The 72,089-nt window shown below is 40.3% G+C and overlaps 1 protein-coding gene across 2 annotated transcripts; it reads right to left on the minus strand.

The window, feature by feature from the left end:
• Positions 1 to 513: 513 nt before the first annotated feature.
• On the minus strand, positions 514 to 31,163 carry tekt3 (tektin 3). Of its 2 annotated transcripts, XM_072241978.1 has the most exons (9): positions 31,077 to 31,121; positions 26,425 to 26,467; positions 25,710 to 26,292; positions 21,860 to 21,943; positions 21,702 to 21,772; positions 19,171 to 19,314; positions 18,267 to 18,489; positions 12,131 to 12,285; positions 514 to 3,032 (listed from the first exon to the last, which is right to left on the minus strand). In XM_072241978.1, the coding sequence occupies exons 3-9, from the start codon at positions 26,265 to 26,267 to the stop codon at positions 2,816 to 2,818; spliced, it is 1,452 nt and encodes a 483-aa protein (XP_072098079.1). In that variant the 5' UTR covers positions 26,268 to 26,292; positions 26,425 to 26,467; positions 31,077 to 31,121; the 3' UTR covers positions 514 to 2,815. The 2 variants fall into 2 exon arrangements, with proteins under 2 accessions (XP_072098079.1, XP_072098078.1); XM_072241977.1 differs by lacking the exon at positions 26,425 to 26,467 and having other exon boundaries at positions 31,077 to 31,163.
• Between the last annotated feature and the right edge of the window lie 40,926 nt (positions 31,164 to 72,089).

The following is a 72,089-nucleotide window of genomic DNA, read 5'->3' on the forward strand; positions in this document are numbered from 1 at the left end:
TTGCTTCATTCTCTAAAACATTCTCTAATTTGGTGTACTTACCATCCCAAAGCACTTCACAGAATGTATTCAGACAACAAAGAATGTTAAGCTACAGAAGGGAATCATTAGAGAACATATGGAAAGGTGATTATGAGGAAGATAGTAAGGAAGAGAAGGAGATGGACCTTTGATGAAGGAACTCAAGAGTATAAACATAGACAGTTAAGAGATCTAATTGCCAATAATGACAGACTATACACACAATGGCCACTTTATTACGTATCTCTTTGACCTAATAAAAGTGCCACTGAGTATGCGTCCGTGGTGTTCTGCTGCTGTAGCCCTTCCAGTTCAAGGTATGAAGTGTCGTGTATTCAGAAATGCTCTTCTGCACACTATTGTTGTAAACCATGAGTTACTGTCACCTTCCTTTCTTTTTCAATCTTTTTATTAGTTTCATAAAATATAAACATAACATAGTAGTAATACAAAGTTATTGGGAATACATTGTTATAATTAACATGAGTAATTATAAAACCTTAAAATACTTAATTGACAAAACTCCCAATCATATAGGATACCAATGAATAATACAGAACAAAGAGAAATATCTAGACAAAAATCGTGAAAAAGGAAAAAAAAATAATAACCCTCCCCCCAAAAAACTAATCTAAACAGAATTAATCAACTAAACTGAAAAAAAAAAGACCTGGGCTGTTTTAACATCGTAAAAAATGGGAGAAATGAAAAATCGTAGTGTCGACGACTCCGTTCCTCTCAACCAACATTACAGAGAAGTAAAATAAGTTTGGAAATGGTCAAATTACGTCATATGAAAATCCTGTCACCTTTCTGTCAGCTTGAACTAGTCTGGCCATTCTTCTCTGACCTCTCTCACTAACAAGGCATTTTTCCCCACAGACCTGCTGCTAACTGGATGTTTTTTTTGTTTCTCAAACATTCTCTGCAAACTCTAGAGACTGGTGTGCATAAAAATCTCAGGAGATCAGCAGCTTCTGAGATATTCAAACTACCCGTCTAGCACCAACAATCATTCCACAGTCAAAGTCACTTAGATCACATTTCTTCCCCATTCTGATGCTTGGTCTGAACAACAACTGAACCTCAAGACCACACCCGCATGCTTTTATGCATTGAGTTGCTACCTCATGATTGGCTGATTACATATTTCTATTAATGAGCAGGTGTACAGGTGAACCTAATAAAGTGGCCTCTGAGAGTACACTAAAGGCCAGAAATGGAGAAAAGGAGGAGTGGAATAGATTTTAATACAACTTGATGTCACAAAGACTGCAGGGGTTAAAACCCATGAATGAATTTAAACTACAAGAGGAACAGGCTGACTGGAATAGTACAGTCCTGATGAAGGGACTAGGCCCAAAAAGTTTATTCCCCTCAATATTTACTGTCTTACTTACTGAGTTCCTCAGCATTTTTGTGTGTGTTGCTCAAGACTTCAAGCATCTGCAATGTTTCTTGTGTTTATTGTATTGAAATTATAGTCTGTAGCTGATCCAGCTAAGAATGGAAGTCAAGTAAATATGGAATTTAATCAGAGAAATGCCCATCAACAATTAACTTATACATAATTTTATAAGTGTCTGTGCCCTAACTGAATGAAAAAAAACACTCAGATCAGAGACTTGAACCAGTAAAGTTGGAAGTTAAGAATTTCCATTGTAATGAAACTAAATATGCTGGAAAAACTCAGCATTGGTGCAAAGAAAAATGGTCATCATTTCAGGCCTGGGATCCTTCATCAGACTTCGCCTGTGCTGCTGAGTTTTTCTAGCTTTTTCTGTCTTTGTTCAGCTATCTAGCACCTGTAGATTTTTTAAAAATTGATTAACATTGTAGATGCCTAATTACAATTTTACAGGATTTAATCAATTCTAACCCAACTCAGAAATGTCAAAATAAAATCTGGTGCAGTTTGTGATGTATAAATTTCATTTTTATATGAGGCGTCAACCACATAAATCATTGCCTGGTGCTATACAATAGAAGCTTTACTACTAGTGTTTATCTCAGCAACATCAGCTCAGTATAGTTAGCACCGAAAATTACAGGCAATAGTGACGAATTGCTTTCAGAAACCATCATGAATGTTTTATTTTGTATTTGATACAAGTTGCAAGATAAACACTGTAACAACCTTAACATTGTTAATGTTTTTCATTAAATCTATAATGAGAATGCAGTCACTTTAGGAAGCCAACTTGTTTTGAACACTAGCAAACAATTGACATCAGTCACAGTGTAAAACAGGGGAAGATGGTTTTCACAGCATAGTTTTTTGATTATTATAAGCTTCCGGAAGGACAGAGAATCAAAAGGAGGCCATTCAATTGTTAAAAAAGAGACCAATTTCAAAATTCTTCCTTTCAAGTATATATCCAACACTTTTGTGAAAACTACAATGGGTATCTATATTAAAGCAATGATTATTTGTTTAAGGGGTTGGTATGCTCTGTGTAAAAATCAAAGGTGATCAGCAACTTGTGTGAAATAATCCAGGTGAGCTGATTACATTGTACCAATATTCCTTTAAAAGATTTAATCCATGAGGTATGGAGCACCCATAAAGAAAAGAATTCAGTGTTGATGTTGAATTTTAGTTTCTACTTTGTCAAAAGATCATTACTCAGTGACATCTGCAATTGTGAGTTACACCGCTTCGAAACTCAGTAAGGACCTACTGCAAGTTCCCACACCAGGGCAGCAGTCTAAATATGATTATAAGCCATTGTACTCACGATGATGCCTAGTAAATTTCATTCAGTGTAAAATAAAGTAAGTACTGATTCAATCTTCATGTGTATCCAACCAGTCTTGGAGTACTTGGAAAATTCTTACGCATTCCCATGCATTTTTCCTGATCAATAAAAAGTGAGTTTGCTTTTACAGAAAGGTCATATTCTAAGGTCGATTTTGTTTGTACCAACATTTGTAGAGTATCTTCAGCATCTTTTAACCTCCGCTGCAAGGTCTGGATGGTCGTATCGAGCTCCCGAACTTCATTAACAAGACTATGATAAAAGATAAAGAAAATAATGATGACAAAATTGCCTCTAATATTAATTTGAAATTTCAAAAATTGGATATTGTAGTGAAAGTATTTCTTTCTTTCCAACATTTTCTATATTATTTGTCAGTTGCTTATCATTGCTATGACATCTGTTATTTACGTTTGTATTTCTTGTCCTGATTGAAGTGTACTGTGAATACTATTTCAGTTTTATTCACAGTTTTGTCATCCTTCCAATTATTGTGCATGAATAGTACTCCCATTTCAATCATGAACTTAAGTTGTGACCATAAAACGCTGGAAAAATCTTCATAATTTTTACAAGAAGAAATATTCCATAACCATATAGATGAAAATAAGTGAAGAAATCTTATACTAAATGAATCACATTTCAAGGTCAGCTCAGTTACTGCAAGCAAGAAGATCCATTCTATTTATCACCAACAATGTATTTCATTGAAACCTCTTTCAACTTTTACGGTCACTGAAATGTAAACTAATATGAACAGACAGAGCTAAAATCAATGCAGGCTTGTTGACCTGTAATATCAAAACCTGTTTTTCTCTCTCTAAAGATGCTGAATATTTATTACACTTTCTGTTATACTTCAGATTTCTTGAATTTGCAATTTCTTTAGTCCTTCAGCATTAACCCGGCTATAACTTTTATCACATACAGAGCACTTAAGATAAAACACAGGTTGTCCTGAACAGGCAAGCAAAGAACAAAAGAAAACAAGACTCTGGATAATAAACATTGAAATGGATTTTCAATGTTAGAAAAAGAAAAAGGTTAGAAAAAGAACTTTATCACAAGTGGTCAGTTTTCAGTTTATCATCACTGAAAGCTTTTCATAGAAAAAAAAGTTATTTTCTGTTGCACACTAAGTCAATGCTTTAACTTAATTCTATCAAAATTTATTTCAAGTAAAATAATAAAAGTTATGGGCTGTTCAGTATAATTAAGAGTTATCTTGTCGTAGTTCTGAGTGCATCGATATGTAAAATTTAGCATGTTTTTTGGATTCTGATAAACCTCATTTGCTCTCCATCCAGATGAAACCAAATACCATGCATGTTCATTGCACGGTTTAAAGTTACAGAATATACTAACAACAGTAGAGATTTCATGGTCTGAGGAACTCATAAGGTATGCTCTCATATTTACTATCCTTTGTGTCCTTCATTTATTACTTGTCTGTTGGCCAAAGTGGAAAATAAAAGCACAAAGTAATTCTCAAATAATAATATCAGAGAGTATTTTAATGTTTACAATATTTTATGTCATAAAAAATATTTTCAGATATTAAAGGTGAAGCTGAAGATGCCTTACCCCAATGAATTTAATGAACTATTTGAAGGTATTCTTTTCCTTTCCTTAATGTCCCATGCTGTATATTTCCACCTCCAGACAGTGTTTGGAAGATAGCTGTCTAAACAGGGAACTAGTTTCACTAAACAAGGGAGTCTCTCAGCGTTGTCATTAAGGATCATTTGCATGCCAAGTAGAAATATTTCTTTTAAAGTTCACTCAGGCTTCAGTCTTTTGTGGACATGCCATGTATGAGATATTTTGAAAAACTGCCAGGTTGCTGTGTTCATAGCAACAGTTTCTATGTTTGTTACAGCTACATTGCAGTTGCATCACCTTCACACCATTTCCACGTTTTTACAATAAACATTTCACAATGGACTCAGTAACAAACCGATGGCTCAAGATTACACAATGGGGCCAAAGCCAGGCTGCTTAAAACAATGGGAGGAAGCTGCCAGGTGGCGTGGAAGCTCAGGATTTATGTAGTTATTAGGGAGCAATTTACCAATGATTAGACACCTATAAATACATGTTGATAGATGAGTCAGAAAAGGAATTCTGATGTCACTAATGAAGGCTGAACAGCACTTTGACTCAAGGTAAATCCCTTTGTGGTGTACCACAAATGCCTTGTAAAAATGATTCTGATAGGTGTTTTGAACAGATCAACAAAGCAACCCCAGCATCTTGCTGGAAAATGTACTAATCAGTATGGCATGAAACAATGAGAGGGAGAAAGGTCTAATATTTGATTCTCTGTCCATGGTCTAAGATTAGTTTTGCCAAATAAGCATTGAAACATACAGTGAAATGTGTTGCTTGCATCAAATTCAATCAACAAGTATTGCACCGGACAGCTTGCAATGGTTTCCACATTCCCTGTGCCAACATAGCATGCCCACAATTCACTAAACCTAACCATACATCTTTGGAATGTGGGGGAAAATGGGGCTGCCAGAGGAAACTATGCAGGAGAACATGAACGCTTGTTACAGATAGCAGCAGGATTTGAATCCCGATCTTACAGCTGCTGCTGAAAAGTGTTGTGCCAACTGTTCCACTAAGGTATCGCCTCACTAACAAGAGATCTCTACCAGGATGGCAGTATGGGTTCCATATTTGTCTAGACATTATGAAGGAAGAGGAAGCAATCAAATTAGAGCTCTTGCTTGATATTGCACTGCACTTAATACAAATCTTTAAAGTAAGAACTTTGAGAGGCAATCAAACTCGAAATCAAAGAGCTTGCTGATATTTATTGCATAAACTCACACAAGAACTACTATCACCTTGGTAAACAGCTAAGTAAGATAAGAAATAACGAGAATGAGAGAGTGGATTTCAGGAAAGTTACTTTCTAGTTGCTGAGCTTTATAAGTCAGTTTATAAATGGCCACGTTGATTTTTACTTGAATGACCTGTTCAAGTAAACGTCAGCAGTTTTCAGCTACTTAGACGACAACATCAGGAAGAATTTGGAATGCAACCCAATTGCATCTCATGGTGCTATTCTCTCTCTGAGGGATTAATTTTAAAGGTACAAGCAAAGTCTAGAAAGATAAGAATTGCATTTTAAACCTCTGTTCAATGAATGAGCAGAACTGCAAAATATCAGATTATGTAGTATGCTATTACTAATTGACTCTTCCTCTCCTTAAGTTAATTACACTTCACACCCACACCGAACCGGTTGAGCAATAATAACTCTGAGCTGCTATAAAACCATGCATAATAGGGTATGATCTGACTCATCTCTGAAATGTGTCTTTTATAATCAATGCACCATGTAGTTTGAAGAATATTTAACTTGCTTGGTTAAAAATGATGGACATCCTTTCCTTTGTAAATATGACTAAATTTCCGGAAGTCTAATTAGAATATTTCTACATTATTGATTGTGGGTGACTGTGCCAACATACTCAGTATGAAATTTGTAGCCGAGTCTGACGGCCACTGCTGCACAACTTGTGCTACCATAGGTCTTCACTCACTCCTTACTTCACTGCTCCTGCTAGGCTCCTCGCCCAGCAGCCCTGCGTGACAACTGGTAATAAAAGTGATCACACCCATTAGAATAGCAGGCCCTAATGAGTTTTCACTCTGGCCAAAGAGGCGGTGTTGTCCAACTGATTATGCAATTCATCTCTCCTGATTGTATTATTAACGAATGACATTCGAAATCCTATTGAGGGTTACTAAAGGGAGATTTCTTCATGTGATCTATGTAAAGCATGCAAAAATACCTTCAAACATAGACCTGTATTGAAGAACTATTCTATTCTACCCTTTTGAACTACGTAAGCCATTTTATTGTAAGGCGGGAGGAGAAGACGACGGCGCTATGCAGCTTGCAGCAGCCACTCTGGTGAATGATATCTGTTATCTGTCAAGTAGGGTGCCATGCACAACCCTGATTTGATGGAGAAAGACGTGAGGGCACGGAGGAACATCTGTAAAACTTCTGAAATGCCTGCTTCGCTGCCGCTGCTACTGTGTGATCCAGAATCTCCGGAAGGGAAGACCCCGAGTCCTCAGCTTTGCTTGTTGTTCGGCGGCCGGGGTGGGGTCGAAGCGCTTGGCAGAGATGGTGCTTGGTGCTCGGTGTCAGAGGGCTGGTTGGAGGTTTGAAGTTTTCGGATGGACTCAGAGTCGGCTGCGGCCAGGTGCTTCCAATGCATCGGCAAGTTTGCAGCGCTTGGAGTTCATGGCAGGGAGAGTTTCTCCCTTCTGCCGCCTGCGTGAGATGATGGGGCTATCAGGACTTGAGACATTTTTTTACCGTACCCATGTCTGCTCTTTATCAAATTACGGTATTGCTTTGCACTGTTGTAACTATATGTTATAATTATGTAGTTTTGTCAGTTTTTGTCTTGGTTTATCCTGTGTTTCTGTGATATCTTTCTGGAAGAACACTGTATCATTTTTAATGCATGCATTTCTAAATGACAATAAACAACGACTGACTGTCCTCATAATCTGAGTGTCCTCATAAATTGTTTTCTATTTATACGGCATAATTGATGTAAGTAAATTAATAATGACATCACCTGGGTAATGATATGGAGGTTTTCCTTCAGTAAATTAATAATGTAAGTGAGGGGGGGGAGAACAAGACAACGAACAAGTGGAAATTGCTTTATGGTTCTTGTAACTCAATTGCCTGTCAGAATTTTTTTATTCCAGTTTTAAAGGCTTATGAATGCGGCCAATACCTATTACGGTGATGCAGAAAATCGCATGTTCTGTATGGCTAGAAAAGGTAATCACTAATCAATAAGATTAATTTTTTTGAGGAGGTCATGTGATTAGTTCATGATGGTGAACCTTGCAACATCATTGGGCAGTGCCTCTGAAAAGTGTTTGAAATTTGATAGAATTATATGAAATTAGTAGCCGACAGACATAGTGGATTGAAAGTTAGTGTTATGCTTGTACATATGATGTAATTAAAAGGGACAAAAGTTGGTTACTTGCGCCTTAAAACCAGTCGCTATGGGCAGATGGGGCTCGTCAGTTGTCGTCGGCAGCTCGTGTAGGAGAAGGAAAACTGACCTCAAACCTTCGCTGCCTTGCAACTATACCCACTCATAGGGAAGGCTTCAGGAGTAAACCCCAAGGGAAAATTCCCAAGCTGAAGTCCCTAAGGCAGCCCTACATTGAGTTCACTGCTGACTGTCATTTCCTGCAATGCTGCTGGTATCAAACTTGTATCGGTCTCTGCCATTCCTTTGGGTTCATCAGATGAGTGGAGAGGGGGAGCTTGCTACACGGGCAACAGCTTACTCTCCATATTGTACTGCCCAGGCTTGTGTATCTAGACAGCTAGGATGCAATATCCGTGGTCAACTCTGACTGACAGAGGCCTGAGAATTAGTTATTAAAGGACTTGGATTTCAAGTGGCTGGTTACCAACATCTCTCCATCAGATTTAGTGTTTGGACATTTTAAATGATTTATCTATGGGATATGCTTAATCTTCTACTCCAATACTCCTTATGATGGTCATTGTGATCTGCCTTTCTGAAGTCTGTTATCTATTAACAGTGGCAGTGTTAGCTGTGAGGAGGATGCTAAGAGGATGCAGACTGACTTGGATAGGTTGGGTGAGTGGGCAAATTCATGGCAGATGCAATTTAATGTGGATAAATGTGAAGTTATCCACTTTGGTAGCAAAAATAGGAAAACAGATTATTATCTGAATGGTGGCCGATTAGGAAAAGGGGAGGTGCAACGAGACCTGGGTGTCATTATACACCAGTCATTGAAAGTGGGCATGCAGGTACAGTAGGCGGTGAAAAAGGCGAATGGTATGCTGGCATTTATAGCGAGAGGATTTGAGTACAGGAACAGGGAGGTACTACTGCAGTTGTACAAGGCCTTGGTGAGACCACACCTGGAGTATTGTGTGCAGTTTTGGTCCCCTAATCTGAGGAAAGACATCCTTGCCATAGAGGGAGTACAAAGAAGGTTCACCAGATTGATTCCTGGGATGGCAGGACTTTCATATGAAGAAAGACTGGGTGAACTGGGCTGGTACTCGTTGGAATTTAGAAGATTGAGGGGGGATCTGATTGAAACATATAAAATCCTAAAGGGATTGGACAGGCTAGATGCAGGAAGATTGTTCCTGATGTTGGGGAAGTCCAGAACAAGGGGTCACAGTTCGAGGATAAAGGGGAAGCCTTTTAGGACCGAGATTAGGAAAAACTTCTTCACTCAGAGAGTGGTGAATCTGTGGAATTCTCTGCCACAGGAAGCAGTTGAGGCCAGTACATTGGCTATATTTAAGAGGGAGTTAGATATGGCCCTTGTGGCTAAAGGGATCAGGGGGTATGGAGGGAAGGCTGGGGCGGGGTTCTGAGTTGGATGATCAGCCATGATCATAATAAATGGCGGTGCAGGCTCGAAGAGCCGAATGGCCTACTCCTGCACCTATTTTCTATGTTTCTATGTTTCTATTAATTTAATTAAAAGCATGTGCACTAACTGGTGAAGTTATCTATATCGTGAGGGAGCCAATCATGGAAAGTTGGTCATTACAAGCAGATCTTGATGTATTAGGATAGTTACCTCATGTTTGGCAAATTGTGTTTAACTTAGAAAGGTGCAGTGTTGTTGTACGCTTGAGCAGATTAAATCTTGAATTTTCATGGACTCTGTGCGTAGAAGTGGTTGTTATAGTGTAAGAACCCAGAATGACCCAGGGCCATTACATATAAAGTTTTAGGTTGTACTTAGAGAACAATACACCATGCAATAATCACATCAGATCTTTGTTAGACCTACACTTCTCCAAAGGGTATAGGACTAGACTTTGGCTGAGGCTTAGTCAAGATTTGTGTAGAACAACTATTCTAACAGAATTGATTAGCTTACAATAGCCCATTCACTTTTGACATCAGCACCTAGGTCAAAGTTGGGTGCATCCATGACCATTTTGGTTGTAAACATTCCACCCTAAAATTTCGTGGTGCACGAGGCTTGAAGCATAAATGTAATGTCTTTGTTTTGATGCTGCACCGGTGCACTGGAAAAGCACTGTATGCAAATGAAATCATTATGTGTGCATTTGTTCTCTACAAGCATGATTTGCAGCAAGAAGTTCCCGGTTAAATTTCCAGAGAAATTCAGACACTCTGTAATCATATTCTGGTCCAGGAGTTATCAATTTTCATAAACACCACATATTTTAGGCATTTTTCTCTCACCAATGAAAAACAGAAATGTAGAACGAGAAACACAAGAGACGACAGATGCTGGAATCTGCAGCAACAAACAATCTACAGGACTATCAGCATCTGTGGAAGGAAAGGAATTATCAACATCACAGGTCAAAACCCTTTATCAGGACTGAGAGTGGAGAGGAGGGATGGCCAGGTTAAGTGAGGGAGGGAGAGTGGTGAGGCAGGAGCCTGAGCTGATGGGTGATCTGTAAGTTGACATGAGGGTGAGGAAGGGAGGAGTGCAGTTAGAAATGGGTACTGCTTGCAAGATGAATTCCAAATAACTATTTCATCTTAGAAAACTTTGCCATGGTTGCTATTGGGAGGATAGTAGTCGAATTTGATACTGAGACTGGAAGTTCAATACCAAATTCTATAGCTTCTGGTAACCAACTTTTTCTGCCTATATCCAGACTGGTGATTTCTGTTATGTTTTCTGTCTGCAATATTAGCTCAATTTTCTCTCTCCACAGCCCTGCAACATACAGCTTTTATATTCCTTCTTGCTGTTCTCATTCCCTCATGCCTTATCTGATGGCTTTTGTCTATCCTCTCTGCCCCCAGTAAGCCGTAGATGTAATAACCCCATCATCACTTTCCATTCCAGGTGATATACAAAAATTTAAGGTCACTATCCCCATTGTCCAGATAATCATTATGACTTAACACCATGGCAATTCTATCAGAGATGTTCTCAAAAGTAACTTGATACATATCTTCCCCAGTTCCAGCGAAGGGTCCTTGACTTGAAACATCAACTCTGTTTCTCTTTCCACAGATGCTAACTTGATAAGCATTTCCAGCATCTGCAGATTTCCTCGTGTCCAGCATTTTCTATTTACTTCAGATTTCCCATGTCTATGGTGCTGTAACAGTGTTACGCTAACTGCTACACCACTGTTCTACCCAGATTTTCACTGGACTTACAGTAATTCTGGCTGAGATTGAAATCAAGGGGAAGCAGTCCTGTATTAGAACACGGGGCCAATATGACCTTTTGGTATCTGAGATAAATGTTGGATTCCCTTCGGTCTGATCCTTATAAAACACTGGTTAGGTCTCAGAAGCAGTGCGATCAGTTCTCAGCGCCACTATTTAGAAGGGTTTACGAACCCTCATAACAGGTAGAAATTTATTGAAATGAACCTCGATTAGACAGCTATGCGTAGAGATGGGAACAGCTGTAATATGAGAACATGAAAGGTAAAGAGGAGATATAATAGTGACGTTTAAATCATAAAAAATGTTAGCATTAAAAACATATTAAACAAGAAAAAATTAATGCTAATATCTGAAAATTTATCCCAGGACAAAGATTCAAGGACATTTTCCAAAAAAAAAGTGACAAGAGGAGTTGGACTTGTTATATGATGTACAACGTTTTCAGCAGTGGTGAAAAGGGATTGAAGAGCAACAGTCAAAGAAAATCGGACAATCCTTGAAGGCAGAGCAATTAACAGGGCCACAGGAGCAGAGCAAGGGTGCGGGACTAACTTAACAGCTCTAATAAGCCCCTCTTCAGTGTTGTAACATTTTTTCATTCCAATTGGTCCTCATAAAATAAAAGGGAAAAAATACTGCGAAAATGTCTGTGTGAGAAGTGGCACGCCACACAGTCTCTCTTGCTCAGCGACATGTAAAAAGCCATGAAAAAGACATCATCACGGACGTACGCACGGACACGCAGTCGCACATGCACCGACGTGTACGCACGCAGACGCACAGACTCGCACGCACACAGGCACAGGCCAAAAAAAAACAATTCACCTTTTTACGAAATAAAAATTCCTCAAAAAGATTACATGGCTTTGTGCCGTGGTGTTTATATGGGTTATGTTGTGTAAGGCTTCATGAGTACAGGTCAAGCTGAATGGATCTGTAGGCATCTGTCTGTGTTTAATATTTGTCTGTTTGTAACCTTGGTAGTTATATTGCCAATGAGAGGAAAAGAGACTTTGTGGGGTAACAGATTCCTTTCAAGAAAAAGCATTATTTTATTCACTGTGTTTGCTGTTCAGCTCACATGTATACTGCACGTTGAAACGTTCTTTCTCCACTTACTGAATTTGAACTGGATCTCGACAGAGCTCCACATTTGGTCTTCGTGTACGTTCCTCGAGACGAGTTTGAGCTACCTTCAGAGGTCCTTCCTTACCTCTGATTGCTCGTTTGATGCTCTCAATGGTCAGTTCAGTTTGGAAGATCTCTTGAAGAGTCTATAAAGCCAGAGAAAACATCCAGGGGAGAAATCGTTTATGTGATCCTTCATCATTTGCTGGGACTAGCTGCTTTTACATTGCATCAGGAGAACATGTATTCAGAAACCATAGCACTTGGCTTATTGATTTTATCAGCAGTAAAACACAACAGAATCACAACAGTATTTTTTTCATCTCTAGGAAAAACTACCGTTTTTGTCTGCAATTTGGCATTCACAATATTTTCGAGAAATAATCTCCAGCTAACCTTGGGGCTACATTGTTCTATATTTGCATCTGCTCATACTTTAGATATGCAATCTACAGGTCAATATAATGGGTGATTACATTCTTTTTTCATATATATATACCATCTCCTTTCTAAATTTGTGAGGTTATCAAAGCGCAAAGTTGTTGCAGGGTTAATGTTAGAGTAATAGGTCAATACCCACGTATATACTGGTCACAGTGGGTAAATAATCTGTAGCTATTTTTAACAAATATGTAATACAGCTATCTCTACTGCAGTAAAATAACTTTCATTGGAAAAACATATGCAGGCCAGTTCCAAAGGTCGTGTCTCCCATACTTTCAATGTTCAGTTAGTGCTATTAAACATTATTGGGACAACTTCCACAGACTAAAAGATGATGAGAGAGACAAAATAATACTTCTCTTTAATGTTCCTTCATGCTTTATAATCTCAGGAATTTACTTTGCAATGCTTTAACTTTGTTTGCAGGAGTTGCTCCTCATTGCATTCCATTATTTTTTCTTAAAAACTTTCTGCGTCTGTACCAGTGTTGGTAATAATGTCTCCCAGTTCATCTTTGAGTTGAAACTTTTCAGGACCAAGCTATCTCATGTCAATCGATTTAATTTTATTTACAAACAATTTTTATAAATACTATCTTGAGAACTAGATTCTCAATATCTCCCCTAGATACTTGGAGATATAAATTGCCACATTGCACAGTGTGGTATTGAAAGGTTCCATTCCAAATATGATCTGAGAGCCAAGGCTGTTGTCAAGACTAACAAGACTCGTAGAAGCACAAACATACTTAATAAAAAGGATGCAATGCTGTGACAAATTCTATAAGCAAAGTTAAAAGGTGAACAAACATGAGACTTCATGCGGAGATAAATAAGTTAAAATCATGAAGGTACAACATTTGAAACCTGTTAAAAATTAAACAAAATTGTTAACAAAAAATAGGTTTACCATTGTGAAATGTTTAATACTTGAGGAAGCAAATCTAAATACTGAGCGTAATTGAAATAAATAATAAATCTCTTTTTCTCCCAGCAGCAGAATCAGTTTATCCTGTTACAGGTTCAGAGAGAAGACATCTCAGCTGAGAACTAGGATGTCTGTGGTAATACGTAGTGCCCTGTTGTACTGTACAAGTAATCTAGTACCTTAGCACAATGGCAGCTGGCAGCTGGCAGCCAGAGGGTGGAATTTGGCAACACCAGCTTATGACCTTCCTAGTTCTGGAAACTGTGACATCTACAGGGATGTCCAGGTAATTCCCTATACAAGACACAGGGCACATGATTGAGATGTTTTGCAATGTCAGACATCTGATACTAAAGCACATTGTCATTATCATGGAATCCCAATAAAACTAAAAGTCAGTAGAAATCCATTTATTGGAGTCTTAATTTGTTCAAATGAAAAATAACTGCAGTTTTCTTCTTACGATATAGACTGAAATAATTTTGGCATACTATATCTACATTGGCTCACAGATCAATCCTACTCCCCTAAGCTAATCATGTTAGCCACCAGACAGAATTCCACAAATACCTCAGGCCAACGTTCTAAGGTTAGCAACGTTTAGCTGCTACATCATTGACAATCCCTCCATCCAATGTCAGAAGTCGGATGTTAGTTGAAAACTGGGCAGTATTCACAACTTCTCAAACGAGGAAGTAGCCCCTATCTGCATTCAAATTTAGACAGATAAGCAAAGTGATACTGTTGCCAGGGTGCAATCATCTACTGTGACAGAGAATCTAACCACGCTTACTCAAATTATTATTGTTGAATCCCTACAGCCCATAACTTGCGGGTCACCACTGACCATAAACGTAACTAAAACAGCCACATAAGTACTATGCTATAAAAGCTGTTCAGAGCCTACTAAGTATGCATGACTCAACTCCAAAACCTTCACAGTTAAGTTCTCTGATATGCACCATTGTCTTCGATAATTGAGGCTCCTAAAAAATTTAAAGAAGGTCAGATCATCCCTCGATTGGCAGCTCATCTACCACAATTATCACTTATTCACACTCTGAGGATGCAAGGCCTACCATCTACAGTATAGCAGATTCTAAGTACTTTCGAACATGACCTGCCAAAACTAAACTTTTCCTCTTAGATGCAATTACAACGAAACCACGGCAGTGCTGCTACTTCCTTAGGAGTTTGTGGAGATTTGTCATCACATCTAAAATTTTGACAAACTGCTACAAATCTGTGGTGGAGACTAAATTGACTGGCTGCATTACAGCCTGGTATGGAAACACCAATGTCCTTGAATGGAAAATCCTACAAAAAGTAGTGGGTACTTTATCAGTCCATTGCAGTAAAAGCATTCCCCACCACTGAGCACATCTGCATGAAATGCTGTCGCAGGAAAGTAGCATCCATCCAGGGATTCTCACCACCCAAGGTATTCTCACTTCCTTCTGCTGCCATCAGGATGAAGTTACAGGAGCCTCAGATCTCACATCATCAGGTTCAGGAACAGTTATTACTCCTCAACCATCAGGCTCTTGAACCAAAGGGGATAACTTCACTTAAACTCACTTGCCCCATCAATGAAATGTTCCCACAATCAATGGACTCATTTTCAAGAACATTTCATCTCATGTTCTCAATATTTATTACTTATTTACTTATTACTACTTTTCTCTTTTTTATATTTACATAGTTTGTTGTCTTCTGCACTCTGGTCGAACGCCCAAATTGGCCTGGTCTTTCATTGATTCTGTTAGGGTTATTATTCTGTAGATTTATTGAGCTTGTCCACAAGGAAATGAATCTCAGGGTTGTACATGATGACATATATGCCATCATGATCATTATATGCCGTGTCCTATGATCATAATTATTCTTGACAAATTTTCCAGAAGTAGTAGTTTGCCATTGCCTTCTTCTGAGCAGGTCTTTACGAGACAGGTGACCCCAGCCATTTTCAATACTCTTCAGAGATTGTCTGGTGTCAGTGGTCGCATAACCAGGACGTGATATGCACCAGCTGCTCATCCGACCTTCCTCCGCCTGCTCCCGTGGTCCATGAGACCCTGACTGGGGGACCAAGCAGGTGGTACATGTTGCCCAAGGGTGACCTTCAGTCTTGTAGAGTGAAGCAGCATCTTACACCTCCTTTGGTAGAAACATATCCCCATCCTGCTCCCACATGTACTTCGATAATAAATTTAATTTGAACTTTTTGAACAATAGATACAGGCAGCAGAACTCATGTGAGTTACCCTCCCAATCAGATGACACCCTGATGTGTAAATACTACCATTCCTTGATTTATGAAAGGGATATGTTCTCAGAAAACAGAATCAGGTTTATTATCACTGGCAGATCTGGTGAAATTTGTTGTTTTGCAGCAGTACATTGCAATACAATAAATATATACAGTGGATTCTGGTTAATTGGTCCATCAGTTAATCAGGGCAGCTGCTTATTTGGGACAGCTCTAAAAGAACGAAAACTAATCAAGAAAACAGCGGGATTCCCTTCGTTTATTTGGGACACTATGCCGCTTAATTGGGACAGGAGACTGGTGCCAGTTTTTAACTAGCGTCAATCTTGTGAACTTGGGTGGTCAGTAGACACTACGTTATGCTTAGAAGGAATAGCTTTTAAATAGCATCAGTTGTGAGTGTTTATGCTTAAATAGCAGTGCTTTTTGTCAATAATGGCGTGAAAAAAGGAATAAGGCAATTCATACCTGTTTTGCTCAGCACAGTTTCAAGCTTTCAGGCTTGAAGATGTCAGAAATGGTCAGGAGTGAAAATAAAATGATTTCACTACTTCAACAAGTTAAGAATTTTGAAGATATTCCAGGTTGGACACAACAAGCCGCTCACTAGAGGTGCTACCCATCCCTGGACGTGGCAGCATACATTGTATGAATTCCTCTGTCAATAACTATTAGGAACTACACACAGTTTTCTAGCACTAAAGCAGCAATAGCAATATTCTAATTTATTTTGTATTTCATTTAAATACATAACGTGTTACTCAGTTAAACAGTAGTTTGTCTTTTTTATACCTTCCTAACTATTTCCATGAAACTTCGGCTAACTGGGGCAGCCGCTTAATTGGGCCAAAATGTACTGGTTCTGATGTGTCCTAATTAACCAATTAATCCACTGTGTTTAATTTTATTTATATATATATATATAAATAATTATATACGAGGTGCAAAAAGAGAGGGGAGTAGTGAATTGTCTATTCAGAAATTCGATGGTGGAGGTTGAGTGTGTATCCTTAGGCTCCTGTACCTTTCTCTTGATGGTAGCAATGAGAAGAGGGTATGCCCAGAGCGATAGGGGTCCTTAATGATGGATGCCACCTTTCTGAGGCATCGCCTTTTGTAGGTGTCCTCGGTGCTGGGGAGACTCATGCCTATGATGGAGCTGGCTGAGTTTGCAACCTTCAGCAGCTTTTTCTGATCCTGTGCAGTGGCCTCTCCATACCAGACAGTAATCTAACCAGTTAGAATGATCTTCACAGTACCTCTGTAAAAAATTGAGCGTCATTGGTGACATACCAATTTTCCTCAAACTCCTACGGCTGCCTTCTTTATAATTGCATCAATATTTTGAGCCCAGCATAGATCCTCGGAGATATTGGCACCCAGGAACACAAACTTTTCACGAAACTCAAATAAAAGCCATCCATTACACTTCAGCTAGTAAATGTCTAAAGACTTTTTGTTTCACAAAAGTAATGATATATTTATATAAGCAAATATTAACCTGTCATAAGGAACGGACCCAAGTGCAAGACACAGACACTGAAGTACTAGGGACAGGACTAGGATACAGGGTGAGGGCAAGGGCATGGACACAAAAACCAGGAACCCGGAACAGGGCTGGACAAGAGAGCTAGGAGCCCAGGCTTGGATTCCGAGCCAGAGACTGGACAAGGACCCAGTACCTGGGTCTTGCCTCTGGCTCGGACCCCAGAACTAGACAAGGACGAGGCTTGGCAGGCAGGCGAGGATGGTGTCTTCAGGCTTGAGGCTAGAGGCTAGAGGCTAGAGACAAGGCTTGGCAGGAGGCTTGAGGCTAGGCAGGCTCCACCTGGGCAGGGCGCGGTTCTCCACCCGACGGAGGCAAGGGACAGGAAGGGACAGAACCAACCGTAGGTAACGGCAATACGGCCTGGGTTACCCAATGGAAGGAAGGGACAGAACCAACCGCAGGTAACGGTAAGATGGCCTGGCTTACCTGATGGAGGCAAGGGACTGGAAGGGAGCTAGGTATGGGGTGGCTCCAGGACAAGACAGCAAGACAAGGCAAGGCTTTAGGCAATGCAAGGCAAGACAGAACTTCAGGCAAGGCGAGAGTTACCAGCAAGACAAGGCAGGGCTTCAGGCCAGGAAACAGAAGGCAGGGGAAGGGATACAAGGAGTAAGGACAAGAACAATCCAGCAGCCACACCCTGGTCTCTGAAGGTATTTATGCAGCCAGCCCCCACCTGCATCAGCTGCCTCAATTACAGCTCAACAAGAACAGAAACAGGGTAGACAGGAAAACCCTCTGATTGGGAGCAAGGGTCGATGGACCGGACCGTGAACGGAACAGAGACTTCACGGACCTGACCATGACATAACCACATAATTGTCCATATACTCTTTAGGACATAATGCAAAAATGCTTTTACAAATCTTAACTTTACTCCATGAAATTGAATAATTACTGACTGTTATCAGAATTATTAACCCAAAGCATCAGTTTACCTTAGCAAGATGTATCTGCAACTTATTTTTGGCATCACTGGTCTCTGAGATGCGGTTTGTCAGTGATACATTTAGAGCATTGAACTGGTTCCACATCTCACTGGCTGTTGAATTTAGGAGATTTTCTATATCATCCCGAACTTTAGCAGAAGAGACCCGTTCACTCTGTGATCGCAAAATGTTATTATCTGTGAATTTGGCCCAAGACTCTGGAACTGAAATTCTGTTTGAAATAAAAACACATTAAAATGACTGCAATTAGATTCTACCTATTGATTTTTATTGGTTACTAGAAACTCACCAATCACTTAGAACACCAATCTTTGTCAGTTCTTTGTATTTTGCTTCCAAAGTTTTTTTCCATCTTACTGTATAATCTTTGCTGTTATCATAGGTGAACAGTTTACTATGGTTGGATTCCTAATATTACATATTTTGAAGAAATTTTAAGATAATTTTTTAAATCTCATTGTTAAATTATTATGATAATGAATTAAGATGCATTAGATTTTGCACTGAGCTGAACATGACTCACTGCTATTATGCAGTAAATCAGATAAAAATATTGATAGAAGCACAGGAACCAAGGAGCTGCTTATCAAATTTCCCCACTCCTTCCCTTCCTTTTCCAGTCAATTTGATTGAATTCTCCTTATTCTTTCACACTGATGTTCTCTTTGAGATATTTGTCCATGGTCAGTTACAAAGAGATGTTATGGTTACAAGAATACAAGTGAATATTCTTTCTGCTAGTCATCATAAAATGTATGCATTTTGGTGCTTAGGTGCCACAAATGTACAGCCATGCAAAAATTCATAGGTAAGTTTATCCAAAAAAGAAAATGGAATTTATTTAGTAAAGAAGGTAACAACTCAGTAACTCAAAATTATTGCTTTATCTTACGTAGCATCTACACGATCCAGCCCTCTGTAGTAACCGATGCCATCAGATGTGTTTCGTAGTTGGTGACACTTTCCATCAATTCTGTAAGCTACATTTTTATCATTGATATCCTGCTCCAGCTCATGCTGGGCATTTCTATTCGATCTGCAAAAATGAGCAACCTTGTTGTTTCAGTAAAAATTGAAATTGGGAAAAATTTTACCAAAGCAAAATACCACCGATGCTGGACTCTGTAATAAAACGGTAAAATTCAGCATGTAATAGTAGCATGTAACATTCAGCAGGTCAAAAATGGCGTTAATGATTCAAGATGATGACATTTTGTCAGTATGATCCACTTAACTCCAATAGATTTCAGTGGAAGTAAGCATCAGGTGCTTTCTATAGTCAGAAATGGATCCACAGCTGCCTTATGCACAATTTTAGCCTACCTCAGTTTACAGTCATAAAAGATGCAAGATTTCCTACTTTTCTATGAAAATTAAAAAAAAACTTGGAAGTATTGGAAATAAAAGCAGAAATTCCAGAAGGACTCAACAGGTGAGATGGAGTTAACCTTCCAAAACAAGTTATATTTGACAATCTGCCTGGACTTGTTGCCTGTGGGCCATGACCATCCGCATTTCTCCGGGAGGGGTGCAAACTGCTAAATCCTTCAGCCCATGCAGTGCAGCCGTGAGGCCAGTGTTCAGTAAACCTCAGGCAGTGTGCTGCTGAGCACCTCTTCTGCCAAAGCTGAAGAATTCTCTAATGATTTATAAAATGTTGCAGATAAACTTGCCACAACTTAAACAAACTGTCAAAAGTTATTTAAAACAACTTTTAACATATGAAGAAATGGTTAGAAATAAAACAAAAGCTCTTCAACTCAAACTCCAGATTTGGACTTCACCCAAACCAGTGGGGACTCTGTTCCCATACCAGATCAGAAGATCAACCTTTTCCCAACAAAAGTAAGCCCCTAGAAATTGTTACTTAATTCATCACCCCTTGAAGGCAGTTACTGGTGTTCATCAGCCCACAGCTAAGTCTTAGTCTTAAGTAGACATGACCAATTGACTTCAAAAGTGCTAGCCATAGTCAACATGTTCAATCTGCTATTACAGCAGAAGATCTGTCAGCAGAACAAAAAAAATGACTGAGCTAAAATGTTTCTGTCTGTATAGATGAGGCCTTACGTACTGAATATTTTCATCAGTCTCTGATTTTGCTTTATGCATGTCCACAAATTTGAATACAATAGCAAACTGCAGACATTGGATAGTGTGTTTTGATGGTGACACTTGGACAAAAATGATAAAATATAATATGACATATCTGCATAAACTAATTTGTATGATAGTACAATAGGCATATTGATTATGACCAATCTCAACTTCAGACAGCTTCTCTAATCTGGCAATTTTTGATTTCATATATCTGGAGTCAGCCAACAGGCACCAGATTACTCTTGATACAGATGGTTGTTGTCTCTGTTACGGGAAAAAAAAACTGTAGCAAAGCTTAATGTTAATCCTTTTATTGCCTCTTAGATACTCTCTCATCTTGTACAATTTCCCCATAAATCAGACTAGATAGACATTAAATTTATCATTCACAGAGGAAAATTCACTTTTACCCAATTGATTTCAAATGATCATAAACCTCAGCCTCTTGGGGAAATCTATAATTTTATTAAAGATTTATAATTTTAATTAGGCCATCAGATCATACTTGTCTGTTATATAATTGTGGTTATCAGGCTGAAAGGATTCTTATGTTGAAATTAGGCTTCCGTGTTTTACAAAAGGGGTTGTGGAAATAGATAAAATATTGAAAAAACAACTGATTGACAATTCCTACTCCCCAACACTCAAAAGAACATTAAAATGACAAGAACTCCATAAGCATCCCACCATCATTTCATCCAAGTGGTAGACTTGTAGAATCATTCACTGAATTAAACCTTACAATTCAGCCTGTATGTATCTACGGTCATTCAATTATTTTATCCGTTCCTTGGACATTATAATGGAACTATTGGAAAACTCAATTTTAGTGACATAGGCTTCTGCACATAAATATCTTCATTGGACCACTGTATTAATATTTGAAAGGAATCATTGATGTAATGTAATCTATATAGAGCTATTTAAATTGTGGGAAGGCAGTTTTCAGTGAGTATTTAAACTCTATAACTTTACTGTAATTTCACAGTGGGCCTCAGAGATCTAATTAGTTATTAGTCCAAGATGATAGGGTAGAACCCTGGAATTTACTTGGTAAAATGGCTTCCCTAATATAATACTACTGCATTCACAACAACATTAAACTTTAGTGTAGATGACTTTGTGTTGGTAAACTTCACTGCCCAATCCTGTTAACCTAAGCATATAAAATATAAAAATGACATGTAGTGCACTCAACTCTATTCAGTATACAGAATTCAGTTTGACACTGGCTCTCTTTTTTCCCTAATGTTGCAGCTCTGAGATCATTCCTGAAAGTTTTTAATCAATAGTTTGGACTGTCATTTAAATTATTATTCTTACGCAAGTTGGGCAATTGCCCTGTCCAAGTGTTTTCTCATTCTTCCTTGACAGGACTTGATACAATCAACTTCCTGCAAAAAAAATGCAAATATTATTCAAGGATCATACCAAAATATATCTGTAACAAATAAAGTTTAGAGTTCTTGAGAGTCACTAACCTTTAGCAATTGCCTCTCTACATCATCGTGAACGAGGTCTATACCCATCCTTTTCTCTCTTTGATATAGGCACTCCTGTGCCACCTGTTACATTAATAATTTACGTATAAATCAAGAACAATGTGTAAAACAAGTGGATCAGAAGCAAGACATTATGTGGCAGTTGATTTTTTATCATGTTGAACCATTACAGATTCCATTTAATTTCATACAGATTATTCAATTTTAACACAACCATTTGAAAAATAATTCAAAAATCAGGAAAACCTGAAGAATGGATTTTTAAAAAATGACCACAAAGAAGTTTCATTATTCTTCTGAAGGCAAGACAGTCACAGAGCTCTGAGGTTGTACAACACAAAAAATGGGTCCTTTGACCACTATGTCTGGCTGAGTGTTCACCCATCTACAGAAACAATTTGCCCATATTAGGCTTGTGCCTTGCACAGTTAAAATGCCTGTCTGAACCTCTCGCTGAAATGTGGTGATTGTATGTGACTTCATCATCTCTTGCGAACCCAAGTCCATATATTAACCATGCTGTGTAAAGAATAATCCTCTCAAGTCCCTTATAAGATTTCTTCCTCTCATTTTAACATATGTCCCCTTGTTTGTAATACCCCTCCCATGGAAAGGGAAGATTATTTTAGCTGAATCCCACAAAGTGCAATTGAATGGAATGGCTTTGCCCTTTCCTCAAAGATGAGATTCTACTTTATCCTGTAGTGAAAGGAAAAGGAAAATCAAATAAACCTGTTCTCTTTACTGTGCTGCAAAATAGGACAGTGGCGTTTCACCTTTCAAGAGGGTGAACTCTCGCAAGCCATGAGGCCCTACATAGTAAGGCTCTGAAAACTTGTGCCAACCAACTGGCTTCAGTGTTCAAGGACATCTTCAATCTCTCACTGCTGCAATCAGTGGTTCCCAACTGCTTCAAAAGGGCGACAATCATACTGGTACCTAAGAAGAGCAGGGTGACCTGCTTCAATGACTATTGCCGAGTAGCATTCATATCTACTGTGATGAAGTGCTTTGAAGGGTTGGTCATGACTAGAATCAAGCCCTGCCTAAGCAAGGACCTGGACCTGCTGCAATTTGCCTGTCACTACAATAAGATGCAATCTCACTGGCTCTCCATTCACCCTTGGATCATCTGAACAACTGTAATACCTACTTCAGGCTGCTGTTTATTGATTATAGCCCAGTGTTCAAAACAATCACACCCTCAGTTCTAATTAACAAGCTCCAAAACCTGGACATCTGTACTCTCCTCCGCAGATGGATTTTTTCTTCTCCGCTTGGAGACCACAGTCTGAGTGGATCAGGAATAACATCTCCTTCTCACTATCAACAGTGGCACACCTCAAAGATGTGTGATTTGCCCTCTGCTCTACTTTCTCTACACCCACAGCTGTGTGAGTAGGCACGGCTCAAATGCCATCTATAAATCTGCCAATGACACAACTATTGTTGCCAAAGCTACAGATGGTGATGAGAAGGCACGCAGGAGCGAGATAAATCAACTGGTTGAATTGTTCAACAGCTTTGCACTCAACATTTGTAAGACCAAGGAATTGGTTGTAGACTTCAGAAACAGAGCGCTCACCAGTCCTTATCAAGAGATTAACAGTGGAAAGTGTGAGTAGTTGCAAATTCCTGGGTGCAACATCTCTGACAATCAATCCTGGGCCCAACTTATTGACACAATTACCAAGAAGACATGACATAGTTTATATTTCATTAGGAGTTTGAGGAGAATTGGTATGTCACCAAAGTCACTCGCAAATTTCTACAGATGTACCATGGAGAGCATTCTGAACGGTTGCATCACCATCTAGTGTGGAGGGGCCTCTGCACAGGATCAGAAAAATCTGCAGGAAGTTGTAAATTCAGCCAACTCTGTCATGGGCATTAGTCGCTCCCCTTCAAGGACACCTTCAAAAGGCAATCCCTCAAAAAGGTGGCATCCATCATTAAGGACCCCCATCACTCAGGACCTGCCCTCTTTTCATTACTACTGTTAAGGAGGAGGTACAGGATCCTGAAGACACACACTCAACATTTCAGGAACAGCTTCTCCTCCTCTGCCATTAGACGTCTGAATGGACAATGGATCCATGAACACTACCTCACTATTTTCTCCTCTCTTTTTGCACGACTTATTTAATTGTTTTTATATATACTTCTTATTGTAATTTATAGTATTTTTTATGCATGCAATGTACTGCTTCTGCAAAACAACTAATTTCATGAGATGTGCCTGTGATATTAAACCTGATTCTGATTAAGTTGGGTTATTGGTTTTCGGGCAAGTATCCTACTTCACAATTGATAAGCCTACAAGAGGTGTAGGTATGAGGGGAATGTGACAAGTCATTGTGTGGTGGTGATCCTGATTTCAAGGTAGACTGACTTCAAGGCAGGGGGTAGGAGGTTGTAACAACTACACCTGAGAGCCTTGCTTGCAATGAAAAAGTTTGAAGGTGGTCAGAGAGACCTAACTAAATGTACAGGATTGATCAAAGGTGAGGAGGTCTTGTCCGACAAGAGTAACTGTGAGGTTTAACGGTGCTTGTGGGTGAGAGCAGATGGTGATGGGGAACGGGAAATATTGTTATGTTGCCCAATGGAGTTGGAGGTAGCTCTTCACTTCTTGCTGGCCTTTAAGCAGTAATGTCAAAACATTCACCTCATGAAGCCAGTCCTTGTCTTTGACTTTTAACTGCCAAGTTTCTGAGGTCTGTGACCCTTGGATACTTGTGGTTAAAGTAGACTGACTGTGAAAATGAATCCAGCTTATTTCTTTCAAGCAGGGTTCTTACTCGACCATTCATACCTCTCTGCTAAAACTGGTTTCCACTCAGGTTCAGCTCCTGTTCAGTTTTTACTTCTGACACAATCCCTACCCAAATAGCTATTAAGCCAATTAAATCAAGTAACTATTTTGTATGAATACTTATGAATTTTAATACGACCAAAAGAAGTGTCATAAATCGGTAACACGAAGCATTAAAGGTGAAATGCTTTGGATTTATCCCAATAACAACCAAGGCTAACCTTCTTCCCAACTGTATCAACAATCTTCAACACATTAGCATCATACTGTGAGAGATTAGACTGTGAGGAAATAATTGGAATGAAATGCACTTCAACTCTACTTTCCACTGATCAATAGACTTCTGTAGCTGAACAGGTAAAAAGCAAGGAAAGTTATACCAGTTATTCTTTAAATAATTAAAATATCCTTAAAGCAATTCTTTTTTGAATGCATGAACATCGACTTCTCTAACTTCCACTAATGCCCCACCTCCCCCTCGTACCCCATCCATTATTTATTTTTATACACACATTCTTTCTCTCACTCTCCTTTTTCTCCCTCTGTCCCTCTGACTATACCCCTTGCCCATCCTCTGGTTCCCCACCCCCACTTGTCTTTCTCCCCTGACCTCCTGTCCCATGATCCTCTCATATCCCCTTTGCCAATCACCTGTCCAGCTCTTGGCTCCATCCCTCCCCCTCCTGTCTTCTCTTATCATTTTGGATCTCCCCCTCCCCCTCCCACTTTCAAATCTCTTACTAGCTCTTCCTTCAGTTAGTCCTGACGAAGGGTCTCAGCCCAAAACATTGACTGTACCTCTTCCTAGAGATGCTGCCTGGCCTGCTGCATTCACCAGCAACTTTGATGTGTGTTGCTTGAATTTCCAGCATCTGCAGAATTCCTGTTGTTTGCCTTTTTTGAATACAGTTATTTTTTAGTCAGTGTATCTGACATTATCTATGCATATATCAGACATTGTATATTACTGAGCATTAAGAGATCAAAAAAATTAACTATCAGGGAGCATTTTACCTGTAGAGGACCTTCTGTTTCTATCAGGGCTCGTTCCAGTCGCTTCTTGGCCTGTATAAGAGCGTTAGTCTCTCCAATTATCTGCTCAGCCTCATGATCTAATTCAGATTTCCAAAACATAATGTCATTGACACGTTCTCCCAAATTTTTGTTGGTTTCAAACTGTGTTTTCTTTGTAACGTTGTCCTTGTTCTGGAGCAGACGAGCAGTGTCAATCCTTAGTCTCTCTGCAATATGTCTGGTGGCCTCTGACTCCTTGTAATTGAACTGATTGAATTCATGCCAATCCTGGGGAGTGTACCTGGTAATTAGTGCTGTTCTGTTTGATGGTAAATGTGCACTTTTGGCTTCAACAGGTCCAGGGTCATTCACAGAAATAGAGCCTAGATTAGGAGCAATGCTCGCTACCTTATAGTAAGTACTAGGCCTCCAAGGCATCATTAAGCTGTGTTTATACCCATTAAAAGGATAGTGCCCCTTGTAACTTGATGCCATTGTTGAAATTGCTGGCAGAAAGTTAGCAGTAGCTGGCCTAGGACGAGTGTAAGTAGCGGTCATGCTGGTTCTAAAAGTTCAATGAAGCCTGTTCCAATGAAGTACACAAATTATTATTTTTTAAAACACATTTTAAAATTTTTTTTCAGGACAGCACTGTATAACATGTGTATACATTATACAGGAAATGACTTGCCCTGTGTTTCCAGTAGAGAATTACCTTGAAAGGGTAAAAGAAACTTCATTGCAGCGAAGTTCATTTCCTTCAAATACAAGAACAGATTTTTTAAAATATATATTTTCACTGGATTATTACATTTTATTTAGATTCATGAATTTGTTGTTATTCTTACCATTCCTAACCATCTACTCCCCTTTAAATTAAATGTTACTTGTTGAAGTAGCATTAATACCATCTGTAAGGTATTTAACATTTCAGCAATATTATAAATACATTGTTTGATTAAGCATTCTTTGCTGTTTATATAATTTTTCACGGTGATATGTAAAAATACATGATTGGTGCATGTCATTATGCCACCATATCATATATGCACGCTTCACTTATGTAAAGAACGAAGTAGACCCATTATTTCTGGTTCTGCATGTTTTTCTTTTGTTTGGTTTTATGTTTTGGCATTATAAAACATAACATACCTCGAGAGTCCTAGTGCAGGTTTCCCTAAAGTTTAACTTGAAGGTGGAGTCAGTATCAAGGAAGACAAATGCAATGGAGGCATTCATTTTGAGAGGACTAGAATATAAAAGCAAAGGCTTAATGCTGAGGCTTTATAGGCACTGGTTCAACCACACTGCAGTACTGTGAGCAGTTTCGGGCCACGTAACTAGGGAAGGATGTGCTGACATTGGAGAAGGGCCAGAGGTTTACGCGAGAAAGATCATGAGGAATGAAACAGTTCGTGCATGAGGAGTGTTTGATGGCTCTAGGCCTATAGTTGAATTGAGAAGAATTGAGATATCAAATCTCATTCTTTTCCTGCTGATACTGATAACCATACATCTCTGTTGAATACCTATCTGAGGACATTTGATATTTACAAGAATTTCACCTCAAAAACTGAGAACTAAAGAGGCCAGCAAGGTATTTGCTGAACTGCAGCAGAAAATATAGTGTGCAAATGTCAGCTGTACCTCTTCCTATAGATGCTGCCTGGCCTGCTGCGTTCACCACTATTATGTGTGTTGCTTGAAATTCCAGCATCTGCAGATTTCCTCGTGTTTGCGTGCGCAAGACTATTTTGTGAAGCAGTTAATTTTAACTAGTATTATAATTAGCTGCCATTATATTACTGCACCGTTAGATATCAAAGTTACTGGCTGACAGAGGAGGAGGAGGAGGGAAGTGAGAGACTCTAAGGATCTTTTAATAATAAAATACTGTTTATTGTTGTAAATCAATGAATTTAAAATTTTAATTCCCTCTAAGCAGCTTTTAATGTCAGAGAACTTACATGGTTTAAATTAAGTCATTTGCTGCTGATTTACAATTGGTTGATGGTATTAATGCTACTCCTAGCAAGATAATATCTAACTTTAAGTGTAAAAGATTATTGGGAATGGTTATAGAAATGGTGAAACCAACTGTGAATTCAAATAACAACCCAAGGAACCAAAGTTGTGAATAATAACCTAAATAAAATGTTATAATCCAAATAAAGCATTTTAAAAGTTCAGAATTATGTACCTTCCATCTAGCAATATCTGAGGTATTATTTCAATTGCATTTACAGAAGGTACTGGATAAATCATTAAGAGGGAAAATCAACTATGTTATCCCCAGCAATCTTTACTTATGTGTTACCGATTAGACTAGTTAATGAGAATGGTGACTTTGGATTGATCTCAGTGCTCTTCCCTCTGGAGGGTCATGTAACTGCTGTTCATGGATTAATCATCAAGTAGAGAACAAGTATAGTCTTTCTCTATTTGTTCTCTAGGCAGAAGAAGTTTGGATCACTATTTTACAAATTCAGTTTTCATAGATAGGCAATGTCAAGTATTGAGTTACTGTTGGTATCGAGTTACTGTTGTTAGAATGCAGGCACAGATGAAATGGCTGCATGGTCTCCAAACAGTAAATGTTTTGGCAAGTAATGCATTTAAAAATTTGGCCCTGCCATCTCTTGATTTCATATGTGATATCCAATCGCGAAATTCATGTGGAGAGTGAAACAGTTAACCTTTCCAAAAGATAAGAATAAAGATGAAGCAACTTTTATCAGTTCAGATGGAAATCACCATGAGACATTTGCTCTGCTTCTCTGTATGCAGATCCTACCTGACTTGCTAAGTACTTCTTTCATTTTCAGTAATTGTATTAAATTCCTATTATCTGTAGCATTTTGCTGCAGATTGTGAATTTTTTAAATATAAAAGCAGGCATGGGCCTGTATTCAGTGGGATTGTATGCCAGTACTTATATTCTGAATACTTACACAATTTAAAGTAAGTACTTTGGTATTGATTTAGACCATAAGACACAGGAGTATAGTAAGGCCATTTGGCCCATCGAGTCTGCTTTGCCATTCGTTCATAGCTGATTTATTTTCTCCGTTAACTCTATTCTCCTCCCTTCTCCCTGTAATAATTAAGGCCCTTATCAATCTCCACTTTACATATGGCCAACAACTTATCTCCTCAGCCATCTGTGGTAATGAGTTCCCCAGGTTCACTACACTCTGGCTGAAGAAATCCCTTCTCGTCTCCGTTCTAAATGGATGAGAGTGTGCCTCAAGTACTCGACTAGACTCTCCCACTATCAGGAGTTTGAAGAGATTTGGTTTGTCACCTAAAACGCTTGAAAACTTCTATAGATGTACCATGGTAGCATTCTGACAGGCCTCATCACTGTCTGGTTTGGGGGGGGGGGGGGGTGTGGCAGGGGCGTTACTGCACAGGACTGAAAGAAGCTACAGAAATTTGTAAAATTAACCAGCTCCATCTTGGGTACTAGTCTCCGTAATATCCAAAACATTTTCAAGGAGCGGTGCCTCAGAAAGTTGACTTCCATTATTAAAGACTCTCCTCAGCCAGGCCATGCCTTCTTTTCACTGTTACCATCAGGTAGGAGGTACAGAAGCCTGAGGGCACACACTCAGCGATTCAGGAACAGCTTCTTCCCCTCTGCCATAACATTACCAAATTGGCAATGAATCCATGACACTACTCACCTTTTAAAATATATATTATTTCTGTTTTTGCACTATTTTAAACCTATTCAATGTTCCTATATATACTTACTGCAATTGACTTGTTTATTTTTTTTCTTTCTATATTATCATGTATTGCATTGTACTGCTACTACGTTAACTAATTTCACGACACATGCCAGTGATAATAAACCTGATTCTGATTCTTATCCCAGAACCATCTTTTTGTGACAGGGTACATATTCACCTGCAACTCATTGGTATGATTTTCTAATTTGTAAGAATTGTACTTGAGGTTGGAAATTCTTTATATTCCTCGAAATAAATGTGTCCTATTTAAAATAAAATAGCTGTGTTAATCTGCTCTGTAGCTGAAAGTACTCTCGGGATAGAGGACTATTGACAGTTAAACTTCCTCAGAAAAAAAGACTAAAGAAGTGAAGAAAATTAGGCTTTGAATTTTAAGTTAATATAGTATACTCTCTCTAAAGTGAGTGGACTCATTGATACATATAACTATAAGCATTAAGGTCTTGTCTCAAGTTTAAGACTCTAGAACAGGTATATTCAATGTCATCACAAGGATATTTGAAGATCAACATCCAAGACTTGGCATCCTGCTTTCCTATATGCTTTGAGACCAGGACTGCCTACAGAAGGCACTACAAAGCAATGGGAATATACTACTGACACTGTCTGCAACATTTCTAACATCTTGGGCTTGGCACATCACTGCATGTTCAACACCAAATTCCTGAAACAAACACTATTCCAAAATGTCTTGGGAGGAGATTATCAGGTGAACCAAGAGAAAGATTCAAGGATATGTTCAGAGGTTGCTTGAAAAAGTGCAATACCCCTATTTGGCCTGAGATTATTCAAAGGAGAAGAGGCATTGAAAATGGTATTGAGAACCTCCTAGCCTTGCATCAGGGGCACAACTCAAGGGGGGGGGGTCATGTAAATAATGGAAGGAATAGATCAGATCTCCTCACAATTTACCAGTCCCGTCATTCATCTCCTGCCCCCATCTGTGGAAAAGTCTCTGGTTCCTATAATAGCCTAATCTGTCATTTCAGAACCCTCAAAGTTGGAATGAATGAAAGCAAGTTATTCTGCATCCCATGGGACTGCCTGAGAAGTCTCTTCCTGACTGTTGCACATTCTTAACTTTAGTTCGTTCACATTTCTGCTGTGTCTTATTAATTGATGAAAATAACTGAGCAGTTTAATAGTTTTCATTCTACTATGCACCCCCGAAAAAAACAAAGAAATACTCTTCAAAGAATCGTTCACAAACTCTTAAAATGTTCCAGGTTAAAATGTACATCTACGATTTTAAAAATTAAATTGCACATAAAAAACTACTTTCTACTCATTATGAAAAGTTACGCTGTTATTCATCGTAACTAACTGGCCCTATTGAAAATTCCATTACATTATACCACCTTTTAACACAGAAAATTATCATGATTATCTACTTTTAAAAGTATCTACTTTTAAAAACCTGTTTAATTTTCATGCATTTTCTGAACGTCAATTACTCAATTCTTCAAAAGATTGTGGATTTACCTTATGTACCAGCCCTTTTAAAACAAAATATTTTAATACATTACAGAAATGCAAATTATCGATGAATTAGTTTCTAATTCTTTTCTTAGCAAGACACACTACAATTCAAAATATTAAGTGTTTTACCGACCAGATAATAGGATTTTTTTTCTCTGGTATGACAATGCCGTCTTCACTCTGTTAAAAGTGCAGCTTTGCTGAACAGCAATACTGTAGCTGCAAACCCGCAGCCGGAGTTGGATAGGTTGATTGATTGACACTAGTGTCTGCGACCTGGCGACAGAATCTCGGGTTGGGTGCGCGTCAATTCGCTCTAATTAGCAAATGAGCGTGCGGCAGGGGCGGGACTTAGTCTTCGGGTCAATCTGCGCTGTGTGTACGGAAACCCTGGAGCACCGTTGCTATGGACGCCGTGAGTTGGCAACGACCTCCCCGGGAGGACAGAGACTGCAGATAGAATGGGCCATGAGGATAAAAGGAGACTTGCTGCCAGGTAAACAAGTCTACACGAGCTGGGAGAGACATAACTAACAGTTAGCATGCATCAGTGTTTCCACTGATGAACCATAAACTTAATATTGAAATGCGTTAACATTCGAAGTGTCAAATTCAAACGAGTTCTTAACTTTCGTTCTACTGCAAATTTTAACACACAAATCATTAATAGAAAGATCTATATTATTGCAACGTCTTTAGGACATCCCAACCCATTTTTATAGCTAATGGATATTTTTTGAAGTGTTGCTACTGCTGTGATGCAGAAAATGCAGCCGTTAAGTTGTTTACACTTCTACAATACAGAAACAGACCCTTTGCCCCCCATGTTCAAGCTGACGATCAATCAATTAACTAATCCCATTTAACGGCACTTGGTTCACACCCTTCAAAGCCTTGGCAGTTCTAGAGTTTATCTAGATATATTTTTTGAATGTTGCAAAAGTATGTGCCTCCACCATCAACATAGGGACGGCATTCTAGATTCCATATGCTCTTCTGGTAGAAAAAGTTCTTTCTCAGATCCCTTCTAATTCCCTTACCCCTTACACCAAGTCTCTGCCCTGTATTTCTGATCTCGATAATTCAATATATCCCTGTCAGGGTCCCCTCCGTCTCCTCCACTCAGTGGAAAACAAACCCAGTCTATCCAGTCTTTCCTCAGTATAATAGTTGCCAGGAAATCCATTTTTAGTGATGTTCATTGAGGGAAGAATATTGGTCTTAACTTCAAAGTGAGTAAACAGTCTTGTTATGTTTGCTCTTAGTTAAGACAGTTTGGGTAAACACTAGAAAATTTTATTTACAGAAGCAGTTTTAGCTCCACACTGAGGGTGCAACCAGCTCACCAAGGTCATTTCCCGTTTTGAGGTGAACAGCCCACATTGCACACTAGGAACTGAAGTTCTTTATTATGTACAGACATAATAACACATCTTCCCCCTGAAAAGAAAAACAAGCACAATACTATGTCTGTCCTCTTAAACCTGCTAGGAACAATAATCCTTTCCAACAAAGATTATCTTCAATTGTAATGAGTAAATACAGCCCATATTCACTCAGTAACTTTCAATCAGTCTCCAAGGTGGTTTAATTATCTGTTTTGGTCCGCTATTTGCTTCCACAGAAGCATTGTTTTCATCTGCTGTGTTAATATTAGTGTCTTTCTGAGAACTCTGATCAACATATTCTTTTTTTACATCGGCTGGCCCTTTTAGTGTGCTGACAGGTGACACGTCACAGCTATGGGTTAGAGCTTGTGGCTGTAAATCCATGTGATTCCTTCTCAGAGGTGTCCCTCACTCTGTCAGGATCTGGTAAGAATGTTGACCTACTTCCTCTTGCACATAGCCCTGCATGGACTATGTACCAAAATCGTGATCTTGGATTCACATTTGATCCCCAGGCTTCAGGACTGGTAGGCTTTTCGCAGTCTTGTTGTGATGCTGTTGTAGTGTTCTCGTGCAGTGTGTTGAAACTCTGACTAAACACCTAGTTAAACCCGAGCCAATGAAGACAGAGTCGTAGTAAGGTTAACCATTTACTGTTCACTCTTCTACATTAACCTCCTATGGTGAAAACTGTTGATAAAAAATACAAACATATACAGTGTCCGTTTCATTCTGGAGACCACGCGTGCTCTCTTCTTTTAGCGAGTGTCTCCAGCCGCCCTGAGTAGTGGTCGAGGAGGTCGTGTCAAACCACCGCCGGGCCCGAGCCCACCCCGCATTTGAAATTGAAAAGTCGGCACGCGCGCCACCTGAACTGCTGCTTTCATAAAAGAAGCCGCGTTAATATTTTTACTTCAAATACATTCTTATGAACTTACGGCGTTGCTTCTATAATGTTTCTTTGTGGGTTGAAACGGAGCTCTTCACGATCATGCCGCACGCATGGCACCCACCTTCACACCTTCCCGAACCGGAAGTTACACATAAGATGCGGCGAAACCGGAGGTGACGTCATGACATACCGCCATGCACCATAGACAATGAATTTACCTTTGTTAAACTGTAATATAATTATCAACCTTTAACTTTAACTAGAAAATAGTTACAAACAAATCATTTAAAGCGTAGACCCAACGAAGTTAAATAAACACCTTAAGGGCAACACACTCCCTGCCTGACCTTTGTAAGGTCACTATAAACATGGTATTGAACTTTAGTCTCTAGATCAGTCTTTAGGTAGAAGTAGAACAACATCTGTAACTGGTCTCAGGTTTCCTTTTCAGGGTTCATTGTAAAGATGTGAACCAGTTGACTGCCTGCTCTTTGTTGTTTGGTAAGCGCTGGCATGGTTCTCTGAACGGCAGTGGTGCGACCCAGTTGACGCTTCATCTCTAAAAACCTTTGTGTCCATTATTTTTAAGAAGATGGCGTCTTCCACCGGTGAAGCAAGTTTGTTATCATGCTTAGTTTGAGCGAAGACTGACTGTCCCAGTGTCTTCTCAGTTACTTTACTATGCTCGTGCCTTGTTGCGCTTCCCTGATATACATGAAACTTGTGCAAGGCTGAAAAATTGAATGGCGGCCACTTTCTAGCATGTTAGTCTTGAGCGTGTTAACTGTCGGTTTGTGCACGTTGCCAAGGCAGTCCTCTCCTATCACCACCCAGCCCAGATCCAGACGTTGGGCGAAGGGGCGTTGTGTGGTCTATTGATCTGCTGCCTGACTTGGTGCACCCTAAGAATGTCTCTTCCGAGTTGCAGGAGTATTTCTGCTTCCAGATCCAGTTCAGGGATGTGCTTGGCAATGTGGTGGAGATGGGGCTGGTGTAGCACTGAGCTTGGCATCGTAATCTCAGATCGGTTATTCATAATCTCATTGCACTCTAAGAGTGGAGGGAGACTGACGATGACTTTGCCATCTAGCAACTCGAGCTGGAAGCCTTCTGCCTTCCTGCCATATATTTCTGCGATGCCAGAGCAAGTTCTGAGGTAGTATGGGAATGGATTATACTTTACGCTGAACAACTCGAAGAACTCTGGTCTCACTAGTGAGTGGTCGCTCTGGTCATCCAGAACTACATAGGCTATGATGGCCTTGTCTTTGGCTCCCTTAGGGTATACCTTAGTGAGGCAGATCTTTGAGCATGAACGGCTTGACTGACCTGGACTGCAAACTTCTGTGCAGCTCGAGCTGACAATAGTTGTATTGGAGTGATTCTCTCCCTCCCAGCCATTCTCTTGTGGGAGCGGAGGATCCTTGGCAGTTTGCGGTGACGGGCCGGGATGTATGACTCCGTCGTGATTAGTTCTGTTACATTCCGAGCACTTTACGGGGAACATACACTCTTTAGCGAGGTGGGAGGTAGAGGAACAGCACTTAAAACATATTCTTTTTTCCATGAGAAGGGCCTTTCTTTCGTCAAAGGGTTTGTTTCGAAAAATTCTGCATTTTTTTGAGGGGGGGAGGTTTGTTGTGCAATGGACAATTCTTGCTTGGGTCATCATTGATTGCGGAGACTTCGGTTTTATGTACTGAGGCGGGTTTATTGATGACAAAATTTTTCAAAATGGGTTTGACTGGCTTGGTGTGAGTTGTGGTGTTGCCTTGATTCATGATTCTAGGGTCGTTTCACCTCTTCGCCTCCTTGCACACAAACCTACTAAAATACTCAAAGGGAGGGAATCGACCACCGTTCTCTTCCTGGTACTCTGAGCCAATAGACACCCATCTTTCCTGCAGCCCAAATGAAAGTTTGTCCACAATTGGTCCAAAACCGCGTGAAGTGTCCAGATACAACAGGCCAGTTAAATAGCCATCTTCTTTAGCACCTTGAATCTCCATGAGTAAATCTCCTAGTTCTCGTAATTTAGTGTGGTCCTTGGCTGACACCCAAGGAAAATTGTCTAGCCGTTGAAATAGCGCCTTCTCAATAATTTAAGGGGCCGCATAGCAGTCCCAAAGTCTCTCCCATGCTTTGTGTAAGGCTAGCTTGGGGTTGCTGACGTACACTAAGCGTATGCATTTCAACTGTTCACTTGATTCCTTTCCCAGTCATTTAGTCATAAGGTCCAACTCTTGGGTTGCTGTGAGCTGGACTCCGCCGGTGGCACTGGTGAATGAGGAGTACCACGCACAGTGATTCTCAGGCTTATCGTCAAACTGGTACAGCCCTGAATTGACGAGGTCTCGTCACGCTAAATACTGTGCTAAGGGTTCTGCTGCAGGCGGTGTGCTAGCTGGGGGGATATGTTGGGGGACATCTGACTGAGCGTGTTCGTTCATGATGGGAGTTGATGTTCTGACTTCAGCCTTTGTCTCTGATCTCGCCGGATCTGGTAAGTTTGGTGTCGGGAAGTATTCGTAATCAGCCCTTTCATGCTTGAGTTTGTGGCAAGGTTGCAACTGTGAGTTGTCTTCCCCAGGTGGATGCGATGCAACAAAGCTTCCCTGTGATTTCACATGAGATGGGACGCCAACGGGCAAGTATGAAGAGGGAGAATGAATCTGCAGGTCAATTTAAGATTGGTCATATTCGCTGGTCCATCCCAATTTGGCCCTTTCTGACATAGATTTTCCTGCTTTGTCTAGAATGTGCATTTCTTCAGCGTTTTCCAACACGTGCTTCCACCGCGGCAGCATCAGCTTCTCGTTGTAGCGTCAGCACTTCTAACTCTGTGTCTATCCTTGCCTTTTCCAGCTGGTTTTCCGCTTCTCTGGCAGCCTTTTCTATTTTCAGTTTTTGCTTCTTGGTTAGCGCATGACGCTCGCACCTTGGCGGCTTCTGCTTTAGCTCCTGCGAGGGCAGCCACACTTGTTGACATCCTACTGCTCTTGGCGCTGAGTGCAAGCAACTTGATGCTTGATCGCGAAGCCATCGTACCACATGTCGGAACACCAAATGATCGCACCTTTTCACTGTGGTGTTCTCGTGCAGTGTGTTGAAACTCTGACTAAACGCCAAGTTAAACCGGAGCCAATGAAGACAGAGTCGTAGTAAGGTTATCCATTTACTGTGCACTTTTCCACATTAACCTCCTATGGTGAAAACTGTTGATAAAAAACACAAACATATACAGCGTCTGTTTCATTCTGGAGACAACGCGTGCTCTCTTCTTTTAGCGAGTGTCTCCAGCCGCCCCGAGTAGGGAGCGAGGGGGTCGCGTCAAACCACCGCCAGGCTCGAGCCGACCCCGCGTTTGAAATTGAAAAGCCGGCACGTGTGCCACCCCAACCGCCACTTCCTTAACAGAAACCGCGTTAATATTTTTACTTCAAATACATTCTTATGAACTTACGGCATTGCTTCTATAATGTTTCTTTGTGGGTAGACACGGAGCTCTTCACGATCATGCTGCACGCATGGCACCCACCTTCACACCTTCCCGAACCGGAGGTTGCACATAAGATGTGGCGAAACCGGAGGTGACGTCATCACATGCCGCGATATACCATAGACAATGAATTTACCTTTGTTATACTGTAACTTAATTATCAACCTTTTACTTTAACTAGAAAGTAGTTACAAACAAATCATTTAAAGCGTAGACCCAGCAAAGTCAAATAAATGCATTAAGGGCAGCACAACTGTTTATTTTTCTTTCCATTTCATTTTAGCCAATTTGACCCTGTGTGCTCCTTCAGGTGGCAGCAGGTTTTCATGCACTGGAAGGATAGTGCATATGCATCGACCCATCAGTACTTGGGCTGGTGAAAGGCCCTTCTGCAGTGGTGAACTTCTATAAATCATCACACTTTTGTGGAAATCCTCTTGCCCATCTTGCGCTTTCTGCCTGAGACCCTTCACTACCCCGGCGAACTCTCAGCTAGGCTATTAGAGTTTGGGTGATCTGGGCTTGAAGTTGTATGTCAAAAGCCCAAATCATTGGCAAAGGACTCAAATTCACAGCTTGAAAATTGTGGACCATTGTCTGATACCACTTCACATGGAACTCCATGCCTCACAAACACAGCTTTCAGGAAGGTTATGACCGCTTTGCTGGATGTTGATTGCTTCAGGTAACTGGAAAAGTAGTCTGTTACAACATGATGACTCTTCCCATTACAATCAAACAAATCCACCTCAATTTTGAAGTACGATCTGTCTGGTACAGGGTGTGGTGTAAGCGGTTCTGCTTACTGCTTTGGTCTGTAGGTGAGGCATATTTCACATGAAGCAGTAGTCTTGCTGATGTCCTGGTTCATTCTAGGCCAATACATCATTTCCCGAGCTCTATGTTTACATTTTTCCTCACCAAGATACCCTTCATGTATCCTAAACCATAAGACCGTAAGACAAAGGAGCAGAAGTGGGCCATTCGGCCCATCGAGTCTGCTCTGTCATTTTATCATGAGCTGATCCATTCTCCCTTTAGTCCCACTCTCCCGCCTTCTCACCATAACCTTTGATGCCCTGGCTACTCAGATACCTATCAATCTCTGCCTTAAATACACCCAATGACTTGGTCTCCACTGCTGCCCGTGGCAACAAATTCCATAGATTCACCACCCTCTGGCTAAAAAATTTCTTCGCATCTCTATTCTGAGTGGGCGCCCTTCAATCCTTAAGTCATGCCCTCTCGTACTAGACTCCCCCACCATGGGAAACATCTTTGCCACCTCCACTCTGTCCATGCCTTTCAACATTCGAAATGTTTATATGAGGTCCCCCTTCATTCTTCTAAACTCCAAGGAATACAGTCCAAGAGCGGACAAACGTTCCTCAAATGTTAACCCTCTCATTCCCGGAATCATTCTAGTGAATCCTCTCTGTACCCTCTCCAACGTCAGCACATCCTTTCTTAAATAAGGAGACCAAAACTGCCCACAGTACTCCAAGTGAGGTCTCACCAGCGCCTTATAGAGCCTCAACATCACATCTCTACTCCTATACTCTATTCCTCTAGAAATGAATGCTAACATTGCATTCGCCTTCTTCACCACTGACTCAACCTGGAGGTTAACCTTAAGGGTATCCTGCACGAGGACTCCCAATTTCTCTCCCCATTTAAATAATAGTCTGCCCATTTATTTCTTCTACCAAAGTGCATAACCATACACTTCCAACATTTTATTTCATTTGCCACTTCTTTGCCCATTCTCCCAATCTATCCAAGTCTCTCTGCAGACTCTCTGTTTCCTCAGCACTACTGGCCCCTCCACCTATCTTCGTATCATCAGCAAACTTAGCCACAAAGCCATCTATTCCATAATCCAAATTGTTGAGGTACAATGTAAAAAGAAGCGGCCCCAACACGGACCCCTGTGGAACACCACTGGTAACCGGCAGCCAACCAGAATAGGATCCATTTATTCCCACACTCTGTTTCCTGCCAATCAGCCAATGCCCTATCCACATATGTAACTTTCCCATAATTCCATGGGCTCTTACCTTGTTAAGTAGCCTCATGTGCGGCACCTTGTCAAAGGCCTTCTGAAAATCCAAATACACAACATCCACTGCATCTCCCTTGTCTAGCCTAATTGTAATTTCCTCAAGAAATTGCAATAGGTTTGTCAGGCAGGATTTTCCTTTAAGGAAACCATGCTGAGTTCTGCCTATCTTGTCATATGCCTCCAGGTACTCTGTAGCCTCATCCTTGACAATCGACTCCAACAACTTCCCACCCACCGATGTCAAGCTAACAGGTCTATAACTTACTTTTTGCTTCCTTGCCCCCTTCTTAAAGAGCGGAGTGACATTTGCAATCTTCCAGTCCTCCGGAACCTTGCCAGAATCTATTGACTTTTGAAAATCATTGCTAATGATTCCGCAATCTCCACAGCTACTTCCTTCAGAACACGCGGGTGCATTCCATCTGGTCCGGGAGATTTATCTACCCTTAGACTATTCGGCTTCCTGACTACTTTCTCTGTCGTAATTGTGACTGTGCACCCTTCCCTTCCCTGATACCCTTGAGTGTCCAGTATACTGCTGATGTCTTCCTCAGTGAAGACTGATGCAAAATACTCGTTCAGTTCCTCCGCCATCTCCTTATCTCCATTACAATTTCTCCAGCATCATTTTCTATCGGTCCTATATCTACTCTCACCTGTCTTTTACACTTTATATACTTGAAAAAGCTTTTTGTATCCTCTTTGATATTATTTGCTAGCTTCCTTTCATAGTTCATCTTTTCCCTCTTAATGACCTACCTAGTTTCCTTTTGTAAGCTTTTAAAAATTTCCCAATCATCTGTCTTCCCACTAATTTTTGCTTTCTTGTCTGCCCTCTCCTTTGCTTTAACTTTGGTTTTGACTTCTCTTGTCAGCCACGGTTGCATCCTTTTACCATTTGAAAATTTCTTCTTTTTTGGAATATATCTGTCTTGCACCTTCCTCACTTCTCACATAAACTCCAGCCACTGCTGCTCTGCCATCCTTCCTGCTAGTGTCCCTTTCCAGTCAACTTTGGCCAGTTCCTCTCTCATGCCACTGTAATTTCCTTTACTCCTCTGATATACCGACACATCAGATTTTGGCTTCTCTTTTTCAAATTTCACAGTGAATTCAATCATGTTATGATCACTGCCTCCTTAGGGTTCCTTCACCTCAATCTCGCTAATCACCTCTGGTTCATTACACAATACCCAATCCAGTACAGCCGATCCCCTAGTGGGCTCAACAACAAGTTGTTCTAAAAAGCCATCTCATAGACATTCTACAAATTCTCTCTCTTGAGATCCAGTGCTGACCTGATTTTCCCAATCCACTTGCATGTTAAGATCTCCCACAATTATCATAACACTGCCCTTCTGACAAGCTTTTTCTATTTCCTTTTGTAAATTGTAGTCCACATCACTGCAGCTGTTTGGAGGCCTATAAATAACTGCCATCAGGGTCCTTTTACCCCTGCGATTTCTTAGCTCAACCCATAAAGTTTCTGCACCTTCCGATCCATGTCACCTGTTTCTAATGATTTAATATCATTTCTTACCAATAAAGCCACGCTTCCCCCTCTGCCTACCCTCCTATCCTTCCGATACACTGTGTATCCTTGGACGTTCAGGTCCCAGAGACATGCATCCTTTAGCCACGTCTCAGTGATGGCCACAATATCATACCTGCCAATCTGTAACTGTACGACAAGATCATCCACTTTATTCCTTATGCTGTGTGCACTTAAGTATAACACCATAAGTCCAGTATTTGGTACTTTTTGCTTTGATTTCACTGCAACTTTATTACACTGCAACTCATCCCAATGGCTGCAAATTTTCCCCACCACCTGCCTGTCCTTCCTGACATCTTTACTGCTCACTATCTTAGATTTATTTCTGTTTTTCCCCTCCTCTGCTCTATCATTCCGGTTCCCATCGCCCTGCCAAATTAGTTTAAACCCTCTCTAACAGCTCTATTAAACCTTCCCGCCAGGATATTGGTCCCCTTCGGGTTCAGGTGTCACCCGTCCTTTTTGAACAGGTCATACTTCCCCCAGAAGAGATCCCAATGATCCAAGAATCTGAAGCCTTGCTCCCTGCGCCAGTCTCTCAGCCACACATTCATCTGCCTGGTCCTACTATTCTTGCTCTCGCTAGCATGTGGCACAGATAGCAATCCTGAGATTACTACCCTGGAGGTCCTGCTTCTCAGCTTCCTTCCTAACTCCCGGAAATCTCTCTTCAGGACCTCCTCCCTTTTCCTATCTTCTGGAACATTTCCCTCTGTAGCAACAATGGAATCACAAAGCCCCGTTCCCTTTGAAGACCATGTCGTCCACTACTGACAGTTCAGCTTTGCATGCCAATAACCCAGAATGCACATTGGACAGTCATTCTTAGCTGCTGGTCATCCTTTCTGTATTGTCTCTTTGAGTACTTTCATCGTTTCATCTGTCCCTACTGCTGTCCTAACCTTCTCTGTTATATTGGGAGATACTTGAATGGAGGCAACAATCATGTCAACATAGGCCTGTATATCAGCATTAATTTCTTGGTTACTCTTCTCTTTCTTGTTGACTGCTCAAGACAACACATCAGCAGCAAACATATATTTTCCTGGTGTGTAAATCATCTTCACCTCATATTTCTGCAGCCTTATCAACATGCACTGTATCCTCACCCGGGCAGTCATTTAGTGGTTTGGAGATAATTGAGACCTGTGGTTTATAGTCTGCCTCCTCTTCAAAAGTTTGCCCATAGACATATTGATGGAACCTTTTACATGCATATGTGCTGGCAAGAAGTTCTTTCTCTAATTATGCATAGTTGGCTTCCATACTTGTTAAAGCCCTTGATACACAGGCCACAGGTTGCCATGTGTCATCATTCTGCTGTAGTAGTGCTGCTCCAAGGCCAAATCCAGACACATCAGCCAAGATCCTGGTACACTTCTCCAGATCATAAAACTATAGCACATCTCTTCAGTTAGGACTCTTTTCAGCCTCTGGAAATGCTCTTCTTGCTCGTGAGACCAAACCCACTCATTTCTCTGCTCAAGGAGTGACTTAAGTTGTGCTGACACAGTAGACAGTTGAGGACCGAACTTAGCCGGGTAAGTCACCATCCCCAAGAAATGTTTCACCTTCTCCTTGTTTTGGGGCCTCTCCATGTTTTCAATGACTGACGTCTTTCTTGGGCCAGGTTTCAACCCCTCCTCCAAAATGACACCTTCTATGAAAGTTGGTATCTTAACACCAAACTCACATTTCTCTTTATTGAATCTCATATCGACCTTCTGTGTCACATCAAACACCTGTCTCAGTCGTGCATCATGTTCATCCTTGGTGGACCCCCAGATGATTATGTCATCCATCATGGTCTCAACACTAGGTATGTTCTCAAAGATCATGTGGATGGTTTTATGGTAGACTTTTGATGCAGACAGAATCCCATATGGTAGACAAAGCCAGTGATATCTTTTCTGTGGTGTGTTAAAAGTTCATAGTCTCGAACTTGCCTCATCAAGCGTCATCTGCCAAAACTCAGTCGATACATCAAGTTTGCTAAACCACGCGGCACCTGCAAAATGGGACATGATCTCCTCCCATGCTGGCAGTTTAAAATGCTCTCTCTTGATGGTTTTATTGAGATTTCTTGGGTCTAGACGTACCCTCGTTGCTCCATTCTTCTGTTGCACAGTGGCTAGTGAACTCACCCAGTCTGTGGGTTCTTTAATTTTCTGTATGACATTTATCCATTCCACGTGTGCTAGCTCTTCTTCAAGTTTGTCTCGAAGTGCAAAGGAACTTTCCTAATGCATGGACAACTGGAGCCACTGTCTCATTTGTACGAATTTTGTGTACACCAGGTAAGCATCTGAGTCCTTCAAAGACATCTGCATACTCTTCCATGAGTGAAGTGAGGTCATATTTGGACTGTGAACCCACTATGAAAACTCTTTTCACCAGGTTGATCTTTTCACATGCACTCAGACCTAATATTGGCTATTCTCTCTTTTCTACAACCAGTAGTTGCTGCCCATTTTGCTTGAAAGTCACTATACAGCCTCCTTTCACTGGGAAGTTCTCACCAGTTTACCACTGGGTAAATCTCGCTCTTTACTTTGAGAGCTTTGTAATCAAACATGGAGAACAGATTCACCTGCCTCTAGTATCAAGCTTGAATGGAATTACTGTCTTATTCACAGTCACTGGAATAATCAGCACCAGCAATAGCAATCTGTAGAGAGTCCACAAAGACTTCCTCCATTTCTTCAGCAACTGTGTGCACCTTACTCTTGGTAGCCCCGGCTTTGCAGCACTTTGCTGAATGATTCTTCTTCCCACATTTATTACAGGGCTTTCCATAAGCATGTCACATCTTTGGGATGTGACTACCTCCACATTTGCCTCATTTGCTGTTTAACAGTGTGAGCCTTCCTCTTTGCTTTGCCGTTGCTTTGGCAAACTCTGCGTGCTCTGCCCCTCTGTTTTCACTGCATGTTGTGTTGTGTCTGCCTTGTGCAGCACTTTAGCTTGTGTTCATAGGTTTCTGCTGCCCTACACATACCCACCTCGTTTTCCAGCATCAAATCTTTTTCATGGAGTAATCTTTGTCTGAGTCCGTTTTCTGTGATTCCACAAACTATTTTATCTCTTACTAATGAGTGTCTCAAATCTTTGAACTCACAGGACTTACTCAGTATGTGAAGCTCAGCTAATTATTTGTCAAAGGGAACACTTCGTTTCTGAAAAAGGATCTAATGCTTTCCTGGCATATATGAAGAATAAACTCTTCTCAGGCTTCAAACATAGAAATATAGAAACATAGAAAATAGGTGCAGTAGTAGGCCATTCGGCCCTTCGAGCCCGCACTGCCATTCAGTATGATCATGGCTGATCATCCAACTCAGAACCCTGTACCAGCCTTCCCTCCATACCCCCTGATCCCTTTAGCCACAAGGGCCATATCTAACTCCCTCTTAAATATAGCCAATGAACTGGCCTCAACTGTTTCCTGTGGCAGAGAATTCCACAGATTCACCACTCTCTGTGTGAAGAAGTTTTTCCTAATCTCGGTCCTAAAATGCTTCCCCTTTATCCTCAAACTGTGACCTCTCGTTCTGGACTTTCCCAACATCGGGAACAATCATCTTGCATCTAGCCTGTCCAATCCCTTTAGGATTTTATACGTTTCAATCAGATCCTCCCTCAATCTTCTAAATTCCAACGAGTATAAGCCTAGTCGATCCAGTCTTTCATCATATGAAAGTCCTGCCATCCCAGGAATCAATCTGGTGAACCTTCTTTGTACTCCCTCTATGGCAAGGATGTCTTTCCTCAGATTAGGGGACCAAAACTGCACACAATACTCTAGGTGTGGTCTCACCAAGGCCTTGTACCTCCCTGCTCCTGTACTCGAATCCTCTTGCTATAAATGCCAGCATACCATTCGCCTTTTTCACCGCCTGCTGTACCTGCATGCCCACTTTCAATGACTGGTGTATAATGACACCCAGGTCTCGTTGCACCTCCCCTTTTCCTAATCGGCCACCATTCAGATAATAATCTGTTTTCCTGTTTTTGCCACCAAAGTGGATAACTTCACATTTATCCACATTAAATTGCATCTGCCATGAATTTGCCCACTCACCTAACCTATCCAAGTCACCCTGCACCCTCTTAGCATCCTCCTCACAGCTAACACTGCTGACCAGCTTTGTGTCATCTGCAAACTTGGAGATGCTGCATTTAATTCCCTCATCCAAGTCATTAATATATATTGTAAACAACTGGGGTCCCAGCACTGAGCCTTGCGGTACCCCACTAGTCACTGCCTGCCATTCTGAAAAGGTCCCGTTTATTCCCACTCTTTGCTTCCTGTCTGCCAACCAATTCTCTATCCACATCAATACCTTGTCCCCAATACCGTGTGCTTTAAGTTTGCACACTAATCTCCAGCCAAGTACAGGTATTAATTTTACCTGATGTTTTGATGACAAACTCTGCCGTCTTCATCGGGGATGATGCTTTGGCATGTCTAGTCTAATGGTATTTATTCCCTTATCATCCATCCCTCCTGATTGATTAGTCCTCATCCAATCAGGTTTCTGCTGTCCAATATTGTTTATAATTGAATTACATTTCTCCGTTAGAGCAAGACCTTCGTCTTTGTTAAAATTATTTTCCTCTAATTTTATCTGAATGGCTTCCTTTACTAAGCAGTCTCAAAAGCCATTGGCATGGCACAGTAGTTTTGTGCCATCGAAGTCAACCCTATGGCCTTTGAGAGTGCAAAGTTCTCCGGGTAACCCAAACGGATGCACCTCCTGTGCTCCTTGATGTGGGTTTCCACTGTATTCACAGGGAATCTTGTAAATGCCAGCTGTCCTGAGTCCCAGCTCATCTTTGACCTGCATAAACTGTGGTCTGAGTTTCCTTCTGGGTTTGTGGATGGTATTAATCCGGTATTTCTTCAGGATCCTGGCAGTACTTCCAGAAACCGTGGAAATATAGGGAAGACAGAAGGTAGCAACAGTTTCTTCCTCAATGTTAGGTTTCCTGGTTTTACCATCAGTCCTTTTAAGGGCACCGTTGATTTTTTTCACCTTGTGGCCAATCTGAGGGAACGTCATGCACAATCATCTTATTTCCTCGTGAAGACTCTCTGAGCCCAAAATAGTTTTTGCACGGTTAATCAAAGTAGAAAGAACCGCTGTACTTTGGGAGGCATGATGGTGGCTGTTATTGTTGAGGCATAAGTCTGTGTGAGTGGGTTTCCGATAGACGCCATATCCGAGGCTACCATCCAGTTTCCGTCGTATTAGAATGTCCAAGAATGGGAGGCAACATTCTTCTCCATCTCCATCATAAATTGAATGTTTGGATGTATGCTGGTCTGATGGTTGTGGAACTGTTGGATTGCCTGGAGTCCATGAGGGACACTACGAAAGTATCATCAAAATATATGAAGAAGCATTTGGCGCTTAAGTGCAATGAACTCAGAGCCCTCTTTGTCAAAGTCTTCATGTAGAAATTGGCAATAGCCAGTAACTGCATAGGTCTGGAGGACTTAATAGGTTATCCATGATGGAAATTCCTTGCCTCTCACCTGAATTTTTTGGTGAAATTCGGGACACAACGTGCTCTCTTGCCTCGCTGGCTGACTGACATCACTTGCTGCTAGCACCTTCCGTACTCCTGCAGTTTTTTTTTCCATCACTGGCATTTTTTCTCAGTAACGCACAGTGCCCCTGTGCTCTTCATGTTTAGACCTCAAACCAACTTCTAACACCATCTTTGCTCTTAGTAGAGACAAACAGTGTTGGTAAAAGCTTGAACACTTTGTTTACAGTAATGGTTTTAGTTCTGCCCTGAGCGTATGCAACCAACCCACCAACGTCGTTTCCCATTCGAGGTTGAACAGCCTGCATTGCCCACTGGGAAATGAAGTTCTTTATTATGTACACACATAAGAACACAGGTCAGATAAATAATTTAATGGAATTCGGCAAATCTTGGTTTGTTCACTTTTGAAATAATGTCATGGAATTGTTTGTATCCACTATAGGGGCAGCAAGGTCTCAGATTGTTGTCCTACCTGAAAGGTCACAACTCCAGTGGTGCAACATTTCCTCAGTATTACACCAGTATGTCAACCTATTTTTATGTAGAAGCATTTGGATTTGGGCTTGAGCTGACAACTTTTTCCATTTAGGGACAATTGTAATTTCATGAGGCATAGATGCCATCTATGTGCAATTTTTAAATAGCAGAATGGATGTGGATCTTATGAAAAAGCTCAGCAAAAATCTTGCCAAATAATGGATACTTTGGAGATACCCATTTGGTATATATCTGGAGATATCTATTAGTAAAAGATGTATTATTAGCAATTTTCTGCCTTTAAGAATGGATTTAATGTTTTTGAATATGAGAGAAATATGAGAGTTTACCATTCTTGTCCTTCCAGTGGGAAAACCCAGCTTGCAAAGAAGGCATCTTAGGCTTCAGCTCAGAACATAAACTCAGAGAGCCTACAGGAATGTAAATATTTGCATAATACTCAAAATTCAAGGCAAATTGAATAACATTTAGAGGGTGATATTTACTGAACTGCAATAATTTTCCTTAATTTTTTTAGCCATCATTTATATTTTTCCTTCTAGTTCTGGGCTTTCTTTCTTCGTTCTCATTCTGAAAGTAGAATTAGTGGGAATGCACAGTCCTGTACAAATACAACGCAAATACTGATAGAGATGTGAAAAATAACACAAACCCCAGACTCACCTGGAACTTCTGAATAGTACGTGCTTTAGGCTGAGTACAAAACTCTTGCTATTTCCCACTCCTGGGGAATCTGCCCACTAAAATGTGCCAAGTTAGACTTAATGCAAGAACAGTGACTCCATTCATTTCAATGGAGATTCAGGATTGTTTGTCATCATTTCTAGTGCACAAGTGTGAAGGAGAACGAAATAATTGTTAGTCAGGATCCGATGCATTATAAAAACAAACATAAAGATAAAGAACACGATAAAAACACAATAAATATTAATATATAAGATAGCTTATATACAAAGATTAATTGCACGTACATAAAGTGACTGTACATAGGTGACTTTGACAGGGAATTCCTGGTGGTGAAGTAGTGGGCAGAGCTGTTGATCGGCCTTACTGCTTGGAGAAAGTAACTGTTTTTGAGTCTGTTGGTCGTGCTGTGATGATGTGCAGCCTCCTTCCTGATTGCAGTAGGACAAACAGTCCGTGTGCTGGCTGGGTGGGATCCATGATGCTGCTGGCCTTTTTCAAGCACTTCTCTGTATGTACTATGTCCTTGATGGTGGGAAGGCTACTGCCAGTGATGTATCGGGCAGTTTTGCCTCTCCATCATAGAACCTTCCTATCTGTTGCAGCAACACACGTAAAAGTTGCTGGTGAACGCAGCAGGCCAGGCAGCATCTCTAGGAAGAGGTACAGTCGACGTTTCAGGCCGAGACCCTTCGTCAGGACTAACTGAAGGAAGAGTGAGTAAGGGATTTGAAAGTTGGAGGGGGAGGGGGAGATCCGAAATGATAGGAGAAGACAGGAGGGGGAGGGATGGAGTCAAGAGCTGGACAGGTGATAGGCAAAAGGGATACAAGAGGATCATGGGACAGGAGGTCCGGGAAGAAAGACGGGGGGGGGGGCGACCCAAATGATGGGCAAGGGGTATATTCAGAGGGACAGAGGGAGAAAAAGGAGAGTGAGAGAAAGAATGTGTGCATAAAAATAAGTAACAGATGGGGTACGAGGGGGAGGAGGGGCATTAGCGGAAGTTAGAGAAGTCGATGTTCATGCCATCAAGACATCTCCCTCGTCCTAGAATGAAAAGCCTCATCCTGAGAGCTGATGTGGCGGAGATGGAGGAATTGCGAGAAGGGGATGGCGTTTTTGCAAGAGACAGGGTGAGAAGAGGAATAGTCCAGACAGCTGTGAGAGTCAGTAGGCTTATAGTAGACATCAGTGGATAAGCTGTCTCCAGAGACAGAGACAGAAAGATCTAGAAAGGGGAGGGAAGTGTCGGAAATGGACCAGGTAAACTTGAGGGCAGGATGAAAGTTGGAGGCAAAGTTAATAAAGTCAACGAGCTCTGCATGCGTGCAGGAAGCAGCGCCAATGCAATAAGGATGAGGCTTTTCATTCTAGGACGAGGGAGATGTCTTCCTTTTTTAAAGGAAGGGGCTTCCCTTCCTCCACTATCAACTCTGCTCTTAAACGCATCTCCCCCATTTCACGTACATCTGCTCTCACTCCATCCTCCCGCCACCCCACTAGGAATAGGGTTCCCCTGGTCCTCACCTACCACCCCACCAGCCTCCGGGTCCAACATATTATTCTCCGTAACTTCCACCACCTCCAACGGGATCCCACCACTAAGCACATCTTTCCCTCCCCCCCCCCCGCATTCCGCAGGGATCGCTCCCTACGCGACTCCATTGTCCATTCGTCCCCCCCATCACTCCCCACTGATCTCCCTTCTGGCACTTATCCGTGTAAGCAGAACAAGTGCTACACATGCCCTTACACTTCCTCTCTTACCACCATTCAGGGCCCCAAACAGTCCTTCCAGGTGAGGCAACACTTCACCTGTGAGTCGGCTGGGGTGATATACTGCGTCCGGTGCTTCCGATGTGGCCTTTTATATATTAGCGAGATCCGACGCAGACTGGGAGACCACTGTGCTGAACACCTACGCTCTGTCCGCCAGAGAAAGCAGGATCTCCCAGTGGCCACACATTTTAATTCCACATCCCATTCCCATTCTGACATGTCTATCCACGGCCTCCTCTACTGTAAAGATGAAGTCACACTCAGGTTGGAGGAACAACACCTTATATTCCGTCTGGGTAGCCTCCAACCTGATGGCATGAACATTGACTTCTCTAACTTCCGCTAATGCCCCACCTCCCCCTCATACCCCATCCGTTATTTATTTTTATACACACATTCTTTCTCTCACTCTCCTTTTTCTCCCTCTGTTCCTCTGACTATACCCCTTGCCCATCCTCTGGGTCCCCCCCCCCCCGTCTTTCTTCCCGGGCCTCCTGTCCCATGATTCTCTCATATCCCTTTTGCTTGTCACCTGTCCAGCTCTTGGCTCCATCCCTCCCCCTCCTATCTTCTCCTATCATTTTGGATCTCCCCTCCCCTTCCAACTTTCAAATCCCTTACTCACTCTTCCTTCAGTTAGTCCTGACGAAGGGTCTCGGCCTGAAACGTCGACTGTACCTCTTCCTACAGATGCTGCTTGGCCTGCTGCATTCACCAGCAACTTTTACATGTGTTGCTTGAATTTCCAGCATCTGCAAAATTCCTGTTGTTTGCTATCTGTTGCAGTGCAGTTTCTGGACCATGCAGTGAATCAGCATGCTGGGATGCTCTCCGCTACACATCTGTAGAAGGTTGTGACTATTCATGTGTATCGTCCAGCTCACTTCAGCCTCCCTCAGAAAATAGAGCCACTGGTGAGCTTTTTTTTGATTTTGTTGAATGTGTTCTGCGACCGTGAGAGGTTGTGTAAGATGTGCACTCCCAGGAGTTTGAAACTGCTTACAGCTTCCACTGTCGTGCGACCGATGTAAAGAGGGGTGTGAGTGGTACAGGTTCTCCTGAGGTCAGTAACCATCACCTTTGGTTTGTTGACATTGAGAAAGAGGTTATTTGCCTGTCAGGTAGCTGCTAAAGTTATATGTCATTTACCTTTTCTACACTAATAGAATTTATTTAAATGACTTTTAAACTTAATACTTTCAATTGATTTATTTTATTCGCTTTGAATGTCTTCATGAAGGTTCACTGTTTTCAAACAATTATCTCTCGTGCTCCAGACAGCCACTGAATGACATAATATGTTGCATTTATATGGCATTACAAAACTTGCAGTCTTTTGTTAAAATTAGTTTTGAAATCTGGCATTGCTGGCGAGGCCTACATTTATTGCTAAACCTTAATTGCCTTTGAGCAGGTGGTGGTGAGTTGCTTTCTTGAATTACTGAAGGTATTTCTATGTTTTTGTTTCACACAAATTTCCAGGGTTTAGAGCCAGGAACAACGGAGGACTGGTGAGTAAACAGAATAAGGCGAGGCTTCTATCGTATTCTTCAAGTTGAGGAGTTTGTGTGGATCTGGTGACCCTGTTCTTTGTGGTGATAGAGATTGTTGTTTTGGGAGGTGCTCTTAGAGTAGCCTGGGAACGTAAGTACAGTCTATTTTCCAGATGGAAGGCGCAAAGATTCCTGTGGATTAATTAGAGAGAATACACATTTAAGGTCGTGGATGGAGTGCAGATCAATCAGGATAGCCTGTCCTGTATATTGTTGGGTTTCTGGAACTGCATTTCAGAAACTTTTGCCTGTAGCTCAGCTTTAATTTTCCTCTTTTGCTCATAGACACATTTTAAAAGCAGTCATGCTTTCATCCATGCTCAATTGTCCACAAATAGACTCACAAATAAGGTTTATGCACAAAAAAGAAATCAATCAGCTCCAAGGCATTGGCCTTGTGCAGTTGGATCCTGGATTTCCTCTCTTGTAGACCCCAGTTAGTTTGTATTGCCAATGACATTTCCTCCATGATCTCCATCAGCACAGGTGCACCACAGGGCTGTGTGCTTAGCCCCCTGCTCTACTCACTTTACACCTATGACTGTGTGGCTAAGCACAGCTCCAACACGAAATTCAAGTTTGCTGATGACACCGCTGTTGAGGGCCGAATCAAAGGTGGTGATGAATCAGCATACTGGAGGGAGACTGAAAATTTGGCTGAGTGGTGCCATAACAACAATCTCTCACTCAATGTCAGCAAGACTAAGGAACTGATTATAGACTTCAGGAGAGGGAAACTCATCGGAGGACAGAGGTGGAGATGGTTGGCAACTTTAATTTCCTGGGTTTACTATTTCAGAGAATCTCTGCTGGACCTAGCACGTAAGTGCAATTGTGAAGAAAGTACAGCCATGCCTCTACTTCCTTAGGACTTTGGAAGTTTGGCATGACCTCTAATACTTTAATAAACTTCAATAGATGTGTGCTGGAGAGCATACTGACTGGCTGCATCACGGCCTGGTATGGAAACACCAATGCCTTTGAACAGAAAATCCTACAACAAGTAGTGGATTCTACCCAGAACATCATGGGTATAGGGATCCATTAGTCTCATGAGACCATGGATTTGCGCCTTGGAAGGCTTCCAGGGCGCAGGCCTGGGCAAGGTTGTATGGAAGACCGACAGTTGCCCATGCTGCAAGTCCCCCCTCTCCACGCCACCGATGTTGTCCAAGGGAAGGGCATTAGGACCCATACGGCTTGGCACCGGTGTTGTCGCAGAGCAATGTGTGGTTGCTTCAGCCAAGGCTCAAACTAGCGACCTTCAAATCACAAGATTAATGCTTTAACCACTTGGTCACTTGCCAACATCATGGGTAAAGCCTTCCAAACCATTGAGCACATGTACATCAAATGCTGTTGTAGGAAAGAAGCATCCATCATCAGAGATCCCTTTCACCCAGGTTATGCTCTCTTCTCACTGCTGCCATCTGGTAGAAGGCACAAGAGCCTCAGGACTCAAAGCATCAGGCTCAAGAACAGTTACTACTCCCCAGCCATCAGGCACTCGAATATTTGGGGGTTAAATACATTCACTTACTCCATTATTCAGATGTTTCCCACAACCAATGATCTCACTTTTAGGATTCTTTATCTCACTATCTTACGTTCTTATTATTTATCGCTATATATTTCTATTTGAATTTGCAGTTTGTTGTCTTCTGCGCTCTGGTTGATCTTCCATTGATCCTGTAACAATGACTATTCTATAGATTTGTTGAGTACACCCATAGGAAAATGAATTGCAGGATTGTATATGGTGACATATCTGTACTTCTATAAAGAAAATTTACCTTGAACTTTGAACTTTGAGCCAAGGCGAAGGTACAGATGCGACATCAATAAATAGAAAAAGGAGGATCAAAAACTGAGGTCTGCAAAAGTTGAAATTAAATCGTGAAAACATTGAAGGTGAAGACTAAAAACTGTGCCCTTGGTAACTGTTCAAATTGAATTATTTTTGAAAAGAAAGGACCAAAAGTATCTTTTGAATTCAGAAACTGGTACCTTTATTGAACCCTGAGTACATGCAGTTTCAAACAGCAGCTCCGTTGCTACTGTGTGAAAACTAATCCCATACTTATGATTAAATATTAATAAAAGTTATCTATACCCAAATACTCTGAATGGAAAGTTATACCTTCCTGGGAATCAAATTATTCACTGGGAAGCTAAAAGCTGCACTCAATGTACAGTAAATGTTATCTTAGCAAATTTAAAGAAGCATTATTTGCACCATACATTGAAATGAAATGCTTAATTAGTTGGATCCTAAAAAGAAAAAGTAAGACGGCAACTCCTTTGTTTGCATCTGCGGAAACAGCTTTATTTCCACCTTTAATATCTTTATTTTTCCCTTTCAGGATTCTTTTGAAGACCCTGACCTGGAATTACACGCAGGCTTCGGTTCTTTACGGGAATGGGACCCGTTCTTGGAGTTCCCCGACTGGCTGTTATTTGATATGCTAAGGGTTTAGCCTGACAGCCTCGATCGTGTTCAGAAGCCTAAGATCTCGGGGCTCTGGAGACGGTCGGATCGAAGGTCGGCGTCATGGCAGGAAACTCGTGTATCATCGGGGAGGCCGGAAAATCTTTCACTGTGGGCTCGAAGACCCGAGGTCTTTGCAATCTTTGGATACAGAGCCAAAAAAAGCGACGAAACAGACTTTTAACATCATAAAACAGCAGGTTGTTGTTATGTTTCCCACTCAGTGAAAATGGGGGACACCTCCCTCTCCTTTGCCAGAGAGAGAGAGAACCTGTGGTTTGACGAATGTCAGATGAAATGCCAAGCCTTTGGGGTAACTTTGGTCTGTGTCTTTGTTATTGCTTAGCACACGCTTGGCTCAGAATGGTATCGATGTGTTTTTTCTGCTGGTGGGGGGGGGCAATCGTTGCTTGCTGCCTCTTACACACAGGAGGGGGGAGCTGGGAGGGGACTTTGAGGTTCTCACGTTTAACTGTTGCTCTCACATTTAACTTCTCTGTTTTTGTGGATGTTTGCGAAGAAAAGGCATTTTAGGATGTATATTGTATACATTTATCTGACATTAAATTCAACCTTTGAAGAGTCTGGATGAACCTAGACATTAATGTAGTTAAGTATTATAGCCATCCGGTATGAGAAAATATCTGTAATAAGTAGAGTGGAATCTGTTCATATTGTTAATATCAAATTTTCTATCAACTGTACATATCACTTGTTTTTCTGTCCTGCTTCAAAATGTTAAATAATGTTTGTTCTTAGTTGGATAACTTACCCTGTCTGTGAGGCCAGGAATAAAGATCTACAAAGTGTTCACAACGCATCAGTCCTTCTTCAGCAGTTACTTTCTACTTGACCTCAAGAGCACTGCTCCATGGGCACTCACCATACCCTTAAAGGGCAGGCAAGGTGAAATACTGATTCACTTTGCAGTTAAACATTTTAATCATGTTCCTTACTCTAGACAGCTAGTGAGCAATGCAAACAAGAAGGCAATCATCTTCAGTAAATCTTCAATGATAGGAGCAGAGAGATATAGAGCTAAACGCTCAGTTCTTGATCTGGATCCAGATTTATGAATCTGCAGTCTTGTCACATCAGCCCTAGACCTTGTCTCAATTTTCAATATGCCTGTGCATATAGATATCCTTATTCGTATATACTGTACATACATAATGAGGAACCAATCATTGTCCGTACAAACGCTATGATCAATTTCCAGACTAGTTCTATGACACTTTACAGCAGAGAAAAAGAATCTTTTCCCATTTTATTTCTGTCCACTTTACCAATATTTTCTATTTTTATTGGAAATATATCTAATTACCCTGCTTCTACTTCAACTAATCACAATAAAATTCCACTCTTATCTATCTCTAAATAAATAAATCTGTCATGAATTCCTTGCTGATTTAGTAATGACTATTTTATATTTTAAAATTTTGGTCCAAGGACAAATTTCCTACAGCTGTCCTATCAAAGCTCTTCTGAATTTAAAAGGTCACCTTCCAGACAATCCAGCCTTTCTTGTTAGGAGTGATTGGACAGAAAATGCTACATTGTTAATGTCAACCGTCATAACAAACTATATATTCTATGTGAATTTCTCTTTTCAGTTTTTAATCATCCTCTTTCCATTAAGCATGTTGAATGCAACACACACAAAATGCAGGAGGAACTCAACAAATCAGACAGCATCTATGGAGATGAACAAACAGTTGATGTTTCAGGCTGAGACTATTCTTCAGAACTGGAAAGGAAGGGGGAAGATACCAAAATAAAAAGGTGGGGGTGGTGGAGAGGATAGCTAGAAGATGATAAGTGACGTCAGGTCGGTAAGAAAGATAAAGTGCTGGAGAGGAAGGAATCTGATGGGAGTGCAGAGTGGACCATAGGAGAAAGGGAAGGAGGAGGGGACCCAGTGATAATTATGCTGCATGCCAACTTGTAATGTGTTGGTTATTGTATGATTTATTCCTTACCTACGCACCTGACAACCATTCTTCTCCATTATATTAGGTCATGTCTTCCATATTTTGCCTTTAATCCTTTAGACAATGCTTCCATCATGTTTTAGAAACGGTAAGCTGAAAGTCACAGGTAATAGATTCGATTTCTTGCATATTGTAATAGTAAGGATTTTTATTAAAATCATTATTTAATTCAGATTGTTTCATCAGACTAATGGATGCAAGTTTGCTGACTTGTAGTGAACATAAATATTATTGTAAGTAATGTAAGTTTTTAACATATTGAATATTCACTGACATTATAAAACTCTGTATTACGATTTTGTTTTACTATTAAGATATTTCGTACCTGGAACTTCTTCACTGCCGCCAAATCACTTCTTGAAACAACAGATTAAACACTGAAATTCTTGCTGATCCCAGCAATGGGAAATATACCCACTGAGTCTGTACCAACTTGGACCTGGGAAAAGAGCCATTCATTTCATTAGAGATAAATAGCTGTCAGGTCACTAGGTAATGAATATGTGAAAGGAATTAACTTGGTTTATGAAATGCATTTGAAACTTTTTAATTATTGTAAGTTATTACTTATTTTTTGAAGATTTAATTTTTCCAAATGTCAGCAATATTCAGAAATGTTTTAATATTTTTGCTAACCTGTTAAGATGGCTGACAATTCTTATTCATCACTCCTATAGGCTTCCTTCAGCTCTGATGGGAGATGAGATTTATATCCAAATGGCTATCCATTAGTTAGAGTCTTGCTGATGAGGATCAGTACAATTTCTGTATAGAAGTTAACATGGGCCTTTTTGTCAGAGTAAGTACAGACCTAGCAAGTAAATAGGAGGCAAGACCGGATGACTTTAGTTGCTGGAATGTCTTTGCTAGGAATTTCTAGGCGCTATATTTTAATGGAATTTTTGTTCCATTATATGATCAGTATGACTATAACTTTGAAAACTATTTCTGTTGTTATTTTCCATGCTGCAGAGCATTTGTCATTTAGTAATGAATTGTCATATAGATCAAATAATTTCACAAGGTTTCATTGCTCTGCATCTTCCAAAAAGTCCGATTTCATAGGGAAACCTGAACTTTTTAATATGTTCCAAGGGTAGATTGAAAACTTCGCATTCACTGTAAGTTCTGAAATCTAAAATGTTACTCTACAAAATAAAACATTGCATGGTCAAAAGGGACATTTGGAATTCCTGTACTTTGCTCAGGATTCGGCCCACAGGCTCTGCCCCTGCCTGATATATGACTCACATTTTAGTGAATGAAGAGAGACAAGAATAATCTATGTTGCAACTTTTTTTTGTTCTAGACAAGTGTGTTCAGTGAAGAATTAAACAATATAAAATTTAAATTGTCCTGGAAGGCTTCTGAATGTTAGAAATCTGAGACACTCCAAGAACTCGAGTCCTTTGGCGGGTGATAAATCTGAGCTGTGTCTTTGCTGCTGGACCAAGACATTTTCACCAGTGCTGTGGTGGGACTTGTTCTGGACAACACACAAAAGTGGAACTGCATGAGTCCATTCCCGTTTTGTGCAACAAGATTGTTGCATTAAAAATCCAAATCACTGCAATGGCCTTTTGTCCAGCAGCTTCTGTCATTATAACTTGAGCAGAGGAAATTATTCTGCAAATGAAGTAATTAATTATTTGTAATTTTATAATAATATTCTAAAGTTTTGTGGGAGAAGCTAGGAAAGATGGTGACAGAGGTTTTTGTAGACCCCGGCGACTTCTTCAGATTGTCCACGAAACGGCTTATTCTTCCTTTTTCATGTCTTGCTTTTTTTTCAAGGTGTCTGGGATTTTGTCGGAGCCCATGATCTACAGTTCAAACTATGGTTCTTTGCAAGTGGTGGGTTTTTGCACTGACATTTTGATACCTCCGGGGCGAGGGGGTGTGCGGTGCTGGAATACTTGAAGCTTTCAGAGTCTGCTTAGTAGGGTTTCTTTTTTATTATCACAAAAGCTTTTCAATCTTTAAGATAATGTTTTTTTTTCCTTGAGACATTGTAAGTGTTGTTACTTTGATGTACTCATGTTATTTTTTTTGAATAATATAATAATAAAAAGATTTGAAAAGAGAGCTTTCAGGGTCCGCTCTCTCTCTCTCTCTCTCTCATGGTCCTGAGGACCCTCAAGTCGGGGGGGGGGGGGGAGTGTGAGGGGTTCTCGGAGGACTGATGTGGGACATTATAACACTGGAACAGCGAGCTGCTGGTCTCCCACTCTCGTTGTTGCAGGACCGACCTCTAGATCAAGGTCTCTTTGGGGGCTTTGCCATTGGGTGCATGATAGGGAGGGTCGTTGATTTTGCTGCTGCAAGTGGGTGAGGGGGAGGGTTAATACTTTTGCTGCTCTTGCACATGGGGGGTACTTCTGATGTTTCTGTCATTCGTTCTTTGTTTTTATTTCTGGTTCATGTTTGTCTGTGAAGAGTAAGAATTTCAGGTTGTATGTTGTATGCATTCTCTGATATTAAATTGAACCACTGGGTCATTCTGAATCAATCAATGTGAGCATTAGGAATGAAAGATTCACAATTGGTCTGATTATATATCAGGATCAGGAAATGAGCGGTAGGGTGCTGACACGAGTCGGGGTGAAACTTATGGATCACTTGGCAAGTGATTTTGGGATAGGGATAGTGTCAACTGGAGAGATTATCTGAGAAACTTAGTAGCAAGGGCAATGGGTGAGAGAAAACACTAAGATCAGAACTTTAAAGAAGATCTGCCTGGGAAACTTTGGGTGCTCCAAATTTCCCAATTGCACACTCAATTAGGCTGGGCCTCAATTAATGATGAAAATTTAATTTAAGGAAGTGCAAAACAGACATTGAGAATTTTAATAAATACATTACACTAACAGTTTTAGATTTCCAAATTTACTTGATGATTACATTTTAACAAAAAGAATCATATTATTTGTAATAAAAACACAAAATACTGAAAAGGTCAGGGAACATCTATTAAGAGAGAAATGAAGTTAATTCTTCTGACCAAACTATTTGTAGCTCTGATAAAAGATTATCATCCTATTCCACCCTCCCTTCCCATAGATCCTGCCTGACTTCCTGAGTACTTATAGGTTTTTCTGTTTTTATTTTGAATTTCCAGAAACATTTTGTTTTGCTTTTAGTTCACATATTATTTATTCTATTTATATAATCTGTTTCATTTTTTACATGCATTGATAAACTATTTTTATTAGCATAGTGGCTTTATGTTAGTTTATAGCCTTTTCTGACAAGGTCCAAACTTAAAGTTGGAAAAGCTGTCAAATATCTCCAGTTGCTGGAGAGACATGGAAACAACCCGAATATGGTAGAAACTGGAAATATGTAATCTAACCACGCTGAGATTACTTCATCAATCTAAAATATGGTTCCAATTTGAAATGAAGGAGCTTTCCTTCAGGTTTCACAAAATATTCTAGTACATTATCAAAGCCTTAATTTTTTTCTTTTTTTTCAACCACTGTTATAACCCATAACCACATCCTCCAGATGTCTTATTTATGGACTAATTATAGCAGTCCAATTTCTACTACAGAAAAACAGCAACATTTTATGAATCTCCTCTCTAGCAGTCATGGTTTGCCATTAAATAGATAATAAGTGGGTTGTGAAATCTTCTGGGTGGTACCACTTGCTGAGACTTCCTGCACTTTTGCTGAAAGAAGAATTTGAATGCATACAGCACTACATAGGGGACGTTTCAAGTCACTGTACATCGCCTACCATTATCTCTGTTATAAGAGAATGTAAAGATGCAACCAATCTGAAATAATTCTTTGAAATTTATTTTGGTCAGGACTCTGGGAAGAACTTCATTTTCAAATAATGCAATAGGATCTTTAATGTCCATCTGGGATACTAGATTGAAGGTCTCTTTATCGTCACCTCCAAAAACATCACTTGTCATCTCAAACTTTTTCTGAGCTACTGAACAGAAGTGTGAGCCTATATTATAGCATTAAATCTCTAAAATGTGGTTTGAACCTGTAAAACCTTCAGAATGAGAAGCTGAAGTGCCAATTTGCCGATTGTGCAGCAGTTTGATCACCCATTCAAGAAAGTCCCCACATGTTGTGTGGAAAGTTTGGGGCAGAAACAACATAATATAGTGTCAGCCAATGACTAGTTACACATAGAGATAGAGAAACAGACCACGCAAGACATTATGGAATGGAATAAAATATGATAAAATAAATCATGATGGTTGTTGGAAAATTTGTAAGATAATTTGAAATTATATCTGTAATCCAGTAGCTACATTCATTTCTTTGGGAATAAGAGAGTCGGCAGCTTTAAATTCCTGAGCTTGAACATACCAGATGACCTGCCCTGGACCCAGCACATAGATGCAATCACAAAGAAGGTGTGGCAGTAACATCATTTTCTGACCAAGTTAAGGAGGCTCAGCTACCCACCAAACACTTTAACAAACACCTACTGATGTACCACTGAACATATCCTGACTAGTTACGTCATGATCTGATATGAAATTTCAAATGTACATAAAAATAAGAAGCTGCAAAGAGTGATGGACACAGTGTAATGCATCATGGGCTCATCACTCCCCACCAGGAGTAGTATCTACAGGTGGTACTGATTCAAGAAGGCATCATCAATGATCCTCACCATGCCATCTTCACACAGCTACTATTGAGCAGGAGGTAACGAAGCATGAAGACCCACACCGCCACACTCAGGAACAGCTACTTCACTGGGACCATTCACTTCTTGAATCAACAGGAACAACCTTAAGTACTGAAGTTTAGCAACTCAATGACTACTTTTGCAGTGACATGTATTTGTTTTTTTGTTGTAATTCTGTTCTATCTTGAATAGTTTATGGCTAATTTATGTTTTTTTTGTGAATGCTACTCATAAGATTCAATGCGCCTATGATGCTGCTGCGTGGAAGTTTTTCATTGCACCTATGAATAAATATGCATATGACATTAACCCAACTTTGACTATGATAAGACAATGATTCTTTTGAAGAACATTTTGAATACATATGATAAGACAATGATTCTTTTGAAGAACATTGTGTGATTCAGAAGAGACTTATTCATCTGAAGCAAGTCAACAGAATTTAAATCTATTGTCATTTAGTACTTGTTAAATGTTGAGCTGGTGATTATTGTTCATTGAAACAGTTGTCAAGCAGTTAATCCCAAGTAATAAAGTGCTTGAATGTTGACTAAACTGTTGTTCATAACTTCCATGGAAATTCAATTGGCAAACTGGTAAGGTGGTTTAGAAGCATGTAGGATACTTTCCTTTACTATCCATTAGTATATAAGAACAGGAAGGTGATTGTAGAACAGTAAAATGCACAGGTAAGCTACCACACTTTAGTAATGATTGTAAGGTCGTGGAAAAGTTACAGGGAGATTTATCAGAATAAGATCAAGTAGCTTTAGTTACACCCAAGACCATGGCAAAAATTAATTGGCAAGAGCGAGAAGAGAAATGAAGAGCTTTTTCACAATTTTTTCTGGAATTTGGAAGGCACCTCATAAAAAGTATTGTGAAATTAGATATGCTCGGAGGTCATTGGATATTTCTTGAAATAGATGGATTTTTGGGAAAAGAAAAGAAGTAGCACGGGATTAGATGATATGGAACCATGTTGGATAACTATTACAAAGTATTGACACAGGCATGAAGGGTTAAATGGCCTTGAATGCCGTAAAATGGATCTTTCTATAAGCTAAGACTTTGAAAACACAAAAATGCAAAATAATTGAAAATTGTATTACAACTTAGTAAGAATAATAAGGACTTACTTTGTTCTATGTACAGTATATCATCATAATAAACTGTATCTATAATCCACAAACATCTGATTGACTAATACAATTGTCTGAACCAGTGAATGATCACAATACAGTAAATACTTTCTCTTTGAATGCTCTTGTGATTTTGTTCAAGATTCTAAGGAGTCAACAGCTTCCAAAATGTATTAATAACAAATCTCACATAACATCCCTTTTCAGAAACTACCTCCTGAACCCCAAGGTATTCCATGCATTTTGTTTACACGGATCCACCCTGAATTCTGTCCTCGTACAATGACTCTTTGTGTCAAGGCAATCGAGCTGTGTCCAGTATTTCCATTTCACTGTCTTTCTGTGTCACTTGCAGTTATGCAGCTCTGTTATCTTATTTTGAGTCTCCAGTAACATTATTATAAGCTTGTGGTACTTCTCTGAACATCCTCCAGTACTTAAACATCAGCCCTGTGACTCATTGATAGGTGATAAATTCTACATTTTAATTCCACGTCCCGTTCCCATTCTGATATGTATATCCACGGCCTCCTCTACTGTCAAGATGAAGTCACACTCAGGTTGGAGGAACAACACCTTATATTCCATCTGGGTAGCCTCCAACCTGATGGCATGAACATTGACTTCTCAAACTTCTGCTAATGCCCCACCTCCCCCTCGTACCCCATCCGTTATTTATTTATTTATATACACACATTCTTTTTCTCTCTCTCTCCTTTTTCTCCCTCTGTCCCCCTCACTATACCCCTTGCCCATCCTCTGGGTTCCCCCCCCCTTTTCTTTCTCCTTAGGCCTCCTGTCCCATGAACCTCTCATATCCCTTTTGCCAATCACCTGTCCAGCTCTTGGCTCCATCCCACCACCCACCACCCCCCCATCTTCTCCTATCATTTCAGATCTCCCCCTCCCCCTCCCACTTTCAAATCTCTTACTAGCTCTTCTTTCAGTTAGTCCTGACGAAGGGTCTCGGCCCGAAACTTCGACTGTACCTCTTCCTAGAGATGCTGCCTGGCCTGCTGCGTTCACCAGCAACTTTTATGTGTGTACCATGATTACTATTGTTTTGCTTACATAGCTCAGCTAAGAGATGATTGCTTTACTTTGTTAACATTGTTCCTTTACTGAGTGGATTTTTTTATTCTCTCGGGAGATTACATAGCTCTGCTGAGGTGGGATGGGGGAGAGGGATTCCCTGCTGCCAATATGGGCTGCAGAGCAGACTTGATACACCAATTAGCCTTTCCATACTGATCAGTTTTAAAGATGACCATGACTTTGCTGAGGTCCCAAAATCTTTTTAATATTAATTGTTTCAATACTCTACATGGAGTATTTCAAATCATTTCAAATTTTCAGTATTAGCAGTTACTTGCTCAACTAGTTAATGAGATAAACAGCATAAACTCAATTATTAATTCAAAAGAAAAATTCATACCTAAGTTCTGTACGTAGAATAACTTTACCTGAAGTTATGCTAAAATAAACCCGGACTCTGCTATAGAAAAGTTTGTCCAAATAGCTCTGCATATTAACTAGCACTTACATACAGAGGGTTGGTATTCTTACTTTGATGCATGCCAAGACCAACTAATACGACATTATGAGGCAAAAAAAAATGCATTTTCTTCTCATTATTGCTGGAATTAGGAACCTGGCAGGAGTTTTAGTGCAGGATAGGTCCTGGAAGTATGACAACTTTTAATTAATAGCATGCTGTTAGTATATTTTTACTTTACTGTCACTCAATATCATCTGGAGACCTTAGACTGAAAAACTACAGCCTTCAGACTGCAAAAGCGTGGACTGAAAATATTTAAGATATCCAAAGAATGTTCTTGGTGAATTATGCAAGTTTAAAAGGAGAAAGGGAAAGAACATTTATGAGAAGTGAAATAATCAATTTCAACATTTATAAAATAGCAAAATTACATCAATAGAATACTCAAGTAATATTTCCCTCCTTATTTTCTAGTTTTTATTCTTTTACTTCTCTTACTCTTACTCTTTTCCTACACTTCTGCCTGGAGTCCAGGAGAGTGAACCATAGGGACCTGTTATTTTGATGCCAACATTTCTTGCTGAGATTAGAACTTATATTGTGGGTCTAAAATTAGATGAAGGAAGATCCTCTGTCTCAAAAAATAAATCTCTCAACCGAAAAGTGTGTTGATTTATTACCATTATATAAAGAGAGAAAAATACAGAAAATGTGGAAAATAAATCAGCTCACTTTTACGATTTTTTTTGCTGGCCTAGAAGTTTCTATGAGTGTGTACCATTTCTTTAAGTACAGTCAGCAGTGAAAGAAAAAAAACATCAAAATGGCAGAAGGAATTAAGTGTATTACATGCAGTGTAAATCAAATCACTCTAGCCTCTTAAACTAGTTTAAAAAACACATTGAACTAAATGAAGCCCAGGTCATATCCCCCGACTGAGTCAATCATTCTCAGGATTTTCCAGTAACTGAGTACGTATCTAAAAAGACAGTAAGATGTCTCTTCTGAGCACAAAACAAACAAAAGCTAACGTTTTAAAAATCCACATATTTACATTCTTAAAAAATTAACATCTGTGTTTCAGTAAAAGGACAACAGCATCCATGCATTTGTCAAGGATAGATTTGAAAAAATAGAAATATAATGTTGCAAGCCCATGTGGATATCACTAACATCACTGTGAGCAGTTATGGTCGGGCAGCATCTATGGCGAGAGTACCTAAGACTTTAGTACATACCATCGTCAGATTACAAACAACCCTATTATGGAGACCACTTCATACAGATGAGCTGCCATAATATTCTTAAATTCAGAAGTCTAACATAGGTACAAATATTCAGTCCGACAAATGGTAGAATGAGTTTCCTCTCTCTCTCTTTCACTTTTTGTAATTGTTTTTTCTTATCTGTCTCTTGTGCTTTTGATCTAATTCATTGCAATACCGTGGAGGTATGGGTACCATAGTGGGTGATTTTTGTCTATTTTCAAATTTATGGCCAAAACTTGTTCATTGCCAGGGGATAGCAAATCTGTCTTCAGAATAGTCTTCAATATTCTCATTTTTCATTCAAATCCCTGAGTCTAAATGTATTTACCCTGATGAATCAACTGCACTTTTAAAATATATTAGTACATTAAAACTATTGATATAAACATTTCACTTTTAATAAAAACAACGATAATTCAAGTTAGATGTTAAAGGAGAAAATTTAGACCAGGAGCCTTTGTCTGCTTGTTAATACTCACAAGCATGTTGCAGAACACCACAGGTTAGCTTGTACCCTGCTAGGAGATGCTGGCAGTTCTGTAGCAAATTTTTGGTGTCACACTGCAGAAATGTCATGAACTTTGAAATTTGTCCAGATGGGGAGCATACCTTCTGAATGTATCCTAGGTTGAGTCTGGAGCAGGAGCAATATCTCCACTCAGTCGATAGGAAACAAGTATCTATGTGGGACAAGTGAGAGGTATTGCACTTAGGTAGGACCAACAGGGTAGGTCTTACACAATGAATGGTAAGGCACTGAGGAGTGCAGCAGAACAAAGGGATCTGGGAATACAGGTCCATAATTCATTGAAAGTAGCATCACAGGTAGATAGGGTTGCAAAGAAAGCTTTAGGTGCATTGGCCTTCATAAATCAATGTATTGAGTATAGGAGATGGGATGTTAGGTTGAAGTTGAGTAAGACATTGGTGAGGCCTAATTTAGATATTGTGTGCAGTTTTGACCACTTACATACAGGGAAGATGTAAATAAGTTTGAAAGATTACAGAGAAAATTTATGAGGGCATTGCTGTGTCTGGGGGACCTGAGCTACAAGGAAAGATTGAATAGGTTAGGACTTTATTCCTTGCAATGTAGAAGACTGAGAGGAGATTTGATAGAGGTATACAAAATTATGAGGGGTACAGATGGGTAAGCGCAAGTAGGCTTTTTCCACTAAGGTTGGGTGAAATTGCAACTAGAGGTCATGGGTTAAGGGTGAAAGGTGAAAAGTTTAAGTGGAACATGAGGAGAAACTTCTTCACTCAGAGGGTCATGAGAGTGTGGAACAAGCTACCTGCTCAAGTGGTGCATGCAAGCTTGATTGCAACATTTAAAAGAGCATACATAGGTACATGGATGGTAGAGGTATGGAGTCCAATGATCATGGTACAAGTCAATGGGAGTAATCAGTTTAAATGGTTCAGCATGGACTAGATGGGCCAAAGGGCCTGTTTCTGTGCTGTTCTTTTCTATGACTCTGTGACTCTATGAGGGACAATGGTAGTGTAAGGTAGTTGTATTTATTTGTGCTGGGAGTAAAGCTGTATCAACTATGGAAATCATTAAGGATTTCAAGAGCTTTTTAAAGGCCCAACATTCAGAGACTTTGAAGAACTACTATGAATTTTCAAATAAAAATGTTAATTTAAATATAAAAAAACATAAATAATTGAAACATTACATTGAAACAAAATTACTAATCACAGACAAGAGATAATCTGCAGATACTGGAAGTCCAAGCAACACGCACAAAATGCTAGAGTAACTCAGCCAGCCAGGCAGCATCTATGGAAAAAAGTACAGTCGACATTTCAGGCCGAGGCCTTTCACCAGGACAGTCCTGATGAAGGGTCTTGGCCCAAAACATCGACTGTACTCTATCCCATAGATGCTGCATTTCTCCAGCATTTTGTGTGTATTGCAAAATTACTAAAACTCTTTCCCCTTTACAGGTGTCTCTTATTACATAAATCTAGAATTACCATTGAACCCAATTGGATCACAGATCTATTGCAGTTCTGACCCAGAGCAGGATCTGAGAGGTGATTCTGAAAGGGGACATGGGGACAACCTAGCAAGTGAATAACACACACACACACACACACACACATATATATAAATTAAGTAAGAAATGCAAGAAAAGAAAAAAAAGTGAGGTAATATTCAGGAATTCATTGTCCATTCAGAAATCTGATGGCGGAGGTGAAGAAGCTGTTCCTGAAATGTTGAGTGTATGCCTTCAGGTTCCTGTACCTCCTCTTTAACAGTAGCAAAACGAAGAAGTCGTGTTCTGGGTGATGAGGTCCCTTCATGGTGGATGCTGCCTTTTTGAGGCATCGCCTTTTGAAGGTGTCCTCGATGCTGGGAAGGCCAGTGCCCATGATGGCGTTTACAGAGTTTATAACTTTCTGCAGCTTTTTTTAGTCCTGTGCGGTGGCCCCTCCACACCAGATAGTGATGCAACCAGTTAGAATGCTGTCCACGGCAGGTATGTCTGCAGAAAATTGCGACAAACCACTGTCATGCCTGTATTGTAATTGCATCAATACATTTGGGCTGGGAAAGATGCTCAGAAATGTTTGACACCCAGGAGCTTGAAACTGCTCACCCTTTCCACTGATGATCCCTCAATGAGGACTGGTGTGTGTTTCCTCAACTTCCCTTCCTGAAGTCCACAATCAATTCCTTGGTCTTACTGGCGATGAGTGCAAGATTGTTGCCGTGACATGCTGACGTTTGTGGCACCATCTAGCAATCAATAAATCCATCCTGGACTTCCATACTTGGAAACGAATGAACCAATGTCCAGGACTCACAGTCATCTACCACCCCCCCACCCCACCAAATAAAATTAGATTTATTGTAGTTGTATTCCTATCACTCTTGATATAACTTGCAATAAACCGATACAAATGAGAATGATACATTTTTAAAATGAATGTGAATCAGTACCTAACAGGGTATTTCAGGTAATTCAACCAGTGAGATTCACCTTGCGGCATGTTTTGGAGTCTTCACGTGATGCATTATTTTCATGTTAATGTTGAGAATGTGATAATGTAATTAGACATATTCCTTTCGTTAATACAATTTTTTTCCCCTTGTGTTGGTGTGTGGCCAAGTGATTAAGGCATCGGTCTAGTGATCTGTAGGTCACTAGTTCGAGCCTCAGCTGAGGCAGCGTGTTGTGTCCTTGAGCAAGGCACTTAACCATACATCGTTCTGCGACGACACCGGTGCCAAGCTGTATTGGCCTTTCCCTTGGACAACATCAGTGGCGTGGAGAGGGAAGCTTTGCAGCATGGGCAACTGCTGGTCTTCCATACAACCTTGCCCAGGCCTGTGCCCTGGAAACCTTCCAAGGCACAATTCCATGGTCTCACGAGACTAACGGATGCCTATTTATTTTTTTACCCGTTCAAAAATAGATACATAGAAATAGAAAAATGAAAAAGTGTAGCACACCCCAAATAAAATTTATCTGTTAAAGTGTAAATATAGACTGCTTCAGAAACAGTCTTGCACTTAATTTAGTACAAGCTAAAATTAATACACAAACATTAGTAGCTTTTGTACTTCTGGTAGTATCTGAACATGATGCCAGTAACCTTCCAAAGACAAATTAAATTTAAAGTTCCTTACCCCTACTTCTGTCAAATACAATCACTTAGGTTAGTGCAATGATCATTTATTTGATCCAATACTTACAATTAATTTTATTTGATTAAACTAGCTGCATTAGTGTAAAGTGGTTGCAACCTACCTTTCTGGCATGAGCTCAATTCCTTTTGTGTATATCTTGATAGGAAGAACTATGACATACCCATAGCTACTGTGGCCAACATTTAGTCATCCTTCAGAAAGGTGACTCCATAAAAGCATCCAGTCCAAACGGTCTACCTGGCCAAATACTAAATATTTTCTGATTTTGCATTTTTCTAGCGGAACACTGTGAAGGTGAAGTAATTTCCCAATACTTATGCTGAGGAATCAGCTCAAACATCTTGCATCAGGCTAGAGCTGATGCAAGAAAAAAATTTACATCTATTTGAATGAACTGCTGCAAGAGGTTGTGACAATTATTGGATAGTTTGCATATTTTTGAATCAGTTGCTTTTAAATATTTAATTATTTTTATGTTTTGTGTTTTAGTTTTTATTTCAAACAATTGTTTGATTTTTAATGATTTTTTAAAGTATATCAGAATTTACATGTCTTGGAGGCAACATAGCCAGCATTCACTAGATTTTGGTTTTGGGATTTGGGGAACAGTTCCAGCAAGGAAATTTCAATGGGATGTGTCAGTCCGGGCTCAAGTTTTTAAAAAAGTAGATTATGGTGTCCAGACCCACTTGATGATTGACAATTAAGTCTGGGTAAAGAAAGATAACCTTCACTCAGTGGTTTGTAGATCATTGGAAAACTATGCCACAAGAAGCCATAAATACTTAGCGGTTAAGTACATTTAGGATTAGGGGATTAGATTTATTTAACACCAAGCTAATCATAGGATTTGTGGATCTAGTGGGAAAGTAGATGAAGTTAATGCAGAGCCATAATCTTATTGAATGGAACTGTAGAATCATAAAACCCAATATGCTTCTTTCTTCCAACATTATTTTATACTCCTTGCACCCCCAAATGTTTTAAATGCCCACTTGCTGCAAATATCTCCACAGAAGTCAAATTCACTGCTTGAGAGCTCTTAATGATATTTTTGTATCAGAGGATTTGGCGTCCGCCAATCTTTTGGTATTACTCCAGTTTTTTGTTAGATCTGTGAAAATGTCGAGAAGAACTTTATATAAAACCATTGAGGTACAGTACTTCATTGGTGTAATTCAATTTGAGCATTTCAGATATAATTATCATATATTTTATAATTTATAATTTCACAGAAAACTGGCATAGATCAGCTAGAGATTGGGCAGAACAGTGGTAGATAGACTTTATTCTAGACAAGTGTGAAGTAAGTAACTTCGGATGGTCAAATTCTGGTAGAACATATAGAGTAAATGGTTGGAGCCTTTAGCGCATTAATATACAGAGAGACAATGGGATGCAAGTATATTGCTTCTTAAAAGTGATAATGCTGATGGGTAGGGTAGTGTGAAGGGTGTTTTGGTATTTGCTATGCTTGTATTCATTTGCTAAACCATTGGGTATTAATTGGGACATCAGGTTGCATTTGGTTAGATCACATTGAGAGTAATATATATATACTTCTGGTCACCACGCTACCAGAAGGCTGAAGTAGTCATTGAAAGAGTGCAGAGGATATTCACCATTATGTCTGGAACGGAGGGCTGTAGAGATTGTAGAGGCTATAGAAGCTGGCTTTGTTCTCATTATAATTTAGGAAGCTAAGCGATTGATCTTAAGCAACACACATAAAAGTTGCTGGTGAACGCAGCAGGCCAGGCAGCATCTCTAGGAAGAGGTGCAGTCGACGTTTCAGGCCGAGACCCTTCATCAGGACTAACTGAAGGAAGAGTGAGTAAGGGATTTGAAAGTTGGAGGGGGAGGGGGAGATCCACAATGATAGGAGAAGACAGGAGGGGGAGGGATGGAGCCAAGAGCTGGACAGGTGATAGGCAAAAGGGATACGAGAGGATCATGGGACAGGAGGTCCGGGAAGAAAGACGGGGGGGGGTGGGGGGGAACCAGAAGATGGGCAAGGGGTATAGTCAGAGGGACAGAGGGAGAAAAAGGAGAGTGAGAGAAAGAATGTGTGTATAAAAATAAGTAACAGATGGGGTACAAGGGGGAGGTGGGGCATTAGCGGAAGTTAGAGAAGTCGATGTTCATGCCATCAGGTTGGAGGCTACCCAGACGGAATATAAGGTGTTATTCCTCCAACCTGAGTGTGGCTTCATCTTTACAGTAGAGGAGGCCGTGGATAGACATGTCAGAATGGGAATGGGATGTGGAATTAAAATGTGTGGCCACTGGGAGATCCTGCTTTCTCTGGCGGACAGAGCGTAGGTGTTCAGCAAAGCGGTCTCCCAGTTTGCGTCGGGTCTCGCCAATATATAAAAGGCCACATCGGGAGAACCGGACGCAGTATATCATCCCAGCTGACTCACAGATGAAGTGTTGCCTCACCTGGAAGGACTGTTTGGGGCCCGAATGGGGGTAAGGGAGGAAGTGTAAGGGCATGTGTAGCACTTGTTCCGCTTACACGGATAAGTGCCAGGAGGGAGATCAGTGGGGAGGGATGGGGGGGACGAATGGACAAGGGAGTTACGTAGGGAGCAATCCCTGCGGAATGCAGGGGGGGGGAGGGAAAGATGTTAATTGATCTTAATAGAGGTTTATAAAATTATGAGGGGCATAGATAGAGTAGATCTTCTGAATCACTTTCCCAGGACAGGGAGCTAGAATTATGCCCACTGTTTAAGGTGGGAAGGGAAAAATTTAAAGGAGGTTTAAGGACATCTGGAAAGGGGCTGTCAGAGGAGATGGTGGAGACAGATAAAAAAAGCTTTTTAGACAGATACTTAGATAGGAAAGACATACCAAGATATGAAAGAATGTGGGCAAATGGGATTAGCATAGGTAGACATCATGGTCAGAACAGAACATGGCTTGTTTCTGTAGTGTGCGTTTCTATAATTCTTGGAATTAAAGAATCTAAAAGAGACATTACAGTGATTTAAATGGCTATTCACTTACATTAGATATGTTACCACAGAAAATATGCAGTAGCCAGTAAGTTTTGATATAGATTAAAGGGAACTGAAAATTAAATCATTCTATTGAACAAATTGGGGAAGGTCAGCTCAAACCTCTATTTTAAAAGAATCGAAAATAATATCTTCCTCTGTTCTATCAATTATTCCAAGCTGCAACATGTTTTTTTTTTCTGAACTTACACTGCATGAGTCAGAAACAATCTGTTTCACTCTCTGCTTGTTCGACTGTAACTTTTACTTCTCTGGTTCATAGTAACAGCTAAAAATGGATCCCATTCCATGAACTATTATTCTGCTCATTGAGAATAACATTAAATCAGTAGTATAAAGTGGAGTTTAGTACATTAGTGGTGAACAGGAGATAAAAACAATAGATTATATAATGAAAGGTCAGCTAACTCACTTAATGTAATCAAAAAAATCTCATCTGTAAATAATTTTGACATTTTAAGCATTGTTGTACATTCCTCAAGTTCAAAGCTTCGCTGGACTGGTAGTAATAATGGCAATCTTCCAACAGAGTGTAATAATACCAGGCTGCAGCCTACAATAAATACTGCCTCTGCAAGGTCATTCCCAGCATTGCAATCATGACATTGCTTCAATTAAATATAACATTCTAATGTAGGAATCTGATACTGCAGTGATGCTGTTCTTGAGTGTGCAGGAAATTCAATTATCTTTTGATATGGAATGCAATTATAATATTTCCATGTCAAATAGTGTCAGCACTAAAACCCAACCAGGCCCATCCAACTGCAAATCATACTTCTGCCACTGATGGATTTTCCCATTACTTGCTCTCCAAATAACAACATTTCTTTCACAGCACCATCACCAAGGAAGTTAGATCGTTGTGATTTGACATGCACCTATTGATATGTACTTCCTTAAATGTACAGTTTTAATAGTGTTGCTACATTTCTGCGGTGCAATTTGAAGGCCCTATTCTCAGCAGGTTTCTGCCTGTTAGCGAGACCTTGGCCTAGATAAGTCTCACTTAATTTAGCAGTATACTTCTAAGGCCTCTCATACCTCTCCCAACATCACCCCATCCCACTGCTCCAGCATCCCAGGTCACCAGATTTCCTCTGCCCCCATCTGACAATCTATCGATGCAACCATTCAAATGCTATTGACCCTGATCACTGATCTCTCTTGGTCATTCAGCAACCTCTGTTCAGACCCTAATACACAAGCCCTAATAGTCTCAATTCATGACCTCTCCAGGCTCCAGTGGGGCCAGCACATGATTCAGCTTCCAACTAGTGACCTCTCTTCCCACTCCCACTTCTGCCACCCCTGCAGTGCCATGGGCCTGGACCTGCTTACTTGATACTTCTCTGCATGCTCTGCATTTGCATAATATTGAAATCAAAATGTGCAGGGCAATTTTATAGCCCCTCTGCCTTGGGCCTTGGGCACAAATAAATTTTTAAGTCGCAAGCCCATAACCAAAATAATTACTGGATCAGTGTGTAAAAATGGATTAATGAGTCCCTGTGAGATTCACAGAATTTCTAGGCCTCTTTCTTATCTTTGTTAATATTTATACCAACAGGATGTGAATGTATTTTATATGACATTTGGCTAAATTATATAAGGTATGACTCAGTTTTGTAATTAGCTATAGTGCAACAAAATACTTTCAGGGTTGATATATCTATGTTCTGTCAGATCAGAAGTGATGGAAGCTGAATACTAGCTGTTCCTCAATGGTGCCACTTATCATAATTATAAGTGCATTCAAATTTTATTGTCCATTTGTCACAAATAGATATTCATTTCTTACCACAGTTATAAAATATATAACTGTAAGAGGAACATATTACTGCTCATGTTGTTCTTAAATTTAAAGTTATATGGAGAGTGACAAGTAAACACAAGTGATTATAAAATCATTTAGGTTTATTTCACAGATCTCTGGTGCAT

This window comes from Mobula birostris, chromosome 24, assembly GCF_030028105.1.
Source record: "Mobula birostris isolate sMobBir1 chromosome 24, sMobBir1.hap1, whole genome shotgun sequence".
Lineage (NCBI taxonomy): Eukaryota > Metazoa > Chordata > Chondrichthyes > Myliobatiformes > Myliobatidae > Mobula > Mobula birostris.

Coding starts and splice junctions, on each gene's coding strand:
- tekt3 (XM_072241977.1), bottom strand. CDS start 26,267: ATGACCGCTACTTACACTCGTCCTAGGCCAGCTACTGCTAACTTTCTG. Junction 21,773..21,859: donor TAGAGAGGCAATTGCTAAAG/GTTAGTGACTCT, acceptor TTTTTTTTGCAG/GAAGTTGATTGTATCAAGTC. Junction 19,315..21,701: donor AGGGCAATTGCCCAACTTGC/GTAAGAATAATA, acceptor TCATTTTTGCAG/ATCGAATAGAAATGCCCAGC.